We start from the raw sequence: 64,241 nt of genomic DNA, 5'->3' as shown, positions 1-64,241 counted from the left end.
CTTTTGCATTTTCATCAATTTGTCCAAAACACAACAAGTCTCGAGACCAGTCAGAGTGCTATGACTCAAATTGCTACGTTGCTTTCCCATCCTATGAGCTCAGTGTGCAGAGTGAAGATGGATTATTTCTTCATCTGGTATTTACAGTTGTGCTCAAAACTTTGCATGCCCTTGGAGAATTGGTAATATATGTACCATTTTTAAAGAAAACATGAGTGAGCAGGCAAAACACATTTATTTTATTTCTTATGAGATTCATATTCAACTGTAGGTTATAACAGAATGGCACAATCATAAAACAAATCATGGCAACAAAGTGAAATGACCCCTGTTCAAAAGTCTGCATACCCTTAGTTGTCTATGAGGGTCCTAATTCTTGCAGGTGGTATAGCTGCCCTTTTGTCTTTGCAGAAGTCCTCCAGATCATGCAAAGTATTTAGTCCTCTTGTATGAACCCCATAGTGGCTTGATGATATTAAGGTCAGGAGACTGTGATTGCTACTTCAGAACCTTCACCTCTTTCTCCTGTAACCACTGGAGTGTCAACTTGGCCTTGTGCTTAGGGTCATTGTCATGCTGGAAAGTCCCATGCGCAGCCTTCGTGCAGAAGAATGCAAATTGTCTGACAGTATTTTCTGATAACATGCTGCATTCATCTTGCCATCAATTTTCACACGATCCCCCGTGCCTTTAGAGCTTGCACACCCCCAAAACATCAATGAGCCACCACCATGCTTCACAATGGGGATGGTATTTATTTCATTATAGGCCTTGTTGACCCCTCTCCAAACATAGCGCTTATGGTTGTGACCATAAAGCTCTATTATGGGCTTGTCACTCCAAATTACAGTGTGCCACAAGCTGTGAGGTGTGTCAAGGTGTTGTCAGACATATTGTAACTGGGCTTTTTTGTGGCATTGGTGCAGTAAAGGCTTCTTTCTGGCAACTCGACCATGCAACCCTTTTCTGTTCAAGTATTATCATATTGTGCTCCTTGAAACAAGCACCCCGTCTTTTTATAGAGCAGCCTGTATTTCTCCTGAGCTTACCTGTGGGGTTTTCTTTGTATCCTTATTAATTCTTCTGGCAGTTGTGGCTGAAATCTTTCTTGATCTACCTGACCTTGGCTTGGTATCAAGAGATCCCCGAATTTTCAATTTCTAAATAAGTGATTGAACAGTACTGACTGGCATTTTCAAAGCTTTGGATATCTTTCTATAAGTACCAAACATTCATGGCTATATAAACTTTTGATCAGGGCCATTTGGGGGATTTCTGTTATCATTATGATTAAACTCTTAGTGACCAGACCGTTTTTCCATTTTCTTACCGTTTGGGACCAGGGCTGTTTTTACATTTCTGCGGTGTTTGTGTTTAGCTGTAATTTTCCTCTTACCCATTTACTGTACCTACACATACTATATACAGTTTTTCTCGACATCAAATAGTCTTTCTAAAAATACCATTATCTTCATCATATCATATAATTTACTATAAAACAAATGATAAAATATGATGAAAAAAAATGTAACTTTTTCTAACTTTGACCCCCAAAATCTGTTAGGCATCTACAACCGCAAAAAAAACACCTGTGCTAAATAGTTTCTACATTTAAAAAAACAGCCAAACAGCTATTTTATAATAAATGGCTTCATATGATCACTATCCTTTAATAAAACAATTTTTTTTTTTGCATGAACAGTAATATTTTTAAAATCAATCCCAAAATTTCACAATTTCGGGAGACTACTAACGGATATACTCAGTGGAGTATAGGGGATCCGTTACGTGTGCCTTATTCCACCAGCTCCCCAAATATGTGCCTCATTACTTCCCTTCCTACCATATATGCCTCAATCCCCCAACTCCCCATATATATGCCTCAATCCCCCAGCTTCCTTATGTGTGCCTCATTCATTCAGCTCCCTTTACATGTGCCTCATTCCCCCTGCTCCCCTACATGTGACATATTCCTCCCCTACCCCCATATGTGCCACATTAACCCTGATCCCCTTATATAGGCCTTAATCCCCCAGCTCCTTTTATATATATAAAAAATAAGAGTTAAGTGGAGCAAAAGTAGAAAAAATAGGGAGACAGTTTACTGCTTAAATGCAGTAAAGTTAGATGGGTAGAGAGGAATAGGGAAACTATTAACCTATAATTAAAAATACAAGAGATTAGAAGTGCTCTCTCCCTGTCGCATAGATAAAACAATAATCTGATAAGAAAGTTATGAGTAAAAGTGTAAAAAAATTGGAAAAAATAAAAATTAGTAAAAAAAATAAAATTAATGACTAAAAGTACAAAAAATAAAAATAAGTAAAAAATAAAAGATACATTTTAAGTTATAAAAAATATCTAAATATATAGAAGAATTCTCTGATGCAGTGTATTGCATAAAATGATCCTTACATCCATATGCCTTATGTATTCACAGCTTTTATGCACATTCTTTCATCAATATGCAGATTTGTAAAAGCACTTAATAGTGTTTAAAAGTATGTAACCTTATAACTATAAAGATACTGATCCAGTGTAGTTAAAAATACAATACTTTATTAGAAAAGATGAAAAATATAATAAAAAAAAAAAAATGAAATAAAACTGGTGCTTGAAGTCTTGCCAGTTACGAAATACAAAAGTAGTACATAATTACAATATGTATCTAGTACATGGTTAGTCTGTTGTTTCGTTGAAGAATGATAGAAAGAATCCTATGACTATGGATAAGAATTCCCGGCTTCCCGAGTGGTTTTCAAGCTGTTTGATGTTACAGAATTGCTGTGAAGATTGATGTGCTGCTGTGTAAAGGTTCTGGATAAGAATGGTAAGGTGTCAGCTTCCAAACGCGTTTCTCCGCTCCTGCGGTTTTATCAATGGAACTTTTATATGTGATGCATACCCCCAGCTCCCCCCAATATGTGCCTCATTCCCCCAGGTCCGCATATGTGCCTCATTCTTCCCCTACCCCCCCATATGTGACTCATTCCCCCAGCTCCCCCCAATATATGCCTCATTCCCCCAAGACCACATATGTGCCTCATTCTTCCCCTACCCCCCATATGTGACCCATTCCCCCAGCTCCCCCCAATATGTGCCTCATTCCCCCAGGTTCCACACATGTGCCTCATTCTCCCCCCCCCCCATATGTGCCTCATTCCCCCAGCTCCTTCTATATGTGCCTCATTCCCCCAGGTTTCACATATGTGCCTCATTCTTCCCCTACCCCCCATATGTCACTCATTCCCCCAGCTGCCCCCAATATGTGCCTCATTCCCCAGGTTCCACACGTGTGCCTCATTCCTCCCCTTCCCGCCCTATGGTAGTGTCGGCCCTGTACTTGTTACATGTTCTCAGCACATGCTAAGAATAACTGTATATAGTAATTCTCCACATAAATAACATGTATATGTGTATACATGTGTACATTCTGTGAATATGGGAGAAGAAGAAATACTGGGTCCATGTGACGTCTAATTAAATATATCAGTCCAGTGCTATTTAAGTTTTTTTTATTTGTTATGTTTATTTACAGGTCACAAGTATTACTCATAGTGCATCCGAACTATAGGGTAATTGTACAAATCTATTTTTATAAAACACAGTTTCATGCAAAGTGTAGATAATGCAAATATAATTTGCAAACTGAATAAATTATGAGTGCAAACAAAAAACAAATGGCTTTATAGGGGTGACATTAGATATCACGTTCATTCAATTATAGTGAAACCTCATGGATAAATGAACATGTTAAGATATGTAATGATTATCAGATACATTTATATGACCAGTGTCCATGCTTGGTAATAGAAGATCTTATAATGAACAGGTATTCTGGGGTGTATAATGTCCAGTACCCATTCTTAGCATTGGAAGACCAGACTAATAGGTATGTATTCCAGAGTCCATGCTTCGTATTGAAAGATAAACCGGTATTTAGGGTATATATTGTTCAATACCCATGCTTAGTATTGTAAGATCATATGGTAAACATGTATTTGGGGTGTATAGTGCCCGGTGTCCATGCTTAGTATTGGGAGATCTTATGATAAACACGTATTTAGGGTGTATATTGTCCAATGTCCATGCTTAGTATTGGAAGATCTTATGATAAACAGATATTTGGGGTGTATATTGTCCAATGTCCATGCTTAGTAGTGGAAGATCTTATGGTAAACTGTTATTTAGGGTGTATATTGTCCGGAGTCCAGGAAGATTGTATGATAAACAAGTATCTAGGGTGTATATTGTCCAATGTCCATGCTTGGTATTGGAAGATCGTATAATAAACCGGTATTTAGGGTGTATAGTGCCCGGAGTCCATGCTTAGTATTGAAAGATCTTATGATAAATAGATATTTAGGGTGTATATTGTCCAATGTCCATGCTTGGTATTGGAAGATCTTATGATAAACAGGTATTTGGGGTGTATATTGTCCAATGTCCATGCTTAGTTTTGAAGATCCTATGGTGTTGTGGTAACTGTAATTGTAACATTGACTGGATCATCTTCAGGCTGTTCAGACACTGGCATTTGGGTCAGGATTATATCTGCATCACTGACAGGGGTGGGTTCACTGACAGCTAAAATACAGATAGTGATAATAAAGGAAACATCATTTACACACTAAACAAAATACAGAAACACATAATTATACACATGTACTTATATTAATACATCATTATGTAACGTACTAAACAATGCATGGCGTTAATTGTCTCAGTTCTTTGTGCGATGGCATAAGGTTTTATTTTTTAATTCAATGTCAGTTATGTGTGCAAGGGGATGGCTGTAACATATGCCTCAAATATTCTGTTTAATCATCTACATGGCAATGATTTGGTAGAGGAAAGACACAGGTGGAGTAAAAAAAGTTATAGCATAGAAGATACAAGATGGTATGAGTGGAATAAGAACAGTTATTACATGAAGGATACACCATGATACGGATGGAATGAGAACAGTTATAGCATTAAGGTTACAGGATGGCTCACGGGGAAAAAGAATAGTTATAACATTGAGGATACAGAACAGCACGGGGGAGTAAGAATAGTTATAGCATGAAGGATACAGGATAGCACGGGTGGAATAAAAACAGTTATAACATTGAGGATACAGAACAGCACGGGGGAGTAAGAATAGTTATAGCATGAAGGATACAGGATGGCACGGGTGAAATAATAACAGTTATAGCATGAAGGATACAGGATGGCACAGGTGAAGTAAGAACAGTTATAGCATGAAGGATACAGGATAGCACGGGTGGAATAAAAACAGTTATAACATTGAGGATACAGGATAGCACGGGTGGAATAAAAACAGTTATAACATTGAGGATACAGGATAGCACGGGTGGAATAAAAACAGTTATAACATGAAGGATACAGAATGGCACAGGTGGAATAAGAATAGTTATAACATTGAGGATACAGGATGGGATGGTGCAATAAGAACAGTTATAGCATGAAGGATACAGGATAGCATGGGTGAAATAGGAACAGTTATAGCATGAAGAATACAGGATTGCATGGGTGGAATAAGAACAGTTATAGCATGAAGCATACAGAATGTCATGGGTGGAATAAGAACAGTTATAGCATGAAGGATACAGGATGGCACGGGTGAAATAGGAACAGTTATAGCATGCAGGATACAGGATGGCACCGGTGGAATAACAACAGTTATAGCATGCAGGATACCGGATTGCACGGGTGGAATAAGAACAGTTATAGCATGAAGCATACAGAATGTCATGGGTGGAGTAAGAACAGTTATAGCCTGCAGGATACAGGATGGCACCGGTGGAATAAGAATAATTATAACATTGAGGATAAAGGGATGACATGTGGAATAAGAACAGTTATAACTGTAAGGATACAGGATGACATGGGTTGAATAAGAATTGTTTTAGCATGGAGGTTACCGGATGGTACGGGTGGAATAAGAATAGTTATAGTATGGAGGATATTGGTTGACACCGGTGGAATAAGAATAGTTAAAACATTGAGGATTCAGGATGGTACGGGTGGAATAAGAACAGTTACAGCATGAAGGATACAGGATGGCACGGGTGGAATAAGAACAGTTATAGCATGAAGGTTACAGGATAGCACGGGTGAAATAAGAACAGTTATAACATTGAGGATACAGGATGGTACAGGTGGAATAAGAACAGTTATAGCATGAAGGATACAGGATAGCATGGGTGAAATAAGAACAGTTATAACATTGAGGATACAGGATAGCACGGGTGAAGTAAGAACAGTTATAGCATGAAGGTTACAGGATAGCACGGGTGAAGTAAGAACAGTTATAGCATGAAGGATACAGGATGGCACGGGTGAAGTAAGAACAGTTATAACATGAAGAATACAGGATAGCACGGGTGAAATAAGAATAGTTATAGCATGAAGGATACAGGATAGCATGGGTGAAATAATAACAGTTATAGCATGAAGGATACAGGATGGTACGGGTGGAATAAGAACAGTTATAGCATGAAGGATAAAGGATAGCACGGGTGAAGTAAGAACAGTTATAGCATGAAGGATACAGGATGGCACGGGTGAAATAATAACAGTTATAGCATGAAGGTTACAGGATAGCACGGGTGAAATAATAACAGTTATAGCATGAAGGAAAAAGGATAGCACGGGTGAAGTAAGAACAGTTATAGCATGAAGGATACAGAATGGCACGGGTGAAGTAAGAACAGTTATAGCATGAAGGATACAGAATGGCACGGGTGAAGTAAGAACAGTTATAGCATGAAAGATACAGGATGGCACGGGTGGAATAATAACAGTTATAGCATGAAGGATACAGGATGGCACGGGTGGAATTAATAACAGTTATAGCATGAAGGATACAGGATGGCACGGGTGAAATAATAACAGTTATAACATGAAGGATACAGAATGGCACGGGTGAAGTAAGAACAGTTATAGCATGAAGGATACAGGATAGCACGGGTGAAATAATAACAGTTATAGCATGAAGGATACAGAATTGCACGGGTGAAGTAAGAACAGTTATAGCATGAAGCATACAGAATGGCACGGGTGAAATAATAACAGTTATAGCATGAAGGATACAGAATTGCACGGGTGAAGTAAGAACAGTTATAGCATGAAGCATACAGAATGGCACGGGTGAAATAATAACAGTTATAGCATGAAGGATACAGAATTGCACGGGTGAAGTAAGAACAGTTATAGCATGAAGCATACAGAATGGCACGGGTGAAATAATAACAGTTATAGCATGAAGGATACAGGATGGCACGGGTGAAGTAAGAACAGATATAGCATGAAGAATACAGGATAGCACGGGTGGAATAATAACAGTTATAACATTGAGGTTGCTGGATGGAACAGGTTGAACAAGAAAAATCTGAATAATCTGAACACATATGGTATGAGCCATACGGAATGGCCTGTTTAGAATAAGAAAAATGTTGTCATCATTGATAGTTTATGATCTGGGTGGAACTTCAGTTGTGGAAGCATTTTGAATCTGGGAATATACTTGTGGAATGTCAATGGCATGACTATTACCGGATTGCTTTACTGGAATACACTTAATAATGACATATAGAAAAAAGATTGATATGGATATTATATGACTCACAACAGCATGAGGATAAAGAGTGTTTTCCATACACCTCGCTTTACAGCTTGAGAATACTAACTGATAAGTTTACCATTTGAAGAATCTCCAGGCACTTCTTCTGCAGCAGGGTTAGTAATGCCCTCCTCTGCATCGGCTCCGGTCTCCGCATCTTCGGGATTTCTAATGTTTTCTCGAGCATCAGCAGGGGCCCTGTATGTTTTATTAAGGCGTAGTTTCAGGAAGGAGTAAAGATTTGTATAAAATATTGATGGTAGTAGAACAACCTGCTGCTATAGCCCTCATAATGGATAGAGGTAGTAATATTGTGTATGCTCAGTTGACACACAGTTTCGAGTGTTAATACAATTAGCGTCCTAGGGTGTGGAAATAATGTCTTGCTGCCTAAATACAACTCTTACATAGAACATATGATGTGTGATAAGAGAACACAATGCTAACATACTTGTGTATGCTATTTATATATAGTATCAGTTATTGAACCCTCCAATCCACTTCCAGGGACAAACTTATAGCATCTTCTGGTTTCTGCTACAACCTTTAGGTAGATGATACCCAGATTTACCTTTCAGTCTTACCTACATCTGTCACTAACTGCTCGCTGTCTTTTCTAAAAGAACTAATCGTCATACCACCTGCCATATTCTCCCCATTTACTAACCTTTCCCCAATGCTTGATTACATTGCTACATCTCCAACTAACAAATCATGTGTGCTATGCACCTCTTTCATTGCTTTACCCTGTTCTCAATTAAGATATAACAATAAATAGTCTTTTATTATGACTTTCATAAGTCTTCTCCAGCCTACGTCTCTGACAAGTACTAAGTACTCCCCTACATTACATTCCTTGCATTACCTTATCCTCGGCACATCTCCTCTAAAATTTAGAAAATTGGGCAGACTAGATGGGCCGAATGTTTCTTATCTGCCGTCACATTCTATGTTTCTATGTTTCTATAAAATATCATAAAATGTAACTGGAAGAGTTTTCCAGAGTTGCCCCACATGCTGCTATTATGAATGGAGTTGATCTATTGCCCAGCCACCAATCAGGGGCAGGGCATGACATCTATTATGATAATACAGGGAAGACCTAGTGTCCCCTCTCATCCCTGCCCATGAGTTGCAGGTTTAGGCACTAATATTGATGGGGGGGGGGGGGGTTGATAATATTGATGATTCAACCTATAGGCAGCTAGTGGGGCTCTAAAATTAATATTGAAACAATAGGGTGAATATGCCAATATCTACCTCCAAAAAATATTTGTATAAGTTCACCCACTCCCCTCCCAGTTAGCTCGGGGGCTGCAAGACTCTAACCACTCACTACTCCAATTAAAGACAGTACACACCCCCTCACCCTAATAATAGTGAGGTGGGGCCAATAAAACCAATACCTGTAGAAGAAAAGAATCATACTTAGCATCAGATGTCTTCTTTCTTCTTAGCCCCCACAATAACACAACACAACTATTAAAATAAAAAGGTATGTACCGGATGAAAGCTCAGTCTGTTCTGAACCCTTTTCAAGGTGAAAATTGATTATTTTTATTCTGCCATGATTTTGTTTCTATTTTTTTTCTTTTCTGATCCAGTACTTTTTTTAAATTTTAATAGTTGCTTGGCGTTATTGTACATTTTATTTAAACCTTTTGGGGGCAGAAGAAAGGAAGACTTAGAAGAAAGAAGATATCTGATGGTAACCATTATGTTTCTTTCTTTAGAGGAAGGAATTGAGGTGGGAGTTAGCTAGGGGACTGGGGCCACATTGTCCAATATTTATTAGGGGTTGGACAATGGCATGTCCATCCCCCTTTCAGGGGGTTACCATTGGCACTATATTCTCTTTCTCTTTATTTTTTTAATGTATCTAATATATATCCTCGTAATAATCAAGACTGTTAAGGGTCAGGAACTCTAATATCTTATCCAACGCTCCGCTAAGGCTTATTACTTATACCACTGAATACATTAAATTTAATTTTTGTACTGCTTTACATTTACATCTTAACATCTTTACATGGAAATGTGAAACACTCAAAGCATCTAAAAGATAATTTCAAGGAAACAAGGTATAATATATATGAAAATATAATAACTTCACTTACGGTCTGAAGAACAGATCATGAAGCCCTGTGTAATAAAACAAATTAATATGAATATATACATAGGTATATCAATATTTATATATGAGTTAATTCTTTGTAAGTTTTGGTTGCACACAAATTATTGCAGTTAGCACCTTACCTTATAACACAATGTTGGAGTACAGATTTAATTTATTACAAATATAAAGTCTTTAAATGTGATCCTGCACACAGTGTGATGAATCTCCCAGCTTCATATTAAGCAGCAGAGCTATTCATTTACAGGTTTTTTCCCTGTGATGATACGGCCCTTGTGTCTCTGTTACAAATGGCGCAACAGTTCAGGCTTAGTGTCGTCCGTGGTTACTTGTGTTAACTTGCACAGCTGATCGCTATACTAAGTGCTATTGCTATGACTTGGGCTTTGAGTCGCTTTATCCACTGGCAATGCAAGATATATTGCCCTGATATTTCAATTTACTAAAGGATATTCTAGCTATCTAGTCCTCTGGCAATAATCTACGAGTAATTGATCTATAGAAGACAATAAATATCTATATCCTATGAGACCTCAAGGAAGAGACAACCAGATTCTTCTTGGTGCAAACAACAGCAACTGACTTTATTTTACAGTAACCAGACATTTTGAAACACTCAACACACAATTTACATCTATATTTTATGTTACAATTCCCTTCCCCCTTTCGCATTCACCCTGACAACAATGGGTTATCTAGATCATCCGAGCAGATATCTCAGCAGGACAGTCTGTATCAAAATCTCTTTTGGTCCCAGCTGGTCCCAGTGCGAATGGAACAAAACCACCCGGCTGGATTCAAGGCAAATCAAACTGCAAAATTCAGATATTGTTAACCCTATTTACCAATGTCCAGATTTTGCCACTAAATGGACCTCAATTTTGTCCAGATGTCAGCAAGACTGAAGCCGCCAGATGGCTGGAATCTGAACCTGGACACTTCAAATATGGGCACGGATTTAAGAAAATGTCAAACTATTTTCCATCTGGCAGAGGGCAAATGGTCAAAGGGATCCTATAGTAAACCAAAACAACTTTAACGTAATGAAGCAGTTTTGGTGTATGGATCATGCCCCTGTCGTCTCACTGCTCAATCATTTGCCAATTATGAGTGAAATCACTTTGTTTATACAACCCTAATCACACCTCCCTGCATGTGACTTGCACAGCCTTCCTAAACACTTCCTGTAAAGAGTTATTTAATGTTTACATTTCCTTTATAGCAAAGTCTGTTTAATTTAGATTTTTTTTTATCTTCTGCTCTGTTAATAGCCTACTAGACTCGATTAAAGAATTTTTAGATTTGAAAATAGTTTTGAGTTCACAGTTGTTCTTTAACATAATATTTTGACTTTCTAGGTTTTGTGACCCCTTTTATTTTGTTCCTGCAATGTTTAAAATGTGCTGTTTTTGACATACAGCAATGTTTTCATTTCATGGCTATTAAAATTCTGGTGGCTGTCTAAAAACACCACTAGATGGCATTTCCCCTGTAAGAAATTAATCAGACTCTGTTCTTTCAAAATATCTCATCTGATGCTTCTCATAGAGAGTTCGATTGAAGCAGTGTGATGCTTGCTGCACATGCACCACTTGTCCACAATGCTCCTATATGAGAAGCATTGTATTGGGTGAAAAGTTAGAATACATCAGCATGCTTGCTGACGAAAAAAGAGTTAGAGCGAGTGGCTGCAATGATGGGGTTGAAATATAGGAGTGGTCCCAATACTGTGAAATATACACTGCTGAATGCAAAGAGTGGTCCCAATACTGCAAAATATGCACTGCCAAGCGCAGAGAGTGATCACAATAGTGTGAAATATACACTGCCATGCGCAGAGAGTGATCACAATACTGTGAAATATACACTGACGAGCGCAGAGAGCGGTCACAATACTGAAAAATATGCACTGCCAAGCGCAGAGAGTGATCACAATACTGTGAAATATACACAGCCGAGCGCAGAGAGTGATCACAATACTGTGAAATATACACTGCTGAGCGCAGAGAGTGATCACAATACTGTGAAATATACACTGCCGAGGACAGAGACTGGTCACAATACTGTGAAATATACACTGCCGAGCGCAGAGAGCAGTCACAATACTGCAAAATATACACTACCGAGTGCAGAGAGCAGTCACAATACTGTGAAATATACACTGCCGAGTGCAGAGAGCAGTCACAATACTGTGAAATATACACTACCGAGTGCAGAGAGTGATCCCAATACTGTGAAATATACACTGCCGAACACAGAGACCGGTCACAATACTGCGAAATATACACTGCCGAGTGCAGAGAGTGATCACAATACTGTGAAATATACACTGCCGAGTGCAGAGACCGGTAACAATACTGCGAAATATACACTGCCGAGCGCAGAGACTGGTCACAATACTGTGAAATATACACTGACGAGTGCAGAGAGAGGTCACAATACTGTGAAATATACACTGCCGAGTGCAGAGAAGGCTCACAATACTGCAAAATATACACTGTCGAGTGCAGAGACCGGTCACAATACTGCAAAATATACACTGTCGAGTGCAGAGACCGGTCACAATACTGTGAAATATACACTGCCGAGTGCAGAGAGAGGTCACAATACTGTGAAATATACACTACCGAGCGCAGAGACCGGCCACAATACTGTGAAATATACACTGCCGAGTGCAGAGAAGGCTCACAATACTGCAAAATATACACTGTCGAGTGCAGAGACCGGTCACAATACTGCAAAATATACACTGTCGAGTGCAGAGACCGGTCACAATACTGTGAAATATACACTACCGAGCGCAGAGAGAGGTCACAATACTGTGAAATATACACTGCCGAGCGCAGAGAGAGGTCCCAATACTGTGAAATATACACTGCCGAGTGCAGAGAGAGTTCACAATACTGTGAAATATACACAGCTATATCTGTACCTCCTGTAATGTGGTAAAGACTTCCTGTGCACCCTAACCCCACGTTATTAGCATTGATATGATTACACAGAAGCAGAAACGGCATCTAGCCATGTGAGGTCTAACGTTGCGCAGGAAGTAGAAGTGCTGGCCACTTGGCCACACTAAAGAACTAAGCCATGGTCAACCAGAAGGGGTGGTTGGGTTGCTCCCTTACTGGTCAGTTGTGAAGTTCTTTAAAAAGTCCAGCCAGCCACCTTGGCTTTATTTAAGCTATGGACATTTTCACAGTGTCTATGAGCCATGTGTGTTTGAAAGCCTTGTTTTTTTGCCACTGCTGCTGCGGTTTTGCTCTAAATAAAGCTGTTATTTTGGCTTTTATTCTTGAGTGTCCTGAGCGCTCTGGAAACCCGGAGAGTGCGGTATCCATTATCTTTTCTACATAAAATTATATATGCAGACCTCATATGTGATAGTAGGCAATCCAAAAGTTTCAAGCACATGCCAATTAATGCAGTCTCTTTCTCCCTCAGGGAAGTCCAATGTTAAAAAAACACAAAAAAATGCAATAATACAAAAATACAAAAAAGGATAAAGCATCAGGGCAGGCACAAACGCGTCCAGAGTTACTGTAAGTTTTTTTTTTCATATTTTTGTTTCCCCCCTCCCTTCTGGCAGGGACAGGTTTTTACATATTTGTATTTATGTAATATTGCATGTTTTTGTAATTTTTAACCTTCTAAGTCTGTATTAATTGACATATGCTTAAATATTTTGGATTGCCTGTCACTTATGAGGTCTACACATATTTTTATGACATGTTGTTAACCATTTTTCTATAATAAAGTATGCACTTTCCATGATCTTCCTGGTGGATTATTCTATGATCCCGATGAGTGCGAACTATTTGGCTGGTTTTGGTGATTTCTACAAATGGGATTAATCCAACGCCAATGGACCTGGGATACATGTAACCATGTAAGTGCATATAGAGTCTTACATATTAAATTCCCAAGTAACTGAAGAAAGGTTTACCTGTAATTAAGCTGGTTTTATTACCCCGTACAGGTAAACTGCTCTTTTTGCCCTGTATTAAAACAAGCCTGCATCTAGACTCCAGCAGGCTCCTAAAAACCTGTCAAAGCTAAATGTGGATTTGCCGGTAAAATACTTTGATATTCCTGTTACTGTGTACTCCTGTTAAGTTGTTGATTAAACCAAAATGTTAATATGAGAATAGCATTGTTTGAGTGGTTTGTTGGGCAGGTGTTCTTTTCCACCTGTGGCATTTTATTGACAAAGGGTAGGATGCAGATTCAAATACAGATGGGGAAAGTGGTAGGATTCTGTTCTCAAGTTGGGTGATAAGTTGGGTGCATGCTATCATTGTGGTGGGATATAAAGAGTTTCATACACAATATAAGACATTTCTCCATGGATTTTCAGAAATTTAGGATTCATTTCCACCACATGGCTTCCACAGTGAGACAGCCACTAGAGGCTGGATTAACCCTAATGTAAACATATAAGTTTCTCTGAAACTGCTATGTTTACAGCAGGCAGGGTTAACACTAGATGGACCTGGCACCCAGACCACTTCATTGAGCTGAAGTGGTCTGGGTGCCTATAGTGGTCCTCTAAGTCAGTCCCTTTTCCCAGGCTGAAGCCAACTCCTTCGCATCAGCTTGGGCTTGTAAGTTATATGTCGAGTTAATTTCTGCATTGTACCGTTTCTACAATTCACTATTACCTGCTATCATTTGATATCTGATTTATAGAAGCAAATCGACATATAATGTAGGTTAGTGTATTACATACGTTCGGTGTATTTTCTTTCCACATTTTGACCATAATACAAGAAATACTAAATAAAGAGTCACTGAATAGAAACCCCTCCTTCTTGGAAAGGTATAGAATAAAAATCCCTCTTCCTAGAAAATATACTAAATGTAAATCTCTCCTCCTGGGAAAGGTACTAAATAGAAACCCCTCCTCATAGGAAAGGTCCTTAATGGAAACCCCTCCTCATAGGAAAGGTCCTTAATGGAAACCCCTCCTCATAGGAAAGGCCCTTAATGGAAACCCCTCCTCATAGGAAAGGTCCTTAATGGAAACCCCTCCTCATAGGAAAGGTGCTTAATGGAAACCCCTCCTCATAGGAAAGGTGCTTAATGGAAACCCCTCCTCCTGCGAAAGATAATGAATAGAACATCCTCCTCATAGGAAAGGTACTAATCGGAAACCTCTTCTTCTGGGAAAGATACTTAATGGAAACACATTCTCCTAGGAAAGTTACTAAATGGAAACATCTCCTCCTCATAGGAAAGTTACTAAATGGAAACATCTCCTCCTCATCGTAAATGTACTAAATGGAAACATCTCCTCCTCATCGTAAATGTACTAAATGGAAACATCTCCTCCTCATAGGAAATGTACTAAATGGAAACATCTCCTCCAGGGTAAGTTGCAGAAAAGAAACATTTCCTCTTGAGAAAAATACTAAATAAATCCCCCTCCTCCGAGGTAAGGTACTGAATAGAAACCCCTCCTCCAAGGTAAGGTACTGAATAGAGACCCCTCCTCTGAGGTAAGGTACTGAATAGAAACCCCTCCTCCAAGGTAAGCTACTGAATAGAGACCCCTCCTTCGAGGTAAGGTACTGAATAGAACCCCCTCCTCCGAGGTAAGCTACTGAATAGAGACCCCTCCTCTGGGGTAAGGTACTGAATAGAAACCCCTCCTCCAAGGTAAGGTACTGAATAGAGACCCCTCCTCTGAGGTAAGGTACTGAATAGAAACTCCTCCTCCAAGGTAAGGTACTGAATAGAGGCCCCTCCTCTGAGGTGAGGTACTGAATAGAAACCCCTCCTCTGAGGTAAGGTACTGAATAGAAACCCCCCTTCGGGGTAAGGTACTGAATAGAGACACCTCCTCTGAGGTAAGGTACTGAATAGAGACCCCTCCTCTGAGGTAAGGTACTGAATAGAAACCCCTCCTCCAAGGTAAGGTACTGAATAGAGACCCCTCCTCTGGGGTAAGGTACTGAATAGAAACCCCACCTCCGAGGTAAGGTACTGAATAGAAACATAGAAACATAGAATGTGACGGCAGATAAGAACCATTCGGCCCATCTAGTCTGCCCAGTTTTCTAAATACTTTCATTAGTCCCTGGCATTATTTTATAGTTAGGATAGCCTTATGCCTATCCCACGCATGCTTAAACTCCTTTACTGTGTTAACCTCTACCACTTCAGCTGGAAGGCTATTCCATGCATCCACTACTCTCTCAGTAAAGTAATACTTCCTGATATTATTTTTAAACCTTTGTCCCTCTAATTTTAGACTATGTCCTCTGGTTGTGGTAGTTTTTCTTCTTTTAAATATAGTCTCCTCCTTTACTGTGTTGATTCCCTTTATGTATTTAAAAGTTTCTATCATATCCCCCCTGTCTCGTCTTTCCACTAAGCTATACATGTTAAGATCCTTTAACCTTTCCTGGTAAGTTTTATCCTGCAATCCATGAACCAGTTTAGTAGCCCTTCTTTGAACTCTCTCTAAGGTATCAATATCCTTCTGAAGATATGGTCTCCAGTACTGTGTACAGTACTCCAAGTGAGGTCTCACCAGTGTTCTGTACAATGGCATGAGCACTTCCCTCTTTCTATTGCTAATACCTCTCCCAATACAACCAAGCATTCTGCTAGCATTTCCTGCTGCTCTATTACATTGTCTGCCTACCTTTAAGTCCTCAGAAATAATCACCCCTAAATCCCTTTCCTCAGATGTTGAGGTTAGGACTCTATCAAATATTCTGTACTCTGCCCTTGGGTTTTTACGTCCAAGATGCATTACCTTGCACTTATCCACATTAAATGTCAGTTGCCACAACTCTGACCATTTTTCTAGTTTACCTAAATCATTTGCCATTTGGCTTATCCCTCCTGGAACATCAACCCTGTTACATATCTTAGTATCATCCGCAAAAAGACACACCTTACCATCAAGACCTTCTGCAATATCACTAATAAAAATATTAAAGAGAATGGGTCCAAGTACAGATCCCTGAGGTACCCCACTGGTGACAAGCCCAAGCTTCGAATATACTCCATTGACTACAACCCTCTGTTGCCTGTCACTCAGCCACTGCCTTACCCATTCAACAATATTGGAATCCAAACTCAAAGATTGCAGTTTATTGATAAGCCTTCTATGTGCAACAGTGTCAAAAGCCTTAATGAAATCTAGGTAAGCAATGTCTACTGCACCACCCTGATCTATAATTTTAGTTATAATAGAGACCCCTCCTCTGAGGTAAGGTACTGAATAGAAACCCCTCCTCCTAGGTAAGGTACTGAATAGAGGCCCCTCCTCTGAGGTGAGGTACTGAATAGAAACCCCTCCTCTGAGGTAAGGTACTGAATAGAAACCCCTCCTCCGAGGTAAGGTACTGAATAGAGACCCCTCCTCTGAGGTAAGGTACTGAATAGAAACCCCTCCTCCGAGGTAAGGTACTGAATAGAAACCCCTCCTCTGAGGTAAGGTACTGAATAGAAACCCCTCCTCCGAGGTAAGGTACTGAATAGAGGCCCCTCCTCTGAGGTGAGGTACTGAATAGAAACCCCTCCTCTGAGGTGAGGTACTGAATAGAGGCCCCTCCTCCGAGGTAAGGTACTAAATAGAAACTCATGAATCAAATTAAACTTATCACCACACAGCAATTGAGACAAGTTGTAGAGATCAATACAACAAAATATGTGCACAATATGGAGGTGCATAGAAGATAATGTGCAAACACCTAGAAAGTGGTATCCCCTACACCACTTAAAAACATGTATGTATGTATACAAGTTGTAGAGATCAGCTTAGGAAGCAGAGACACTGAACAATAGCAGAACACGTTATAAATCTGGCCAGCTGTGTATATACAGGTAGGACATATTGTAAGCAAGGGTGGCTATTCACATTCAAATAAAGCCTGGTCAGATATATGTTATTTAATATATAGGAAAGTGTTAATAGCAATGGTACTCACATATACATGTACTTCACTATAACAATGTATCTGTATGCGAGGCTGTGTGATTTACAATACTACTTACTTGGATTATTCTCTCGATTCCGAACAATGTATTGAAATATCAGGAGACTGGCAACAGTTGCTACAATCATGCCAGTTACACCAGCTCCTATAACAGCTGGGTAGGCATTAAATGGAGGGTCCGCTAGAGGAAGGAAGAATTTCTGGTATAAAAAAAAGCATGTACAATTGAAATACCTAAGTACTAAAACACACAAAAAATGTATATTAGAGAATGATTTTTCTGTCTTCAGATAGAAAGTTACATTTAGTTAGCATAAAATATGATTTTTTCACTATACACAAAAAAGTAATCACCTGTGTTTTACCAGCACTGTAACGTAATGTAAGAGATATTTTCTGTGTTATTGCACAGCGATTTGATGAGTCTTATCATTATTTTTATGATCTTGTACAACCTACGATATTGTTTAAATTCATGTTTCAAACCAATATTTTACAAAAAAACACTATCATACACAAAGCACTAAGGAAAAATTCACATTCACTTTCGTTTCATTATCTCGTGGGATAGAGTAAATTTATCTTATAAAATTAAACTTTAGATCTCATTATTGTGTTTATCTTTATCTTTAATAGAGTTAATTGATGCTAGTTTTTTTTTATATAAGACAGTTATCCCTTTGTGAATGGTTTACCTCTACAAAACTATGCCTTGTACCTCCTCACCTCCTTCTTTGTAAATGTTGAATAATTACTTTCTTCTCGTTCTTCAAGCTGAACCAGACTTTCTTTCAACATATAGTAAATGGTAACAATCTATTTGGCATATATACATTCAAATCAGATTAAAATGAATTGCTGACTAAGCTTTTTAAGAAAGGTGACATTTCCACGTAATAAATCAAGAATGCATAGAAAAGACAAGCCATGCAGTAGAATTCAAAGAAAAATAAGGAGTCTCTCTGGTCAGACACAAGTCCCAGTATTTCATCATATTGGACTGTTTTCTAATTAGTGATTAATTAACTAATAAGGAGTCTCTCTGTTCAGACACGAGTCCTTGCATTTCATCATATTAGCCCGGTTTCTAATTAGTGATATTTTTTATTAGGTACTGGGTCAGGCAGGGTGATCTTGTGATCTGCCTGAGGGCCATGGCTCGGTCCCAAGCATACTGGGGTTGGAGCCCAAAGGAAAACATAATGAGTTTGAGAGAGAGGTGTAGATCTGTCTTGATATTTCCCATTTTTTTATGTCATGACCCATCTCTACCTATGCACAGCTGCTGCTCATTAGGATCTCAATGAAAGAACAAGCAGAAACTAGCACCGAGCACCGAACACTCAGCCAGGTATTCAGTGCAATCAACCCCCCCCACCCCATCCGGAGTTTAAGCCCACCAAACAATGCATATGGATCTTCCTACTAGTTGCAGGGATTTCTCCCCCCATATACTTTTTGCCATGATGTAAGCACCCCATACGGTACACATATCGCAGGTTGAGAACTAATGTCTAAGGAATTAGTAAGATTTTATTGTGTGATTACTTGTGTACAGAAGTACATGTAGAACATAGGTTGATCAATGGAATCCTTATTGTCAGTCTAAGTTATCCAAATTGAGAACATTCTTGTGTTCTCTAATAGCCACCAATGCAGTTATAAGCTTGGTTTGGGTTGCTATATGAAAACTTTTACTGAAGTTCATTATGATATGTGGTTTAAAAGTATCATATGTAAATATCAACTAATTAAATGCTAAAAACAGATGTTCTGGGGAATATTGAGAGTGAATGCACTAAAGAGAAACTAACTAGCTTTGTTGAACTCTATACCAAATTGAGTAGAATAAAGTTATGCAACAGACATCAAAGTGAAGGTTTTTTTCATAATTGATCACCTGCCCACTACTCGTATGACCCTATTAGCCTGTCTTATTTTTAACTGTTCTTCAACATACCTTGTTCATATTGACCATATCTACTCTTTAACCTCCTTCATTCACACCAGCTATTGAACCTACGTGTTTATATGCACCCTTAACCATTTAAACCTTTGTATTAGCCATCCGTCGGCCATTGATATATTCCCTTCAATGGCCCTCCTTGGTTTATGACCACTATTCAACCCCTATTTTCAAATCCAGCTTTTTATTCCTGCCCCAAATGATTTAAGTGATTGCTTTGTGTCAAATGCTTAGGAGTAAAGGATAGAGAAATCGCTATATTGACATCTTCTCCCCTAATTGCTAATTAAATTCAAACCCTTGAATAATAATCTGCTGTAATGTCTTTCTCTCTTACAGTGAAATGTAGCTCAGTGGGAACATTGACATTAGAAGATTGAAGGACTGTCAAAAGCCCCTCAGAAGGTTATTCTTGGTTGTGTCCATTTCCTCACATTATATTATTATGTTTGGAAAAATATTACCATGTAATATTCACAATCTATCTCTACTTACCTGGTGTTTTCACTTCTGATGGGAACCCTGTCGTCCTGTGATTAACAGCAATAATTCTAAAGGCATACACAATAGCAGGGTCTAAGCCTCCAAGTTTGTGTCCTCGAATTTCTGGTTCTATGTCACTAGCCACCGTGTCCCATGAAGAAGTCATGGCAGCCCTCCTTGGACCAGTAAAAGACCGGATACTGGCTTGCCTCTGTACCATAAAACCTGTAAGGTCACCAATTCCTTGGGTCATCCATTCCAGGTCCACTTCTGTCCTTTGCCGACTATACAGGAGCTTACTGATCGTAACGTTGGGTGGAGTAGGATATTCTGTACATAGAAATTAAGAAACAAAGGATATCAGAAATATGTTTTGGCAACACTTTCATTAATCTCTTGTTTCTTTGTCTTCTCTTGTTTAATTTGTAGCTTTTTTGTCTAATGCAAAGAATTTTAACCCAGTCAATGCTATAATGTGATCACACATGCAAAACTCTAGAATCGCTATCATACCTGCCAACATTTCCACAGTAAATCATAACTTATTAATAGGATGATTGTCTTGTCAGCTATAATTCATCTACCATTTGGGGATACATTTTTTACTAAAAAGGGATAGTAATTTTAATAACAATAATATTAAGTTATTTAACCAGTAACAGAACATTAAACTTTTGATTGTTGTCAAGCATTCCATGGGGTCACATGGTTACTTTTATTAAACATAATGGTATTGTGTGATTTTAATTTGTTTGATAAATAGACACATTATTATAGTCATTATGATTATGCAATAAATGTGCGCATCTTAAAATAAAATAACGGGTGCGCACCATAACAAAAAAACTGAACTCTTTGGATACATGGAGGTTATCAGGGCACGTGGGCTAATCTCTTGATTTTTAGTAAGTCAAATGAGAAAGTCGTGTTTTTATTAAAGACACAGAAACTGGTATGACCTCAAACTCTTTTTTTCCCAATAGCAGCAAAGAAAAAAATCTAACAGAAACATCAAATATACAGAGGAAAAGGAATACATTGACACGGGTACAGATTAGATCACTCCTTCCCAACATTCATCAGCAGAGGTGATGAATAGCAATGCACGAATTACAATATTAGCCTTTGTTACTGCTTCCTGCAGATGAGTGTCACCCAATGTAGTTGTGCTGTGATATGATTGAATTTTCTTGCAGTACATTTATGTTTTTCTTTTTCCATGTATTTACTGTCTGTATTGCTATTCTTGGAGGATGTTCTGCCTCTGTGTGTTTTTTTTTTTTTTTTATTGCTCTTTTTTTTTCTAATAGTTTATGTACCGTAAATTGTTCTCTACTGTATTGTTCATTTTGATATATTTCCATTCATTTTTCTCACTTTATTGTGATCATTGTTGTTATTTTTTGCTGTAGTTTTGTTTTTCCTGTGTTTCTGGTAGCACAAGCACTGGAGACCATAAGCTATCACACATAGTTCTCAAATCTTCGTTACTTTCATGGTCTCTTGTCATTCATGGTGGCCATTTTACCCGTCGTGGACTTGGTGACCATCTTTCTTAGGACAATTTGTTTCATCGTTGAGTCTCATCCAGTTTACACTATTTTACCATTATATTGTGAGTTTGTATCAGTCCTGTCAGATTGTTATATTAGGGTTAATACAGCAAGTGCTATGTAAGGGAGTCTTTCTGTGGTCAAAGTCTAGTTTGATGCTCAGCTATCAGATAGATAATGTATGGAAGGTATTTATATGTCAGATTTTTGTTTTCTGCAGTTTGAATCATATTTTTCTTCCTAATAACTATTTTCTGATTACATTAAAAATTCAATTCTAATTTATTTTAAACTGAAATCAAATCAAATTTAATTATATTTTAATCTAATTTTATATATTTGATCTCAAATGTATTTCAGGTCCACCTGTTTGCATTCAGACCGAATCCCAACTTCCAAACTTTTTCATCAGGAAATCAGACCCAGATACTCTACTGGTAGATGATTTTGTAGAAGACATGTCTTGAGGTCAGAATTATGCCTTTTCACCATTTCCATTGGGTAAGAGCTCAAAAAGCATTGTTAGTAATTAACAACACCCTTACCCGTTGGAACATTTTTATCAATTTGTAGATTTTGTTTTCTAATTCCTTATTTTTAAAGCACAAACACAAATGAAATAGGCAGCAACAAAGCAATTGAACATTTTAAAATCAGTTTTAAAAAGCACAACTGAGGCAAACAGGTTGTGGAAAAAAGAGGAAACAAACACAATAGGTCAAAGGGGGCTCTTCCTGCTTAGGTGATGGGTTATGATAATGTCTTCTATTTAAAAGGCTATATCTGAACCCAGGAAAAAAATGGTTCTATCCATCCTGTAGGAAATGGGACATAAGAGACATAAGCCTTATATACCGCTCTGTGGAACTAGTGTTAACTTGCATGCCTAGGGTTACAATGTGAAAAGAAAAATTAAAACAACACAAATAAGTAAAGAAATCAGGAACCCGCTTTGAAACCTACATCTTCTCAACCAAATGTGTTGAAGATCCACCACAACAAATCCAAAATAAATGATTTGTTGTAGCTTGGGCTAAATTGAAGAAACACCTTCTTTTTGAGAAAACAGAGAGGTAAGTTGGGGCCCCATCAATGCCATGTCCCATTGCTGCTGAACAGAGTTGTCATCAGCCCAAGCTGTCACTTTGTCGACATTATTAAAGGAATTTTCACTCAGTTACCAATCTGATTGCATAAGGTGTTTCTTTTCTGCTTCACCTTGGAATTGAAGCAATACTTTCCTTGCCAACCCTGTCGGGATCCTGGGAGAGTTTGCACCTGTGGCCATAGATTTAGCCTGGGTGGGTTTGATAAGGGAGGCAATCATCCAGATGGAACTCTGAAGTGCCAATCTCCTTCGTAACCCCCATGATGCTCACACTGAGGCTCCAGAATCTGACTTCAAGTTAATTTGCTTGTATCTTTCAGCAAACCTTGGATCACTGGAAATGTATAGCTGAGGCTGCACACATCCCCCTGACACCACAGCCTTTCACATTGATTATATCTTCCCTTATAGTGACCAAATAAACAAGAAAACAATGTTTTTTTTGAAATCCCATCAACATTCACTTTGCATGAAGGAGTCATCTGATCTGATGGGGCCGTACCTAATGCAAATACTTATTGATATCTTTAAGCTTGGATTCCTCAGCTACCTTGACCTTCTTCAATCACTTCCCTATTGTGTCCCAGAAACTATACGGATTTTGGGACTGCCAGTGGTGATAATTTTATGTATTTAATGCTTGTCAACTTCAGGCCTCGTTTCATATTCGAACACTTGAGTCAAACACTGCTCATTACAAAGAAAACGGACCGTGGAATGTGTGCACTGCTATTTACCATCTCCACTGATATATGTTTTGGTGGAAGAACAGTATGTAAGTTGTGTCTATGTATTCCATTGTATCTGTATAAATAGTGTTTTCTGTTAAATGTCTTCTTTGCTGCTTTTGGGAGTAGAAAGGTTTAACCATAATATTTGTCTCTGTCTGTTTAGTAAAATCACGGCGGCTCTGTCAGCAGTTCCCATGTGTTAACCCCTTAACGACGAGTGACGGACGAGGTCCGTCACTCAGGGGAATGCGTTAATGACGAGTGACGGACCTCGTCCGTCACCCGTTAAAATTAACCCCAGATCGCCGCAATCGCGGCGATCGCGGGGTTAATGGTGCTCCGGTCTGCCTCTGCATTAGAGGCAAACCGGGAGCACCGGATCGGGCTGTCAGAGTACATGTGCCCGCTCTGACAGCATGCCAGAGCGGGCACATGTGCTCTCTATACTCACCTCCGCCTCCCTGCACTTCCTGGTTCTGTGTGAAGTGCAGGGAGACGGATCTTCAGTGATCCTGCCCCCTGGTGGAAAGAAAACATTGTAAAATTAAAATCCCACCCCCCTTTACCCCCCCTTTACCCATTTTAATAAAAAATTAACCCCTTCCCTGCCAATTGATCACTGACTACAGTGATCAATTGGCAGGGATTACATTTTACTAAGATCTGATTTTTTTTTTAACCCCTGAGGGTTAATTCTTTTTTTTTTTTAACCCTCAGGGGTTCAATTTATTTTATTAATTAATTTAAATATTTTACAATTATAAATTTAGCTAGCTGGGGAGGGTGGAAGTTAGTGGGGAATTGGGGGATTTAGTATTACGCTAACTAGGGGTTAACGTTAAAAAAAGTTTAAAAATAAGCTTTAAAAAGTTAAAAAATTAAGTTAAAAAAAAAGTTTTAATAACATTTAAGTAAAAAATTTAAAAAAATAAACCCTTTACCCAGTCCAAATAAAAATTAACCCCTTCCCTGCCAGTCGATCACTGCCTACAGTGATCAAAATACAGATCACAGTATTATACTGTTCTAATTTTTTTTTTAACTTTTATTTATTTTTTAACCCTCAGGGGTTAAATTTATTTAATTAACTAATTTAAATATTGTATAATTAAATATTTTGCTAGCTGGGGTGGGTGGGAGTTATGGGAAAATGGGGAATTTACTGTTAGTGCTGCTTACTGCTAGTTAGGGGTTAACGTAAAAAAAAAGCTTAGAAAAATGTTAAATCTGTAAAAAAAAGTTTTACGAAAGTTTAGGAAACTTTAAAAAAATGAATAATCAAAACAAAAGTTTAAAAAATAGTTTTAAAAAGTAAAAAAAGTTTTAAAAAGTAAAAAAATACATTTAATAACGCTCATTACCACTACACCTGGTACAAGCTAGCGGAAAAATGATCCCACGCTAAGGTTCAAAATATGCCTTTTGAAATACCCTGGGATGTCTTCTTTAAGAAATGGTATGGCTTTATGGGGTATTTGGTTCATATAGCCTGGTAAAATACTCTAAAATGGGACATGGGCACAGCGTAAAAATGTAAAGTTTGAAAAAAAATGGAATGGCTGTGTCCCAAATGTGCCCCTCCGATGTCCACATATACCTGGCAAAGGTACATACGGGGGTATTTTTGTACTCAGCAGACATAGCTGAGCAACATATGAAGTATTATACAGTGGTAGTACACATAAGGTTTGCAAAATATACTGTGCAAACTCACTTTGTGTGTCAAAACGGCAGAAAAAACGCTTATTACCACTACACCTGGTACAAGCTAGCGGAAAAATGATCCCACGCTAAGGTTCAAAATATGCCTTTTGAAATACCCTGGGATGTCTTCTTTAAGAAATGGTATGGCTTTATGGGGTATTTGGATTATATAGCCTGGTAAAATACTCTAAAATGGGACATGGACACAGCGTAAAAATTCAAAATTTGAAAAAAAATGGAATGGCTGTGTCCCAAATGTGCCCCTCCGATGTCCACATATACCTGGCAAAGGTACATACGGGGGTATTTTTGTACTCAGCAGACATAGCTGAGCAAAATATGAAGTATTATACAGTGGTAGTACACATATGGTTTGCAAAATATACTGTGCAAACTCACTTTGTGTGTCAAAAAGGCAGAAAAAAACGCTTATAACCACTACACCTGGTACACGCTAGCGGAAAAATGATCCACGCTAAGGTTCAAAATATGCCTTTTGAAATACCCTGGGGTGTCTACTTTAAGAAATGGTAGGCCTTTGTGGGGTAGTTTGAATTTAAAACCTGCAAAGATGCTTGGAAATTGCACATAGGCCCGGCGTCAAAATTCAAAGTTCGGTCAAAACTGATATGGCTTGGTCTCCTATATGGCACTGTAGCTTCACAAAATAGTGCCATAGACATACAATGGGGGTGTCCTTTTACTCAGAAGACTTAGCTGAGCATAATTTGGGGGGTTTGAACTTAGTGGCACACATGAAATATACAAAATGCCCAGCAAAAATGCAATCCGTATGTAAAAAATGCACAAAATTATTTTTTACCACATACTTTGGCATGTAATGGTAAAAAAATGGGGGCATGTTAAGGCACAATATGCACCTTATGAGATACCCTGGAGTGTCTTCTTTTACAAATGGTAGGCCTTTGTGGGGTGTTTTGAACAGTCAAACTGTTATAATACCCCAAATGGAAGCATAGGCTCATTAAATCCGTCTCTCAAAATTCTACTGTGAATACTGAAAAGGACAGGTCTCCTGTATGGCACTGTAGCTTCACGAAATAGTGCCATAGACATACAATGGGGGTGTCCTTTTACTCAGAAGACTTAGCTGAGCATAATTTGGGGGGTTTGAACTTAGTGGCACACATGAAATATACAAAATGCCCAGCAAAAATGCAATCCGTATGTAAAATATGCACAAAATTATTTTTTACCACATACTTTGGCATGTAATGGTAAAAAAATGGGGGCATGTTAAGGCACAATATGCACCTTATGAGATACCCTGGAGTGTCTACTTTTACAAATGGTAGGCCTTTGTGGTTTTTTTTTGAACAGTCAAACTACTATAATACCCCAAATGGAAGCATAGGCTCATTAAATCCGTCTCTCAAAATTCTACTGTGAATACTGAAAAGGACAGGTCTCCTATATGGCACTGTAGCTTCACGAAATAGTGACAAAGACATACAATGGGGGTACCGTTGTACTCAGCAGAAGTAACTGAACACATTATAAAACTTTGTACAGGAATAGCACACACCAACTTTACAAAATACACATGAGAAGTTCTTTGTTATAAGTTTGTGTGCGAAAACCCCCCAAAACACCAATATTTAGCAGAGGTTGGCGGTAAAATGGCTACGTAGAAAGTGTCAAAACAACCTTAGGTAAATAGCCTGTGGTGTCTACTTTATATAAATATATACTTTTGTGTGGCAATTTTGTTTTCTTTTATGGCTATTAGGCTTACAAGACAAACATACCAAATTCTAAAATCGCTCCACATAAAAAGTTTATTTTACTCCTTGTGCTTTGTGACCTGTAACTACCAAAAAAAACTTAAAATCCCAGACACATTATATATTCTGTAATTCAGAACAACTAAATGAATTTATTTTTAATTACTTTCCTTAACCTGCACTAATTATGTACACATTATTATTGCAAAAACTGTAAAAAAAACACACAAAAATTCATTTTTTTGCATATTTCTGTATTTTTTTTATAATAAATAAGCATGTATATATATATGTGTTACATCAAATTAAAGCCCTTTCTGTCCTTTAAAAAACGGTATATAATATGTGTCGGTGCAATAAATTAGTAAAATGCAAATTGCACTTGAACGCAAATAGCAAAAAATGCAAAAAATGCCGTTGTCATTAAGTGAAAGACAAGCTTCTGAAGCTCTGTCCTTAAGGGGTTAATACTTTGGAACACCTCACAACACTCTCTTCCTAGCTGTCCCCTGGAATTAATCCAATGACTTAATGGGAAATGTTATTGAAGAAACGTCTCATAGAAAGAAACACTTAAATAACACATAAAACAACTTTTTTTTATCAATGAGCACATATAAATTCATAACCCATGGAAAAAAAACCTATACAAATTAATGTGGTGAGACAATAAAATTAGGTGGATTAATAACCGTTTCATGTTTTATTAAAAAAAATGTATAAAACTGTGACTTAATGTCGCTAAAGCTATAAAAAATCCTACATTTTATTAAAGACTGGAGGCTCATATTATGCTCGTTTAAAGCTTGCAAAAATCTCATTAAATAATCTGTCTAGAAATTTAATTATTTGGTTTGAAATAAAAATAATTTGAAACAGGATTATTGATAAATATGTGATTTGCTGAAATTGATGATCTTTAAACATTGACAGTTCGGTAAGCTTTTCCTTTATCATAACAATAGGAAAAAATATTTACAATTTCTGGAATATCTGCATGCAAGGGATCCAAATCTCATTTCCATGCAAAAATGTATGTGTTTTGCTGGTTCCTATAAACACCATTGACCGTCTGTTTCATTTTTTTTTCACAACGAGCCCCCCATCCATGAAACCTTGTGTCCAATTCTATGACTATATCAGGAAATAACCCATAAATGGCTTTCCATTCCAAGCTATTCTGTGTCGTAACTATCAAATTAAGTTGTCCTTTGCTTCAATGGTACGATGGTTTGAGGTAATGCTCGATAGTGGAGTGGCGCTGGGAAATTGCTTGAATTGATGCCAAAAGTAAACTGACGATTCTTACAGGAAGTCTGAGGGTTATAGAGGCTTTCTGTAGTACCTTCTTTGTTTCTTTGTGAATCACTTTACATTTTTGAGTCGGTAAAGTGAGTGTTTGTAAATTTGAATTTGTTAGAAACCCCCAAAATTTAATCTGTTAAGATGGTTTTAGAGAAGATTTAATCTAATTGATAATGAAACATAGATTTTGTAAGACATCCAAAGTCAAATGTGAATGAAGTGTTATAGTGTAGGTTTTTTGTCATAATTAAAAAAAAGTCTACGTATATCAACACCAGGACACCTTGACTTTGTAATAATGTTGTGACTGGTTTTAACACCTTTGTAAAGCACCAAAGTGCCATTAACAGTCCATAGGGTAGACAGGTGAACTGCCATTTTTTTCTTCTTCCAATGAAATTTAAGACATTTGTGATAATCCAAATGAAAGGGGGGTGAAAGATAAACATATTTTAAATCTACCCTTATAAAACAGTGTCCCTGTTGTAGCAAATCCCTCAGACAATGAATACCCTCCATTTTAAAATGCTTGTATTATTCCCAAGCATTCAGAAACTTTAGATTTTGAAAAATGTAAAGGAAGAGGTTCTTTCTTCTGAACCGAATAATGTACAAAATCTATTTTAAATCTCTTCACTGTATTGAGAACCCACATATCTGAAGTGATTTGAGACAAGTGATGGAAAGTATTTGTGATTCTGACACCCAATTTCCCTTGAATAAACAGGTTCCATTGGACATACCTGAAAAATGTTGTGATCTAGACCAGGGGTTCCCAACCCATTCCTCAAGTACCCCCTACCAGTCCAGGATTCAGGGAAAGTGTTTTTTTTTTCTTTTAAAAACACCTTAGACACAACTGGGTCATCCCTAAATCCTGGACTGTTAGGGGGTACTCAAAGACTGGGTATGGAACCACTGATCTAGACAATCTGGACTCTGGATCTCCATGGTCTTCTTCGTTTTGGGGGAAAAAAAGTAAATTTTATGAGATTTAAAATTGGGTTCTATTTCTCCTTTAGTAGGAACCTTTGAAATTTTGTCTTGATTGAAAAATTCAGATGGAAGAATGGTACTCGCTTCTTCAGGCCCTTCCAAAAATGTTATTCTTAAAAACCTGTTTTAAATGTATTTGAGATTTATTTAGCGAGGAAAAAATATAAACATATTTCCCAATGTTTTCAATAAATTATTCCCCAAACAATAAGACTTCTGCTGAGGGTCCATACTCTGAAATATCATCCATTACAGTTAGTTGTACGTATAATTTTAGAAGATTGTCACTTTGTCTATCTGATGCCAGAGAAAAATTAGCATTACCTAAAAGGAATATAACCGTTTGAATCTAACCTCCTAAAACTTGAACATATTCCAGTTTACCAATTTTCAATGGTAAATCAAAAAGCTTAGTTAATGATCCGAGAATGTTTAAAATGTTATCTCGGTCGCTCTTTAAATATCTGTCTATTTCCTTCCTGGGATCCTTCCTGGATTTACTTAAATATTGGACAATAGTGGGATCAAATACCGGGATCATACAAGCCTTACTGGCAATCGTTGGTTGGGATACTTCATGAGCGGCAAATTGAGTGTTTTGTGCATGCGCAGGAAACCACGTGTTTCACGATTAAGGAACATGGACTCCAATCAAATGGAAGCCAGAGAACGGAGCTTGCAGACAATTCAAACAGAATCGATAAGGTGAGTTCAGAAAACAGACTAAAAAATGGTAAATAGACAAATTAAAATGTAACTAACTTATAGGTATTACATTTTTTTTAAAAATAAATCCAATGAAAGCACAGAAAAAAACGTAAAAAATTAGGACAAAGCAACACAAGAAAATTGAGACCTGGCTATTTATATATATTAAGAGACTGTTCCTGATTGGTTGAATTATATGTTCTATATTATCTTGGTCCTGTTCTAAGTTTGTTTGAATTTACATTGCATTTTACATTTGCTGCTATTTGAAGAAGTAAATGAAGTAAAGGATAATATGAGCCTCATATCTATAATTAAATTTAAGTACTATTGCAAATGGGTAAAAAGAAACTAATTATGTAGCGGCTGGTCAGCGCTTGCAAAGTTTGATCCAGATTTCAGTATTCCAGCAGCGTTCAGTCCAGCTGAAACCCAGACCAGTGTCAGGCCTGAATGATAAAATCTGGACACGTTTGCCATGTGAATGGCCCCGTACAGCAGCAAATCGTTTTGCCACATTTGTTAAGGGGCCTTTTAGACTTTAGTGAATACAACACAGATGTTTTAGCCTCAAAAAAAGCTGTATAAAATCCAGCATATATAAATTACATCTCTATTGACAGACACTGATAAGCTCAATTACTTTAAATGTGTCACTGTCGTAGGATTTCACTGGTTAACTGTAAGTGATATTATTCTGAGGTGGAAGCATCTAGGAGCAACGGCAAACCAGCCAGAAAGTGATAATTTTATGAAAAGACAGGAGGCTTCATATTTGCTTATCTTTCTTTACTGTAACTCCCAGCAGCAAATTTTTAAAGGATGAGTGCTAATACTCGCCTTCGTGTCTTCAATAAAATCATGACTTTCCATAACGACTTAGTAAAATCTTGGGATTTTATTACAGGACACGGTGGCTCCTATCAAGTAATTTTAAAGCGTATCAATTACCACAAAGAAACATTGAATAACCGGATTAAAATAAAATTGAGACCAGTCTGCTAATTTCACAATATCTTTATAATATAATTTGAAAAGGTGATCCAATAATATTACATCAATGGCAAAATCAAAGTACAGATTTGGTAAGTCTGAAAAAGATGGATAAAACACTTAAGTGATGGAAGTCTAAGTATGTGGAGAAATTTAAAATGTTACCCCTAAAATGCCACATGAATGGGCTCCATAATCAAGTGCATGTACATATGAGACCACCTTGCATGAGCTAAGTCATAAGAGTACAACTAATTTACATGAGAGTTGGTGAATAGATAAATAAGTGTTGTCCAACCATTGTTCAATAAAATTAAGAACAACATTCACATCTCTGATGGAAACATATTTGGGTTAAGGAGATCTGGAAAGTCTAATACCATTAAAAAGCATACAGGAAAACTCTCGCCAGCTAGAATCATATCAATTCCTCTATGGCCCAACAATATAACAGATTGAAACCAGTTTATTGTTCTGTAAGCTTTCCCATGTTCAAAAACGGAAGTCAGAAAAAGATAGTAAAACACATGGAGTTGCTGAAATTGGGCTCCAAATTGTGTTCCATGCTGAAATGAGACCAGACACTCCATGCACATGTATAAGATCTTCTAGTTTCTGATTCTGAAACTCCTTTGATAAAATTAGGTAAATGGAGATCTTCCAAGTCAAAACATTCAGAAGGTTTGGTTGTTGGAGTTTGTGCATCTGACTGGATGGAAGATTTGGCATGGAAAGAAAGAGTTGTGGAATACAAATCACATATAAAATTCAGGTAACCATGGTTGTGTTTGCCAAACCCGATAGACTGTCTAATTGCAATAGAAATGTTTGCATTGTCTCATAAAACATAATATTTTTCTTTCCTTTAAGAATAAAAGTATTAACTAGTTGTTCATGGGTTAATGATTCTTCCACCAAATCAAATATTTTGTTAATGGATACAGAATTATCTAAAATTTTTATCTTGACATGCTTTCATTACAAACTCTATACCTGTCTCTGACAATTGCGTCATGATTAGTGAGGTACTGAACCATTTTAGGGCCCAACCCAGGAGAAACACAAACTTTGTTGGGAATAGAAGATCAAGGTCATTCACACTAAATTCATATAGACTAGCGATGTCTAAGTGTTTATGATTTTTGTGTTCCAAATACAGTGTAATTTAGTCCAGCAGAGCCAACTTCACAAGCTGAAGATTCTTCTGGATTGGTATGGTCAACCTTTGCTATCAAACAAAATCTTTGGTGTTCGCTTTTTTTAAAGAACCTTTATCCTCCTCATGTTCTTGAAATACTGAATCTGAGAAATCAAGTCTGAGTTGTGTATTGACTCTATCTTTTTTTCTCATCTGTACATGATTCAGAGTCCATAATACTTTCTAACGTTAAGGCGTTAGACATTTTTCTCGTCACTTCTGCTCAACATGCATGGGCTCTGTTAAGTCTTTATTACTAGGGTTAATCCTAATTTAAAAGTTGTTGTAGAGATCTGTTGTGAAAAGCGCTTAGATTTATCAATAACTTTCCAAAGCTAAGATTGCAATGGAGGAACATAATCAAAATCTGAATTGAAAGACAAAACCTGATAGGGATCAAGGGTTTTTGGAAATGAATATTATCAGAGTGATCCGAAGTAGCTTGTGATAGTGCTTGTGATAATGACTTAGAAAGCTTATGGGTCATCGTATCCACAGAGTTTAGACTTATTAGGACATAGAATGTCTGTAAATTATTGTATTCTATCCAGAGGAATCTGAAAAATAAGGTTCATATTCTCCATCACTAGGGTTAGAGGATCTGAAATCAATGTTTTAAACTTTAGAGACTGTATCCTTATAGGAAGAACCAATAGCAGATGGAACTACAGGATCTTTAAAATATGCGATGCTGAATGCAATTCAATGTATACAATGTTTCAATTTAGAGAATATCTTCAAATGACAAATGTAATCAAAAGAAGTAAAATGGAGAGATGATCAAACAAAATATCCTCACTAAAACAAAGAGAATAAATTTAAGATTACTAAAGCAGAATAAAAATGCATTTGATCTAAAAAACACAAAGCCTCAATATAGGATCCAAAGAGCAATATTCTGAGGTAAAATGTGTTTAAAAAGTGTTATATGAAAATCTAATATATGAAAGTAGTGCAGTGACTGACCGCTAAACCATCTATCTTCCACATAGAGAAAGCCACCAAGTAACCTTATGAGAGAATAAAAGGTAAGGACAAGGAACACTTTGCCCCAACCAATATGGTCTTTGCAACAAAGTAACAGGGCATCTCTGATGGAGAAATTGGCAGCCAATATAGTGTAAATAAACCAGAAATGACCTAGAAACCAAGGAAAATCACTATAAAGAGAAAATAGGTAAGGTAGCATTCAAGTAGGTGAGCACTTGGGAAATAGTGATCACAATATAGTGTCCTTTGAAATAAACTCAAAAAAACAAAAGCACATGGGGTACACTAAACATATAATTTTAAAAAGGCCAATTTCAATAAGATAAGGGGACCTTTACAATATATTGATTGGTATAAACTCTTTAGTGAAAAGAACACTGAGCATAAATGGAAGATCTTCCAACAAATATTAGAAAGGTACATTTCTCAGTATGTACCATTGGGTAATAAAGATAATAGAAACACATTTAAACCAATGCGGCATAGTGGGAAAGTGAATTAAGAAATAGAAAATAATAAAAGGGCATTCAAAGCCTTTAAATCGGACATATCAGAGGCATCCTATAAAAGATATGAGGAAGCCAATTGGGGGTTGCAAAAAGGCGATTAGATTGGCTAAACTTCAAAATGAAAAACATGATAGACAAAAAGAGAAAAAAACAACCCCAATGCATTTTTAAGTACATAAATAAAAAAATAAAAAAAAGGAAAAACGGAAAGTGTTGGTACATTAAAAACCGGGATGGGGGTGTTAGCTAATGAAGCCTAGGAAAAGGCAGAAATTTTAAATAACTATCACTCCTCCATATATATTAAGGAAGAACCTATGGCAATAGATATTGAAATTATTGCTGCAAAAAACGTGCAGAAAAATTCCAGTTGTCTAACTCAAGACAAGGTGCTGCAGCAACTAAAGAAAGTTAACATAAACAAAGCTCTAGGACCTAATTGTATTCATCCACAAGTACTTAAGGAACTAAGTGAACCTCTGTTTTTAATCTATCAAGATGCTTTTCTTTCAGGAAGTGTTCCGGAGAATTGGCGGAAGGTGGATGTGGTTCCTATTTTCAAAAAGGGTTCAAAATCCTTGCCTGGAAATTATAGACCTGTAGACTTCTGTAGTAAATATTGAAAGGTTATTAAACGGACACTGTAGTCACCAAAACTTTAGTTTAATGAAGCAGTTTTGGTGTACAGATCATGCCCCTGCAGTCTCACTACTCAATTCTCTGCCATTTAGGAGATAAATCACTTTTGTTTCTGTTTATGCAGCTCTAGTCACACAGGCAGTGACTCACACAGCCTGCATGAAAACAAAATGGTTTCATTTTTCAATCAGTTGTAATTTGCTTTAAATGTTTTTATCTCCTGCTCTGTAAATTGAACTTTAATTACATACAGGATGTTCCTATATGGTCTAATAAGTCATTAACAGAGCAGGAGATAATACATTCTAGATTTAACAGAATTTGCAATACAGGAAGTATAAAAATTAGATGACTATTTACAGGAAATGTTTAGAAAAGTTGTGTAAGTCACATGCAGGGAGGTGTGCCTAGGACTGCATAAACATAGTGATTTAACTCCTAAATGCCAGAAAATAGAACAGTGAGACTAAAGGGGCATGATCTATACCATAACTGCTTCATTAAGCTAAAGTTGTTTTGATGACTATAGTGTCCCTTTAACCCCTTAAGGACACATGACATGTGTGACGTGTCATGATTCCCTTTTATTCCAGAAGTTTGGTCCTTAAGGGGTTAAGGGATACTATTCAAGAATTCCTTAAGAAGAATGTGATTATCAGCAGAAATCTGCATGGTTTTATGAAGCACAGGTCATGTCAAACTAACTGGACTGCATTCTACGAAAAAGTAAGTAGAAGTATAGATCAGGGTATTGAAGTGGATGTGATCTATTTGGATTTTGCCAAGGCGTTTGATACAGTTCCACACAATAGATTAGTGTTCAAACTCAAGGAAATTGTTCTAGATGAAAATTCTTGTTCTTGGGTATAGCATTGGCTTAAAAACAGAGTACAAAGAGTTGTCATTGACTGTAAATTTTCAAGCAGGACAGAGGTGGCAAGTGGTGTCCCTCAGGGTTCTGTTCTGGAACTGAAAGAATACTCCAGCCTTTCAGTTTTACGCATAGGGGTTAAGCCCCAGGACACTTCCGGAGTGTCCACTTAGGTGTTTTTTCCACAGGTGGAGTTGGCACCATATTTGGACCATCACCACTTGCGGGTTTTCTCACTTTTCTGTTCTGGAACCCCTTCTATTTAACATGTTTATAAATGATCTTGAAAAAAACATTGAAAGTCATGTTTCAGTGTTTGCAGATGACTTAAACTCTGTAAAATAATACAATGTGAGCAAGATATTACTTTGCTGTAGAGGGATTTAGATAGACTGGGGGACTGGGCACTTAAATGGCAGATAAAATGTAATGTAGAAAAATGCAAAGTTATGCACTTCGATGTAAAGAAAGCACAAGCACCTTATACCCTTAATGGAATCGAATAAGGGATAACAACACACGAAAAGGACTTGGGAATTGTTATAGACAACAAACTATGCAACAATGTGCAATGCCAATCAGCAGTGGCTAAGGCCAATAAGGTACTGTCATTGATGAAAAAGAGAATTAATTCTCGGGATGAGAATATAATTTTGCCTCTTTACAAAACACTGGTAAGACCACATCTTGAATATGCTGTGCAATTTTAAGCACCTGTTCTAAAGAAGGATATTATGGCACTAGAAAGAGTGTAGAGGTGGGCTACAAAATTAATAAAAGGAATGGAACATTTTAGCTATAAAGAAAGGACAACAAATTTAAATCTCTTTAGTTTAGAAAAACATTGCCTCAGAGTGGATATGATAACATTATACAAATATATCTGGGGCCAATTGAAACCATGTGTGGAAATCTTTTCACAAACAGTAATTTACATTGGACACGATCGTCATGAGTTTAGACTGGAAGAAAGAAGCTTTAGTCTAAGGCAAAGGAAAGTTTTTTTTTAACGTAAGAACAATAAAGATATGGAATTCTCTGCCCGAAGAAGTGGTTTTATCAGAGTCCGTACAGATGTTTAAACAGCAACTAAATGCATAGTTGCAAAACCAGAATATTCAAGGATATAATTTTTCAATGAAGGGTAATAGCTTCTTGATCCAAGGATAAATCTGACTGCCATTCTGGTGTCAAGAGGGAATTTTTTTCCTAGTTTGTTGCAAAATGTTTTTTTTGCCTTCTTTTGGATCAACAGCAAAAAACAAATGTGAGGAAGGCTGAACTTAACAGGAGGGGAAAGGAAAAAGCATTCACAATGGTAAAACCATAAGAGCACCACATGAAAAAGCAAACATAAGAAATATTAGTAAAATAAATGAAAAAACAAAGATGCAAGCAAACAATAAATAAAATACAGTTAGTGCTGTTATTTAGAAGCACCATTGCAAAATATTAAAATAATGCAACACTTATCTCCTGGGAACAGCAAAGAAGCATCATATTGGAACATTCATTCAACGATTTAAGTACTGTGCTGACACCTGATTGGTGGGACTGGATGAGATCACTTCCCTGGAAGCAACATTGGTACAACAATTGTATACACTGGGGATCTTAAAAGTGCCTTTTATTTTTGGTCTGTTCATGATTATTAGAATGTTCTAAAATTGGACTAAAAGTGATATCGTTTGTTCTTTTAAATTCCGTCCCACACTTTTATTACAGAAAAAGCAAAAGAAAATTGGTAAATATATTGTGCCAATGAAAAAAGTGAATATTGCAACACGCAAAAAAAAAATATTATGGGCTAAAAAATATCCATATAATAAATCACGACAAAAAATGCAAAAAAAAATGATTCTAAATTATCTGCAATACTTTAATAAATCTCATCAATTATTACAACACAAATTATATCAGACCATCTTCATTGCACAAAAGGCATGTAATTCAAATCATATCAAGGGATTCACTGAGTTTTTTTTCTAGCACCTGTATATTATCTGAAGGCTATAAATCATGCTGCTAAAATAAAATAATTCATACGATATTTAGTAAACTGTACGTACTGTTAACTTGAAGCCAAATTAAAATGGAAGAATTTCCCACAGCATTAAAGGCCAAGCAGCGATACAATCCACTGTCGACGTTCCACTCGGTTTCTCGAACGGTTAAAGTAGAAGTACCAGATTCCTTAAGTATTCCATACTTCTGGGAATCTGAAGTTATTTCCTTGTTCTTGTTATCATACCAGATGATCTCAGATATAAGATTTGTTGGTTTCATGTGACAGCTCATCTGAGCATCATTTCCTTCAAGTACCGAAATGTTTCCAGACTTTTCCAAGACTGGAGACTCTGAAAAAAGAAAGTGATTGGAGTTCATGTATGACTTTTAAACTCCCCTCATTAGGAGAATTCCTCATTTAACAAAACATTACATTGAATAATAAGATAATTTCCCAGTTTGCTCAACGTAGACAATGTGATGGAACCAACATATAATCACATAAAACAAAATACATGGGGCATACGGTTAGATTCAAATTTATACAGAGAACTAGTTCAATTTCAAATTTAAATATTGAACTCCAGACAGCAAGACATTGATAAGTAGATGTGTCTAGGGCCCAACCCTAGTCCATAAAATTATTTTTTAATGTTTTACATTAGAATCTTAACTGGGTGTGGCACGCCTTGGACCTTCGTAAAGGGACATGCATCACATCGAGGCAAATATTAGCTTTGAATGAGACTGTTGCATCACTCTGCAGGCTTAAAAAAGAAGGCAAGTATTATTTTTTTTATGTTTACCTGCTTCTTTCTTATGCTTTCCACACCCATTCCAGGAGAGACACTGATCTAACCAATCAGTGTGCTATCCCTAGGAATGCTTTATAAAAGCTTTATAAAAGTGACGATTTTTGCATATTTATAAAGTAAAAAGGAGTAAAACACCGGTGAGCTATCATATCCCTTGTATCATAGTTATAAACTCTGCGACATCACATGTATGCTTACATGTAGAACCAATTGTATATTAGAGGTTAGCGCTCTAAGAGGGGTATTTTTATACCGGTTTAAATCTCACACTTGAAGTGTTAACTTGGTCTGTTGTCCAACAGACGTTGACAAACGAGCACTGAAGCAATATTAACAAAAACACAACCATACATTTTAAAGTATCCTTAGTCATTACATTGTTTGATATTATTTAACTAAAATGAATATTTTAGTGTCAAGAATTCAAACATGATAGGTCTAAATGTGCCGTTTAGCTCAGATTAATCAAATTACACATTCAAGCTTTTTTTGAACATTTTGATTTCATTAGATAACTCCTTAATTTGGAGCCCTTATGTGGTACCCACGTCTAAGGTTACCAAATTAGGGAGTTGCTTAGTAAATTGCTCCCTTATTTGCTACCCTTAGGATTAGGCTTGGGAGCTAAAAGGTATCTTCTTATTTTTATCAACGAATGACTGAACCACAGAGAAGAATTGCACCCATAGTGAGATCCCGGACTCGTTTGATTCGATCTTCAATATTCGGATTAACAGCCAGTTTGGAAACGCAGGTTGTCAGAATCCAAACGCACAAATCTAATTTTAAGTATGTAAAATAGAATTTACTCTTTAAGCTTTGTATCGAGTTAAGATTAAAAGCATAACATTCTCTAGCTGTACACTTCTAAGTTATCACATTGGATTTTAAACTCATAAGAAGTCTTACCGAGCCGGACCAGACACTGCTTCACGTCTGCATTCATGGGGTGCAGGCCACTGCAGGTAAACAATTTGCCATTATAAACTGGGTCGGATTTTAAGACATATATGTTGGAAGACTCCTTAGAGTCTCCAATTTCCTTATTATTCCACTCAAGTACGGCACGAGGGTGACCTCCTGGCCATTCGCAGGTTAACATGACATAATCATTCTGTTTTGTGGCTTTTGCAGAACAATTTGGTCCACCAGCTGGAAAAACTATATATAGAGAAATTGTAAACATTGTAAGCAATACTAACAGTTTATAAACGTTTTTAGCCTGAAGTGCTTCACATGTTAATGCCCCCTGGAGATATTCAGATTAACTTTACACTGTCCCCTGGAGAGATGCTGTATGTCATTCTATAAATGTTACATCGGGAATTGTTTCTCGGCTTCAAAGGCCAGAGATTCTACAGGGACGAGGCCAGGGAAGTGGACGTAATTGTAAATAATACAAGGATTGAAGAGAGCAATGGAGTGTGTCTATGCAGAAGTGAAATAAGGACTTTGGTTTAAATGGCAAATAATATCCAATTGATCCATTTAACCTGCCCTGTGAAGTAACTGATTTTCAGTTATGTCACTAACAGATCAAAATACCTTGATCAATCGTGGTAAATAAAGTACAGTTTGCCTGTATCCAAGTACTGGGATCTGCCTAATTTATTTTAACTCTTCGAGATATACATATTAATGGCTTTCACTCAATGTTTTATCATATCCCCCTCTCCCTTCTCTCTCTGAGCTATACATATTAATGGCTTTCAGTCTATGTTTTATCATATCTCTCTCTCCCTTTTCTCTCTGAGCTATACATATTAATGGCTTCCAGTCAATGTTTTATCATATCTCTCTCTCCCTTCTCCCTCTGAGCTATACATATTAATTGCTTCCAGTCAATGTTTTATCGTATCCCCCTCTCCCTTCTCCCTCTGAGCTATACATATTAATGGCTTTCAGTCAATGTTTTATTGTATCCCCCTCTCCCTTCTCCCTCTGAGCTATACATATTAATGGCTTCCAGTCAATGTTTTATCATATCTCTCTCTCCCTTCTCTCTCTGAGCTATACATATTAATGGCTTCCAGTCAATGTTTTATCATATCTCTCTCTCCCTTCTCTCTCTGAGCTATACATATTAATGGCTTCCAGTCAATGTTTTATCATATCTCTCTCTCCCTTCTCCCTCTGAGCTATACATATTAATGGCTTTCAGTCTATGTTTTATCATATCCCCCTCTCCCTTCTCTCTCTGAGCTATACATATTAATGGCTTTCAGTCTATGTTTTATTGTATCCCCCTCTCCCTTCTCCCTCTGAGCTATTCATATTAATGGCTTTCAGTTTACATGTTACATGTTTTAATCTTAAAAATACACTAGAGGGCGCAAGCAATGTAGAGATTCATGGCATGAAGTGAAATTCCAAAACAGCTAACATTAGTATTTCATAAAAATTCTATCTTTATAAAAACATTGTATTTAGGGGGTGGGGCGTGTTGGTGGTGGTGGTGGGGGGGAGTGGGGTAGGGGGGGATGACAATGTTGCTTTAATGCAAGCAGTCTTATTTTGAAGTCATGCAGCTCTTTGTGAGATACATTTTGTTCCATTGGAAAAGTGCATTCTGTCTCAACAAATGTGCTTAATATAGATTTTTTTAGTTTAGATTTTTTTAGTTCCACTCCACTAAAGTTGGTTTGCACCCCAGTTAGATTCTCCTCCCACTCCTGTTAGATTTCTCCTCCCACTCCAGTTAGATTCTCCTCCCACTCTAATTAGATTTCTACCTCACTTCAGTTAGATTCATTCCCCACTCCAGCTAGATTCATTCCCCTCTCCAGTTAGATTCATTCCCCTCTCCAGTTAGATTACTCTCCCACTCCAGCTAGATTCATTCCCCACTCCAGTTAGATTACTCTCCCACTCCAGCTAGATTCATTCCCCACTCCAGTTAGATTACTCTCCCACTCCAGTTAGATTCATTCCCCACTCCAGTTAGATTCTCCTCCCACTCTAATTAGATTTCTACCTCACTTCAGTTAGATTCATTCCCCACTCCAGTTAGATTACTCTCCCACTCCAGCTAGATTCATTCCCCTCTCCAGTTAGATTACTCTCCCACTCCAGCTAGATTCATTCCCCTCTCCAGTTAGATTACTCTCCCACTATAGCTAGATTCATTCCCCACTCCAGTTAGATTACTCTCCCACTCCAGTTAGATTCATTCCCCACTCCAGTTAGATTACTCCCCCACTCCAGCTAGATTCATTCCCCACTCCAGTTAGATTACTCTCCCACTCCAGCTAGATTCATTCCCCTCTCCAGTTAGATTACTCTCCCACTCCAGCTAGATTCATTCCCCACTCCAGTTAGATTACTCTCCCACTCCAGCTAGATTCATTCCCCACTCCAGTTAGATTACTCTCCCACTCCAGCTAGATTCATTCCCCTCTCCAGTTAGATTACTCTCCCACTCCAGCTAGATTCATTCCCCACTCCAGTTAGATTACTCCCCCACTCCAGTTAGATTCGTTCCCCACTCCAGTTAGATTACTCTCCCACTCCAGTTAAGTCCCTAAATATCAGCTCACTCCAACCTGTATAATGGATAACTGTTGCATGCATTTCTCCTTCGGTTATGTGTAGATTTGATTATATAATATTAATACACTGTCCTCATACAATTAAAAAAAACCAATTTACTTACGTATAGTGGTACTGCAGGTAACTTCAAATCTAAGCGCCGGATGGGAGATTGCGCATGTATAAGTGCTGCCATTTTGAATGTCTGATGCTCTTTGTATCTTGGTTGAATTGGAATATGACACAATCACATTATCCTCTTCACTTGATTTCAACCAGCGAACTTGTGCCAAAGGAAGGCCACCTTCCCATGAACACCAAAGAGCCACATCCTTGTAATTATTATGGGATAGAGCCGTACACGCTGGGGATCCTTCAGGTAAATCTGTACACAAAATATCATAAAACACGGCCACCAACAAGACGATGGAAACTGATATGAAATGTCTATAACTTCCAAAATAATAATGAAACATTGTGAATTACCAAATCTGATCATATAATAAAATACAGAACTGGGAAAATCTTGAAGTCTCTTCTTTAATAATTATATTGCTGTCGAGAACAGAATGAATATATGAGACAGCTAAAAGCAGATATTATTACATTTATTTTGCATCAATGTAAGCATTTCTTTTTTAAGCACTGTATCCTTTTTCCTGCCATAATTATGTTTGCTGTAGAAAATTACTATTCTTAATATAAATATCTTATAAGTGTAATCTTCAATATTATTCCAGATGTTCCTCTAAATCACCAGGTGTTTTGTTTGCATTACCCCTACCTGGTATTATTGGGGTCTTTTTTTATGGTTTTTTTTTTTAATGTTTTTCTTTTTTTGTATCGGTTATATGCCTACAGAACATGTGTAACTAGCCTTACTTTCACTTTCAGTGCCTGACATGAGAGTGGGGCATCAGGAAGGCACTGAGGCAGTAAATTCTACTAGCAAGACATTATGGCCCAGCAATTAACATCACAACAAAATACCTTTTTAAAGCCCTTGAAAATGCTACTTCTTTCGGTAAATTTGAAATGCTATAGTGTTGTGTGGGGCATTGGCCGGAAAAAAATTAACTAATAAACATCTCCGCAAAGTTACATTAGTTAGTAAATAGCAATCTAAAGCACTTAGAAAAAGACGCCCCAGTCGAAACGCGTTAGTGCAATCTGGTGGACTCCAGGGTTTTATTTTACCCTGTTTATTTATTAGTTTTTTTGTTCCTAATAAATTTAAGTTTTAAATGTCTTTCTTTTTCACTTATTTATTACAATATGTAAGCTTGGAGGAAAATGCCATGTACTTACTACTGAGCAGCTAATGTTGCGTCACCAATGAGGAATTCACCAGTATTTCCTATTTGGAGCCTGTATAGCTTGAGCTTGCTTTGTTTGGCTCAGGAGCACGTGAGTGTGAATGATTGTAAGTCTTTTTTGTATATACATATATCAATTGATACACTATGGTCTGTTCTCTGATCTGTTTTTAGGCTCTAATTACAATTATAGCTGTTGGTAATTTTGTATCTATTAATTTTGTTGTTGTTGTTTGTTTGTTCTCACCCATGGATTTATAGAATTGCTCACTATTTTGAGTGTCCGACACAGGGTGATAGTAGCATCAATGATTTGGTGTTAACAATAGCCCTCCTCTTACTTGTTATATTTCAATTTAAAGCACTGTTTCTGCTCTGTGCTGATTGAGCTAATGAGGAAGCATTATCCTGAGTGTCAAAGGCTGGTTCTGATTGGCTGCATATGTCAGGTGATCACTTTTAGCCTATCACAGTGCCCATTGCTGGTATTAATTGGTACGGCTAGAAGGAAGTGTAACATCTTTGCCTTAGCCACACCTCCAGTAGGGGCCGAGCTGTGAGTGTCAGGGCTGATGGAAAGATCAATACAAACCTTCAAAAAGAGGAGACTTTCTAAATATTAGGATGTTAAACTTTGATGGTAAAACATGTGTGAAAATCTGTAATATAAAAAAATCTAAATTTAATGAACCACATCAAGAAGATTAACCTTAAAAAAGGCAGGATTTATGTTGGTATTTAAAAAGAAAAAAAAAATCTGTTTAGCATTTCACTTTCGGGTCACTTTCTCTATGAAAACTAAATTCTAGATTTCTGTCTTACCTTTTGCTTTTCTGTGTCTCAACCAATGCGGCATCATCATGCAGTTCAAATAATCTACTCCTGTTCCTGCACAGTAAAAGGCTTTACGCCACTTTAGCAAATCACATATTCTGATTGTCTGTTGATATGACACGTTTTCTGGCATTTGATTATTTTCCCGACTTACTGTCATTGCATTTTCAAAGTGGCTCCTTTCACACAGAAAAAATGCCAGATTTGTCCGTGATAATAATAGCTAGATGTATTAAAGCTTGGCACATTAATTGCTATTAATCTGGAATATTGTTTGAAACGGATCTATGAGAGGATTAGTTTCAACGGTAGCATTTTAGAATCCTGTCCAAATACTTAAATAATTTTGAAAACTCAGACTCCCAAAGCCTTTTCTTCCTTATTATAATTGGTAATATATAATTAGTTGTTTCTAGCTCCCCTCATTTAAATAATAGGTCCTGGTTTAACTTGTCTGTGGCGAAGATTTTATTTGATGCATATATAGTGCCACCCTGTCATCTTCCACATTTGTTAGGTGTGAAGTTAAGATTTGGACATCAAACATCTCATCTTGGTTCGTGTAACAATACAGAGTTCATGACATAAGTGTATTTGTCAATAAAAAGGGATTTGTTTTGTCTGACCAGACAGACTACCAGAGAAAAGTCGTTAGGATACACATTTAAAATAAAGAGTGAAAGAAAACACAGCATTTGAACTGTGCATAATAGGAAAATAAAGACGTTAAGGGTTTTTGGGAGAAAACTTAAAAAACAAAACACAAAGTCCAAGTGCTGTATGATTGTCTCTGAAATTACGCTGCCCATAAGTGTAACTCTAACTAAACTCAGGCAGTTTGTAACACATAAGATGCAATGGGATTAGAACACACACACACACACAGAAGATCAAAATCTAGGACAAGGAATTTGCGTGGAACACTCTCCGTAGAGATATGTTGATTTAATGCATCTCTAGGAACATATACTGATTGGCTAAGCGTGACAAATTTCCATGAATGCACAGTAGCCTCCCAATACTTCCCCATGGGGAAGCATTGGATTGGCTGAGATCATCGATGAAGCAGGTACGACCACAGAGAGACTGGTGCAACCGGGGAAGTATAGTAAGTAAATCTCTTTTTTTATATTAATTTGGAGGAGGGGACCTGCATCTAAATACACTGAACAAAATTATAAACACAACACTTTTGTTTTTGCCCCCATTTTTCATGAGCTGAACTCAAAGATCTAAGACATTTTCTATGTACACAAAAGGCCTATTTCTCTCAAATATTGTTCACAAATCTGTCTAAATCTGTGTTAGTGAGCACTTCTCCTTTCCCGAGATAATCCATCCACCTCACAGGTGTGGCAAATCAAGATGCGGATTAGACAACATGATTACTGCACAGGTGTGCCTTAGGCTGGCCACAATAAAAGGCCACTCTAAAATGTGCAGTTTTACTGTATTGGGGGAGTCCTGGGGGGTCCAAAAACCAGTCAGTATCTGGTGTGACCACCATTTGCCTCACGCAATGCAACACATCTCCTTCGCATAGAGTTGATCAGGTTGTTGATTGTGGCCTGTGGAATGTTGGTCCACTCCTTTTCAATGGCTGTGTGAAGTTGATGGATATTGGCAGGACCTTGAACTTGTTGTCTTCTACGCCGATCCAGAGCATACCAAACATGCACAATGGTGACATGTCCGGTGAGTATGCTGGCCATGCAAGAACTGAGATGTTTTCAGCTTCCAGGAATTGTGTACAGATTCTTGCAACATGGGGCCGTGCATTATCATTAACATGAGGTGATGGTCGTAGACGAATGGCACAATAATGGGCCTCGGGATTTCATCACGGTATCTCTGTACATTCAAAATGCCATCAATAAAATGCACCTGTGTTCGTTGTCCATAACATATGCCTGCCCATACCATAACCCCACCGCCACCATGGGCCACTCGATCCTCAACATTGACATCAGCAAACCACTCACCAACACAACACCATACACTCTGTCTGCCATCTGCCCTGTACAGTGAAAACCGGGAATCATACGTGAAGAGAACACCTCTCCATAGTGCCAGATGCCATCGAATGTCAGCATTTGCCCACTCAAGTCGGTTACAACGACAAACTGCAGTCAGGTCAAAACCCAGATGAGGATGACGAGCATGCAGATGAGCTTCCCCGAGATGGTTTATAACAGTTTGTGCAGAAATTCTTTAGTTATATTGTTGCAGCAGCTGTCTGGGAGGCTGGTTTTTAGATGACCTTGGAGGTGAAGATGCTGGATGTGGAGGTCCTGGTTACACGTGGTCTGTGGTTGTGAGGCCGGTTGGATGTACTGCCAAATTCTCTGAAAAGCCTTTGGAAATGGCTTATGGTAGAGAAATGAACATTCAACTCATGGGCAACAGCTCTGGTTGACATTCCTGCAGTCAGCATGCCAATTGTATGCTCCCTCAAAACTTAAGACATCTGTGGCATTGTGCTGTGTGATAAAACCGCACAATTTAGACTGGCTTTTTATTGTGGCCAGCCTAAGGCACACCTTTGCAATAATCATGCTGTCTAATCAGCATCTTGATATGCCACACCTGTGAGGTGGATGGATTATCTTGGCAAAGGAGAAGTGCTCACTAACACAGATTTAGACAGATTTGTGAACAATATTTGAGAGAAATAGGTATTTTGTGTACATAGAAAAAGTCTTATAACTTTGAGTTCAGCTCATGAAAAATGGGGGCAAAAACAAAAGTGTTGTGTTTATAATTTTGTTCAGTGTAGTTACTGGTACAGCAGAGCATTAGGAGCAGATGTTTATCTTCCTAACGCTATAGCGTTCCTTTAATATTAGTTGTGTTTTCTGATGTTATAGGTTTGAAATATAATTATGATTATTTTTAATTTACAATGTTTGATACTTTCCATTTGAATCCTACATGCAATACATTATTCAGAATAAACAGAAGTTTCTTGGAACATGTGCCAGATGTTTGTTTTACAGGAATGTGCTAACTGCCCAAAAAATTCTAAAATATATTTAGAGTGAGTGAGGGTCCCGTTAAAGAAACACATTTTTTTTTTTAAATTGCCAATACATCAAAGAGCCTGTAAACCCCTTTCGGAACCCTAAGAACCAGAAGAAGACACATTTTAGCCCTCCTTCTGCCTCCAAAATGACAAGCAGATGTCCCAAAAAAAGTACCATAAAAGGGACTAAAAACAGCTTGTTCCTCTAATTTCACAAGAAGCAGCACAAGTGCCTAAGGACCTTTGCCACTCTCCCTAACTTACAAAAGAATGACCAGAACAATTGTCTGCTTTCAACCTGTTTTCAAAAGAAGATATATTTCTCAGGTTTGGCACATCACACAATATTTTAAAAATGATCCTGCCAACACCATGAATAAAAACCAATGCCGTGAAGGCACACATCAGAATGTAAACAACATCGCTGGTTCTTTGCAGGTACTTTGTAGGATCCGTTCCAAAGGCTAATGGTTTAGCAGCTCCCACTACTGAATCATGAGTATAGAGAATTAATTCTACTTAGCATAAGGCACATATAGTGCCTCCCAATCACAGGCTTAATTTTTGAGACTGCACCTGTTTGCCAAGGACAGCCTCCCTTTGTACCTCTTAGGAATTACAAAACCCCAGACATGCACAAAATTCACAATAAGCCTCCTGATTGGTCAACATTACTGTGGAATGTGCTTCTTGGGTTGACACATAGATTTTTAGTTAATCTATAAGAAAGTTCAGATATTACACATGTGCAGACTGGAGAACATAGAAAAAAGAAAGCATGCCAAAGTGACACTTGTGGCTCACTTACAAAAGACCGTGAGAGTGATTGTAAGCTGTGTCCGTGTTTTCAGGTGATCATTTTGTGCCAAGCAGGTATACAGGCCGCTCTGTCTTCGGGAGATGCGTGGAAGGACATATATCTGACCAGAGTAAACTTGAGAATTGTTATAAAACCAGACGTAGTGGCATGGTGGGTTGGAGAGCGCTGAGCAATTCAGAGTGACCTCTTCTTGCTCACTAGCAGCGAAGCCCTTCTCACTGATGGCATAGGGTTTTATTTCAATGACAGGTTCATCTGGACCAACTGAAAAATATATGGGATTGAAAGAAACATCAGAGATTTTCATTTACCACTGAATTTACTTACTCTGCTTCGAATAAAGGACTCCTGGGCTGGAAACTGGGCCTGTGCACATTTGACTTGTGGGCATGTAAGCTCTGAGTGATGTACACTGTAGAACAGCTCCTGCATCTCTGTTTTCAATCATAGGAGACTGAATACTATACAAATAAGCATTCAAACTCCACATGTCCTAAACAACCCTTTTCCTTTACCCTATATTTAGCCCCTCCCAAAACCTAAATAAACATTTTACTTAGGCTCAAAGAGGCCCTTAGTTTTCCTTTACAAAGCTGTAATACTGGCACAAAATCTCCCTCTGCCACCACCCCAGTTGGTGAATACAGGGTTAAAAACCCTTTATTTACAGACCAAGGTTCCAACTTCAAAACTAGTGATGTCCCGAAGAGTTCGCCAGGAACTGTTCGCCGGCGAACATAGCTTGTTCGTGGCGAACGCGGCGGGCGAACATATGCGATGTTCGGTCCGCCCCCTATTCGTCATGGAGGTGAGAGGGTCTGGGAGGGAGGGTCTGCTGCTGATTGGCTGGAATGTGTCTGCTGTCTGTGAAGTACAGTGATGACGATTAGGGGACGGACCGACCATCGCATATGTTCGCCCGCCGCGTTCGCCACGAACAAGCTATGTTCGCTGGCGAACAGTTCCTGGCGAACTGTTCGGTATATCACTATTCAAAACCCCCAAAAAACTATTATTTGTGCAATGTGTTTATTCAACAATAACTTTGCTCTTAATTTTTTATTTTTTCACACCTGTTATTTACGATTTAGTAAAGGACACTTTTTTATACTCTATATGTACACATAACAGAGCATAAAAAGTAATAAAATAACAAAAAATATGGGAAAATAATGAAATATTTTTTTCAGTATCATGCTTGCAATAATGTATACATAACAGGTGCAACTAAAGAAAAAATAACTCAACGGCAGCTCTCATCCGCCTCCAGTGAGGTCAACATTACCGATAACTTGTGTTCAATCAAATACTTGTCATAGAAAGCATTGGATCATACCAAGAATAGAGATACATTGAGATCAATACAATACAATGCAAATCAAGCGAGGCAGAAACGTCTCCAAAATGTCTGCTTAAAGCGGCACTGTCATGCCGAACTTACCTTTCCCCAATCGATTCCTCTTCTCTCCCTCTCTCAGGATCTGTTCTTCATTTCTTCCTGTCTGCTCTAGTTTTCTTTAACAATTAAGACAAAGTAGGGACTATTTATCTTCTGGAGGTTTCCTACGCCATGACCAGCTATGACCAGCGGAGGAGCAAAGTGTGCTTCGTTTCCGGTGGTCAGAGCAATTTTCCCATGATCCTTACCTTTCCTCCCTGTTCCCACGATGCCTCCTGTCAGCATTGCCGAACATCCTGTCACTTAGACAGAACGCCGGCAAAATTGCCGAATTGCATCCTACCTAACAGAAATGAGAAGAGTTTCTCCATTCGTGTTAGGATGCAATTCAGGACTTTGTTCGGATCACAATTTCATTAGAATGAATGAAACTCCTATCCTATTCGTGCTGTGGCTGCATCTTGCAGCCGCTTAGTAGATAACTCACTAATTCCTACGGTATGGAGTAGGAAACCTTCAGAAGAGAAAAAGTCCCTACTTTGTCTAAATTTTTAAAGAAAACTAGAGCAGACAGGAAGAAATGAAGAACAGATCCTGACAGAGGGAGAGAAGAGGAATCAATTGGGGAAAGGTAAGTTCGGCATGACAGTGCAGCTTTAACAGAGACAATGTTACAATGTTTACTAAGAGATTTATAAAGTTTTACATTTCTTGTAAAATCAGAACTTTTAAAATAAACTAGCAGCGAAATGCATTAACATCAAAAAGCACTTTAGCCATCTCCTGTGTCTTTAAACAAGATTTCTTATCTCCCAGATACACAAATTAATGAATATGTCCTCACAACAAAGTATTTCAACAACAACAACAGCTTTGACATCTACGCTTTTGTATTTTTTCATTCATGTTTTTCTTCTTCCTATTTAAAACATTGGTGTTCATGCGGCCAATATTTTTTACCACTTTAAGAGGTGGTGAGAGAATTTAAACAACTATTTTTTTTGCAAGTGAACTATATATTCCCTACTGACTCCCACAGAGAACAACGGTTCGAGAAAGGTTGGCGAAGACATGCTCACAAGTAATAGTTGTTGCACTGTAATACAGTATATATATATATATATATATATATATATATATATATATATATATATATATATATATATATACATATATATATATATATATATATATATATATATATATATATATATATATATATATATATATATAGTTTATAATATAAGCTAATGAAGGAATGACATTGAAAAAAATGCATTCAGTGACCTATTAATTTGGTTGTTTGTTCATATGTCGATTGATTATTTGCTTAAGGATGAAATGAACAAAAAACTAAATTTCCGTTCATTGTGCCATCCATCAAAAATGAATGCACATGTCTATTTGCAAGAGTGAAAATCCTATCTCTGGAGGTCCACCTGTCCATCATGTTGTAGATGATGATTGTTGAGTTATGTATTTTCTCGAGTGGGCTCCATTATATATTGCGTATAATTTATCCTGGCATTTATTGTGTATCATCTATCCTGATATATATTTCACACCTTGTCATATTGGTTACTTGCTGAACTTGATGGACACAAGTCTCTTTTCAGCTATGTAACTATGTAACATAAATTTTTTTCCCCTTTCTTTATTAAATTACTGAATGCTGAACCTGGACCTGCTAACACCAGGAGGAAGGACAGAGACCAAAGAATGGACAACAAAAATGAATTGTACCAGTTCCTTGTGAAACAGATTAAAATGAACACAACATCATGGACTTACATCTGACATCAAGGTATGAGCGCCCACTGGTCACTTCATTCACTACATTTCTTACAGTACACGAATACCATCCTATATGAATTCTGTTAGCTGCCGGCAAAATAAGCACATTCTCGGTACTCTCGGGAACTGCAGATAAGCCATCTTGAATGGTGTAACGTTGCCAGGTATACAGGATAGGTCCAGTGCCATTCTCCACAGAGCAATTTAGCATAACTGGCGCCCCTTCTACTGGTATGGAGTTATTAATTAATAAGGTGGGTTTCATGACAGGTACTGAAAGGAAAGAATATTCAATTAAAGACTGCAGTTAATGGCAGAAGAATAAAACATTGCTGTTCCGGATCTTATCTGCGTCTCAAGAAAATTAGCATCAATACTGATCATGTATACATTTACTCTAACTAAAAGAAATTAGCAACGAAGCAGTGGGTTTTATTTTCCCTAATCCTAAAGTTTTCGAAATAATTAAAAGCAGACTAAAGATCGAAAGTTAGTATCATTACATCAAATTGCATATATTTGACGTTGTGACAGGCTTATGCAATGTATGATCATATAATGTAACTAAACCCCCATTATTTTTGCCTAGATTAGGTGTTTAAAAAAAAAACCAAAAAAAACGAATAAAATCTGTCAACATTGAAGTTGCTGTTCAGTGGATAGGTAAGTGCACTGGATCTTTATTATATCTATCTATCTACAAAGAAAGGCACACAGTGGACTTCTTAATAAGGAAAATGTGTCTTTATTAATCACTCAGGTTACATCATATCGATGTTTCAGTCAATTTCAGGACTTTCATCAGGATCAAATCCTGGGCTATTTACAATTAAATGTAATGATACTAAGTTGCTTATATAAAGTATAAATAAACAGTGATTAGATGGAGGTTAAAAATAGCATATAATATTGAAAAGTAAAAAAATAAATAAAAAAAACAAGGGATTGCCAGTTAAACATTTTACATTAGCGACTTGCAGCTTATTTCTCCGAAATGCTCCCTGTTAGACCAGGAAGAGGATAAACAAGATCCTTCACCACAGTCCATGAGGCCACACTACAAGGAATGACCGGCAAGAGGGGGAGCTCTTCGCACCTGTCACCTAGACATTGTGCCCACTGACCAGTGCACCCTATAGATACCACCTGTACAAATCCATCCTGGGTGCCCAAACTACCAGATTGTGGTGGACTCACAATTAACAGACTTTTTATGTACACAATGGCAGTCTTTACTTTGCCTTACAGAAGACGAACACCACTGGACCATGTTGGAAACCTAAGAACCTCTTGTAATAGTCCTGTGGAGTTCTGCTCTTGATTTATATTTATTGTTTTAGTCCCATCATTGCTGGAGGGAATTGATTAGGGGGGATTCTCCTATAGACTGGACTGCCACTCTGATTTAGTCATTCAGTTGAACACCAACACTTTGATGCAATGTTTATATTGTACATATTTCCAGTGTTTTCTCAGTGTATGTTTACAAAGTGCTTAGTGTGGTCTCTTAAGACACTTAAGAAACTTTACTGACTAGCAGTTTGTAGCTTTTCTTTTATAATCTCAAATACTGAGCTATTTTAGGGGTTTTCTGATTTTTCTGTTAATTAGTTGTTTCTCCCTAGAATAGCATAGTTTACCTTTCCACGATATGCAATAGTGTCTCTATATGCAGATTTAAAAACATTCTAACAATACTAATACTGTAAAATGTATGTCCCTGATTTAGCATGTTTTGGAGTATATAGGATGTTTGTAATACCACTATTGTGCAATTTGTCAAAAATAAAGCTAATAGAAAACATGTGTACTGTAGTCATTGCTGCCGGCCCAGTAGTGATGGGAGTGTGCGCAGGACTTCTCTTTTTGTATTTGTATTCACTTTTTGTATCACACAGCCTTGTTACAATGCTGCCGCCCATCCTATGTGTTCCCTATTAAGGGTTAATAAGTATATAGGGGTGTATATAAAAAATTCCCCTCTGTGTCTCATTAGAGATATCTTTGCCAGAAGCTCAAGGAAGCAGGCTGAAGGGTCAGTGTTAGGACCCGCTTAGGGGGGTCTGCCTTGACGTTGGCAGGCAGGCATTCCCTCCAATGGCCATTGGAGCAACTAAATGACCTCCATTTGTCTAAATATACATAGGGATTTAGGAGAGAGTGCAGGTAACTTTTTCTTTTCTTTGTTTTTTACTATATATTGGGGCTGATGTGTACTTTAGTCATTGCTGCCAACCCAGTAGTGATGGGAGTGTGCGCAGGACTTATCTTTTTGTAATAGAAAACAAGTGCCTGAGGGAATTAACATGCATGGTTTTTAGATCTAGTAACAACTGGACTGTTAATAGTTCATTAATAGTTTCATGGACAACCAAAAGTAACTAGAATTATAGAAAATCTTTTAATATATAATCACCTAGAATAGTCAGGTCAATATACACCGTGGTAAAGACGCCATTCCTGAAGAAGCATTGGCACATGTACCGTCCTTCAGCTTCTAACTGTAGATTGTTTATGACCAGGGTGCTATATATAAGACTGACATCACCCAGAAAAGAGGTCTCTTTGTGTGCTACTTCATTCCTGGCAATTGGAATTGGTTTATCTGTCCCAAACTTTATGAAATTCCATATAAATAGGGAGCCAGAGATTGTGTCACAATCAGCACATTGGAGTTCCACGGATCGCTTCACTACACCATCCGATTTCAGTTCTACCACATTTTCATTTTGGGAAACAAATGACTGTCCTACAAAAACAAACAAACAAAAAACATACTGTAACACTAAACCCATGCTGGTAGTAGGTACACGTTATTGCCTTATCTTGGCCTGGATCATGTTTTATCTGTTAGACTGTGAGCTCACAGGAGCAACATGCTCCACACATTTTGCTCATTTTTGCCCTGGTTCATAGACATGTGCAAATAGTTTCATTCCAAATCGCATTTCAGACCAATTCTGCAATTCTAAAGCATACAAACTTAACCAATCTGAGAGGAAACTGGAATGAATTGAAATACATTTTTTTGGATCTATTTCATTTCATAATGATGGTATGTATACAGAGTATATGTGCTGCAAGTATATGCAATGTATGCGATGCATGTACATGGGATATAAATGCTGCATGTATACAGCATGTATGTGCTAGTCTTGCAGTTGTAGAGTAGATAGCTCCCTAATTTGGTAACCGTATATATGGGATTGCCGTTGTAAGGCTATCTAATTAGGTAGCTATCAAGTGAACAAAGCATTTCTGTAAATGTTAGCACGCTTAATTATGGCAATCCCACTTAAGGATAGGATACTAAATTAGTTAACTACTGTATATACTCGAGTATATACGGTATCTATTAAGCAGCTGGATGAGAAAAAATACAAAAAGCACTTTTACTTAAATTAGTTTCTTAGTAATTTGATACTTTTATTTATGGCATTCTTATGTAAGGATTCACATTTAGGGAGCTATCTACTAAACAGCTGAAAGGTCACAATTGATAAAAGTGTATCCACAAATATTAAATATTTGGAAAGCTTATTCAGCAGTATTAAATCAAAGCCTAGGTAAGGTAATACAGTCGGAGATGCATATTGTGTCACTTCTGATAAGATTTAATATAGATAAAATATCACGGTTATGCATTTGAGATGAAGAATAAACAAAACATTTATACCTTAAATGTCAGAGTTAGGGAAATGAATACATGAGACTTATGGTAGGTAATAGTTATAGAAAACAGACTAGGCAAGTCAACAATGTGCAATGTGTGAGAGCAGTTGTTCAGGCCAGTAAGGCATTATCATGGGTAAAAAGGAGTATTAACGCAAATGACATTATATATATTTGAAAATATATTTTTCTCTATTTATCAGTCAGTGTTAAGACTCCACCTTAAATATGCAGAGTTACTATGAGCACCTGTTTTAAAGAAGGGCATTAATGAACTAGAAAGTGTGCAGAGGTGCAGAGATTTAGAGAAATCCCTACATGGCCCTGTGCTCACTGTCAGGGCAAGATGCACCTATGGCTGGGAGCAGCTCTCAGGGGCACCATAGAATTAACTACATATATAAATAAAACAACAAGCAATAGTGTGTGGGTTGGCTGGACAGAGAAATACAGACTCTACCCCCCAACTCAACCTGTCACATCATACAGTCACTCTGTTACACTCAATCCCCCACCCAAACACCACACACAATCACCATGTTACACTTCACACTTACCCCCTACATATAAAGTCACCCTGTCACACTCACCCCCACACTCATTCCTCACGCACAGTCACCCAGTCACATTTACTCTGTCACAGTCACCCTGGCACAATCACACACAGTCAAACTTTGGCCAATGATTTAGTTTGCTTTTGAGATATTTCCACTTTTATAAAGGCTTATATTAAAATAATATGTCTTATTAGATGTCTTATTAGATATCTGAATCTGTAATAAATTAATAGATTTCAAATTACCATCATATGGGAACTGTATATATACTTTTTGTAAATCCTCTGCTTTTAAATACATTATTAAATAAATTAATATAAAATGTAGAATGGTTAACAAAATATGAGTGTTGGAAATAGCTGAAATGATATGCTCTGCAAATAGTCATATAGTATGTTCCTCCCTGTTTACAGGTATTCATTGGATAGCTTTATCATGGCGCATAACCACTGCCATAGGTTCCATAATATTAACAGATGTGGTGACAGTGAGCAGCTCTGTGTAGTGCAATTTGTTACAGTAAAGGATGTTTAAAAAAAAAAAAAAAACCCACATAAGTATCATCTAGAAAGTGGAGCTGAGTACAATGCCATTTAAGCTTTTATAAAACTTTTAAGGAATACAAAATCTTGTCAATGTAATCCCAACACACCCTGTTGAGGGACTTTCTCTGTATCCAAAGAACAGAAGACGAGATGGAATTCCAATAGAATGAATTTGGTAAACAATATCAACAAAGTGGTGGGCATCATCAGAAATCTGTTACCTATAAAACTAATGTATCATTCTAAAGGTATATGGCCACACCAAAGTGTTAGTAAAATATATATGCACAATTTAAGGTTTAAAAAGATAGAATACATTTATTATATTTTATATACATATATATATATATATATATATATATATATATATATATATATATATATATATATATATATATATATATATATACAAAGAGAGATGGCTGCACTCACAGGTATTCCTTAAAACTTAGCTTTTATTCGGTTCCATAAAACAGATCAACGTTTCAGTCCAACATGTGGACTTTCATCAGGATCATCCACATGTTGGACTGAAACGTTGATCTGTTTTATGGAACCGAATAAAAGCTAAGTTTTAAGGAATACCCGTGAGTGCAGCCATCTCTCTTTGTATGTATGGATTACAGCCCAGGTATTGCACCCGGTTAATGGACATTACAGCAGCCTGAGTGCAAGGTATTGTACATTTTTTCTATATATATATATATATAAACAATATTAACACTTGTTTGTAACAAAATATACAGCAAATGACTACTCGTTTTTGGGCATTTAATGTTGCAATGTTGATGTTAATTACTTTTTTTTTTTTGCCTGATCGTATCACTCTAAATTCTTCACTGAGTTTGCCTCTACCAAGTCCTTCACAAGTTCATTCTGGCATCTAGACCTCTTTCTATTCAAATCAATGCTACATTGTTTGAAACAGATCATATCAGCTATTGTGTAGCTTTGGCAGACAAAGGATGACTTTGCTTTGCTTACCATTTATCAATGCCGGGGCGATATACAAGAATGCCAAAAGTGTAGTAAGATGTGTGCTCCTTGTCAATCCATAATCCATTTCTCCATGTCGCTGAAAGATAACGCCTCTAAACTATATCTGAACAGATATTCTCATTCCTTTTTAAGCAACCACAGATACCGCTGAATTCCGACAAAGTCCTCTGTAATCATAAGACTGGTCTATAGGTGTACGTATTTCATTCCACTCAAGGGCTCTCCAGTTACATGCATTAAATAATTAATTTGTTAGTTTTTTTTAATCTTGCTTCTTGTTACACACTGTTGTGTCATCTTAATCTATAATGCAGAAGACAGTTCATTAACAAACCCTTACAGACTCCTTCCATCCAACCCGAAACGCTTCTTTCCAATTATTTTCTTTTTGCTTGCATAAAATGTATGAGCCAGTTGCTGTTAATGTAATTAAACAGTTCCTGATATTTCTCAGTTAATGAATGTGTCTGTGTTTCTTTGGAATTATAATTCAATTAATGGACGTATGTGTAGGTTAAAGCTAAAATGCAAACAATGCATTATCAGTTTTATCTTATTTTGAAAGTTTTAATAAAGTTATATTATTGTAATAGGGTGTCAGGTAATTGTAATAAAGTTATATTATTTGAATAGGGTGTCAGGTAATACTAATAAAGTTATATTATTGCAATAGGGTGTCAGGCAATACTAATAAAGTTATATTATTGGAATAGGGTGTCAGGTAATACTAATAAAGTTATATTATTTGAATAGGGTGTCAGGTAATACTAATACAGTTATATTATTAGAATAGGGTGTAGGGTACTTGTAATGAAGTTATATTATTGGAATAGGGTGTCAGGTAATTGTAATAAAGTTATATTATTGGAATAGGGTGTTGGGTAATACTAATAAAGTTATATTATTGGAATAGGGTGTCAGGCAATACTAATAAAGTTATATTATTGGAATAGGGTGTCAGGTAATACTAATACAGTTATATTATTAGAATAGGGTGTAGGGTACTTGTAATGAAGTTATATTATTGGAATAGGGTGTCAGGTAATTGTAATAAAGTTATATTATTGGAATAGGGTGTCAGGTAATTGTAATAAAGTTATATTATTGGAATAGGGTGTCAGGCAATACTAATAAAGTTATATTATTGGAATAGGGTGTCAGGCAATACTAATAAAGTTATATTATTGGAATAGGGTGTCAGGTAATTGTAATAAAGTTATATTATTGGAATAGGGTGTCAGGTAATACTAATAAAGTTATATTATTGGAATAGGGTGTCAGGCAATACTAATAAAGTTATATTATTGGAATAGGGTGTCAGGTAATTGTAATAAAGTTATATTATTGGAATAGGGTGTCAGGTAATACTAATAAAGTTATATTATTGGAATAGGGTGTCAGGTAGTACTAATAAAGTTATATTATTGGAATAGGGTGTCAGGCAATACTAATAAAGTTATATTATTGGAATAGGGTGTCAGGCAATACTAATAAAGTTATATTATTGGAATAGGGTGTCAGGTAGTACTAATAAAGTTATATTATTGGAATAGGGTGTCAGGTAATACTAATACAGTTATATTATTGGAATAGGGTGTCAGGTAATTGTAATAAAGTTATATTATTGGAATAGGGTGTCAGGCAATACTAATAAAGTTATATTATTGGAATAGGGTGTCAGGCAATACTAATAAAGTTATATTATTGGAATAGGGTGTCAGGTAATTGTAATAAAGTTATATTATTGGAATAGGGTGTCAGGTAATACTAATACAGTTATATTATTGGAATAGGGTGTCAGGTAATTGTAATAAAGTTATATTATTGGAATAGGGTGTCAGGTAATTGTTATAAAGTTATATTATTGGAATAGGGTGTCAGGTAATTGTAATAAAGTTATATTATTGGAATAGGGTGTCGGGTAATACTAATAAAGTTATATTATTGGAATAGGGTGTCAGGTAATACTAATACAGTTATATTATTGGAATAGGGTGTCGGGTAATACTAATAAAGTTATATTATTGGAATAGGGTGTCAGGTAATTGTAATAAAGTTATATTATTGGAATAGGGTGTCAGGTAATACTGATAAAGTTATATTATTGGAATAGAGTGTCAAGTAATACTAATAAAGTTATATTATTGGAATAGAGTGTCAAGTAATACTAATAAAGTTATATTATTGGAATAGAGTAGAAGACTGATTCAGTTGGAAGAATGACATAACCTTTGGTCTAAATTCAGGTACTGTCCTAAGTAGTATCTAGCTGTGAAGCTGTCCGGGCCTGTGCTCCTGCCTAATGGAAGGTGTTTGACCACTGCAGAAAATTTGTCTGGCAAAATAGGTGACTCTAATGTTTGGATATCTGCAGTGGGAATGGTCTGGTAAACTCTGGTGGAAATGAACCTTGTAATGGCAGTTCTTGTCTTAGGAAGTACAGTTTGGAGTAGAGTTTGATGTATGGAAGTTAGTCTCCAGAGGGTTTTTTTATTTTGAAAATTAACTTTGTGACAGTCGGGGACAGAGTGGGGAGTGGGGTGTAGCATTGTCTAGGAAATAGTTATTCAGAAAAACTCAGCTCAGTGTGGGGGAAATTAGGCATCCAGGCAGCTGATGGTAAGTGTAAGTCAGTATCTGTGTGTGTGGGGGAGTCAGTCTGTGTGTGTGTGGGAGGGGGGGGGGAGGGGGGTCAGTCTGTGTGTGTGGGGGTCAGTCTGTGTGTCAGTCTGTGCATGGGTGTTTTGGATTGTCAGTCTATGGGTGTGTGGGGGTAAGTCTGTGTGCAGTAGGGTTCAGTCTGTGTGTGTGGGGGTCAGTCTGTGTATGTGCAGGGGGTAAGTCTGTGTGTGTGTGTATGGATCAGTCTATGTGTGTGGGGGAAGGGGCGGTTCAGCCTGTGTGTGTGTGTGTGTGTGTATGGGTCAGTCGGTGTGTGGGGGGGTTCAGTCTGGATGTGTGCGGGTCAGACTGTGTGTGGGGTGCGTCAGTCTGTGTGCTTGTATGGGTCCGTCTGTGTGTGTTTATGGATCAGTCTGTGTGGGGGATCAGTCTGCATGTGAATGGGTCAGTCTGTGTGTGGGGGTTCAGTCTGGGTGTGTATGATATAGACTGTGTGGGTATGGGGGGTCAGTCTATGTGTGTGATGGGGTCAGTCTGTGTGTGTTTATGGGTCAGTCTGTGTGTGCTTATGGATCAGTATGTGTGTGTGTGGGTCAGTCTGTTGGTGTGTGTGGGGGTCAGTTTGTGTGTACCAGAGGGTTCAGTATGTGTTAGTGTGGGAGTCAGTCTGTGTGTGAATGGGTGAGTATGTGTGTGGGGGTTCAGTCTGGGTGTGTATGAGTCAGACTGTGTGTGTATGGGGGGGTCAGTCTATGTGTGTGAGGGGTCAGTCTGTGTGTGTTTATGGGTCAGTCTGTGTGTTTATGGATCAGTATGTGTGTGTATGGATCAGTCTGTGTGTGTTTATGGATCAGTCTGTTGGTGTGTGTGGGGGTCAGTCTGTGTGTACCAGAGGGTTCAGTATGTGTTAGTGTAGGGGTCAGTCTGTTTGTGAATGGGTCAGTATGTTTGTTTGTGGGATTCAGTGCAGTGGGAATGGTCTGGTAAACTCTGGTGGAAAGGAACCTTGTAATGGCAGTTCTTGTCTTAGGAAGTACAGTTTGGAGTAGAGTTTGATGTATGGAAGTTAGTCTCCAGAGGGTTTTTTTTATTTTGAAAATTAACTTTGTGACAGTCGGGGAAAGAGTGGGGAGTGGGGTGTAGCATTGTCTAGGAAATAGTTATTCAGAAAAACTCAGCTCAGTGTGGGGGAAATTAGGCATCCAGGCAGCTGATGGTAAGTGTAAGTCAGTCTCTGTGTGTGTGGGGGAGTCAGTCTGTGTGTGTGTGGGAGGGGGGGAGGGGGGTCAGTCTGTGTGTGTGGGGGTCAGTCTGTGTGTCAGTCTGTGCATGGGTGTTTTGGATTGTCAGTCTATGGGTGTGTGGGGGTAAGTCTGTGTGCAGTAGGGTTCAGTCTGTGTGTGTGGGGGTCAGTCTGTGTATGTGCAGGGGGTAAGTCTGTGTGTGTGTGTGTATGGATCAGTCTATGTGTGTGGGGGAAGGGGCGGTTCAGCCTGTGTGTGTGTGTGTATGGGTCAGTCGGTGTGTGGGGGGGTTCAGTCTGGATGTGTGCGGGTCAGACTGTGTGTGGGGTGCGTCAGTCTGTGTGCTTGTATGGGTCTGTCTGTGTGTTTTTATGGATCAGTCTGTGTGGGGGATCAGTCTGCATGTGAATGGGTCAGTCTGTGTGTGGGGGTTCAGTCTGGGTGTGTATGATATAGACTGTGTGGGTATGGGGGGTCAGTCTATGTGTGTGAAGGGGTCAGTCTGTGTGTGTTTATGGGTCAGTCTGTGTGTGCTTATGGATCAGTATGTGTGTGTGTGGGTCAGTCTGTTGGTGTGTGTGGGGGTCAGTTTGTGTGTACCAGAGGGTTCAGTATGTGTTAGTGTGGGAGTCAGTCTGTGTGTGAATGGGTGAGTATGTGTGTGGGGGTTCAGTCTGGGTGTGTATGAGTCAGACTGTGTGTGTATGGGGGGGTCAGTCTATGTGTGTGAGGGGGTCAGTCTGTGTGTGTTTATGGGTCAGTCTGTGTGTTTATGGATCAGTATGTGTGTGTATGGATCAGTCTGTGTGTGTTTATGGATCAGTCTGTTGGTGTGTGTGGGGGTCAGTCTGTGTGTACCAGAGGGTTCAGTATGTGTTAGTGTAGGGGTCAGTCTGTTTGTGAATGGGTCAGTATGTTTGTTTGTGGGATTCAGTCTTGGTGTGTGTGGGGTTCAGTCTGTGTGTGTGAGGGGGTCCGTTTGTGTGTGTATAGGTCAGTCTGTGTTGGTCAGTCTGTGTGTGTGTATGGGTCAGTCTGTATGTGTGTGTGTACGGGTCAGTGTGTGTGTGTGTGTGTGTATGAGTCATTCTGTGTGTGTGTGTGTGTGTGTATGTATGGGTCAGTCTGTGTAAGTGCTTGAGCTCCAAGAGATAAACCTCCCCTGTACCTGATGGTTAGGCAGCCTTCTGAAGCACCACAGATCTGATTGTGCAACCCCCTCGCTGCAAGGTAAGAACACGGAAAGGGGAATATTTTTTTTTTCAAACCATTATTAAAGTAAAAACTGTAAAGTTCTTCCCTATCCCACGTTCTACACCCCTGGAACACAGTACACCCTCACAGACAGTACACTCCCACCCATACATAGTACACATCCCAGTGCACCTCTCACACACTTCATCCGACACATCATCTCTTCACCAACATACACACTTCATCACCACATACATTCACACACACACACACATACATATTTCACCCCATTACACACTGAGTTTTATTATATATGAGAAAGTCTATGCATCCTATCACCTTCAGATTCATAAGATTGGAATATCGCTGGTCATGGTCAAATGGTAATAGATATACAGAGAGAGAGAGACAGACAGACGGACAGACAATCATTAACAAAATCTTATTAGGATGCCCCCTGTATTAGGGAAGAACAGCCCCAGGTGACTTTGTCGCCGTTGTCCCACTGCCCCTATAAAAACTTTTCTTTGGGCAGTGTGCCAACAGCCCCTTCTGTTTTTCTTTTTTGTTGTAAATAGATAGAAGGATATTCATGCTCTGAGCTGTGCCAGGTTGTTACCCACCCTCTGCAACCTGTTACCTGAACAGATTAAACTAGTCTGTGTTTTGGGCTGAAGTTGGACTATACCAGGTCTCCCAACAGTTCCATTTTAGGCAGAACAGTGACAAATTTTAGGGTCCTGCTCCACCATCCCAATCTTGTTCCCTGCTTCCCAGGATGTCTCTAGACAGGACAGCGAGACTGCATCATTAGACGTGCTTTCAATGTACGGCAGTCACTAGGACCATGCAGACAGCACTTTAGAATCACTCTGTGCATGTTCTCCTGCATTGTGGGCAGACCAGATAGGCCTTTCCGGGCAGGCTAGTGATACAATTTGCGTCAATGATGGACACCTCCTCAGCTTCCACCCATACAATGTTGGTAGATATTCTATATACATGTAATAAAATGTAGAAGTGCTTTCTCAGAATGTGGATTACTGGGAATCACATTAATTGATACAACAGGGTAAGAAGTAACATGACCCTGCTCGTTTTATCATCATTGGAATTATGTTTGTGCAGTTTATTAGGTAATACTAAAACTATACAGTTTGAATGGATCATTTACAGGAAACAATTATCTGTATCTTAAAAGTTACCAATCTTATTTGGAGATATTGAACTATCAAGCCTTTGAGTTCCTTGTTTAGATCTGCCCATATACAATCACTGGCAACAAGGTTATAAATAGGGCAATCATGTGAATTATAGATAGACTGTTTCTCCTAGCTTCAGGTCAAATATCCTTACTCCTGGCAGCTCTTTAGATCTATTGTTTGCATGTAAATCAGTGATGGGATATCTTGTTACAATTCATCTTGTGTAAAAAAATAAAATAAAAAAGTCACCTTAATCTTACAATGCAACGCAAGTATTTATTTCCACAAGTCTGTCATTTCTCATTAGGACCACACATAGTCTGCAGATAACCTGATATGTATAACAAGTGTGTTCCATCCAGTTTGTGGCATAGTAAGCAATGTACAATTGGTTGATTTATTCATCTATTTACCTGTGGATAGAATGAGTATCGATAACTGTAGAACTCAAACTGGGTTATTCACTTAAGTGAAAACTGTTAGATATTCCATGTAAATTCAAAGTGAATTTCAAATTAAAGGCTAATGTACTAAAGTGGAAGCATAGCTGGCTTATAGAATTTTTAGGGTTAATGGTCAATGGTCAAAAGCTTTGGCTCATGTGTGGAGTAACAGCTTTACTGCTATATTGTCACGGTGCCTGATTGGCACCTCAGTGTGACTGCACCAGATTCACCGTGCACGCACGTTCTGGGGTTATGGGACCCAAATCAGCCAATAGCATTGTTTACTGGGTTATTTAAACCCAAACCTGCAGTTGATCAGTGCCCTGTCGTGGTTTCCATCCTGTTGGTCATCCGATTCTGATCTTGGCTTGGCTTAACTTCCCGTATTTCTGATATCCCTGACCCTTTGGCTTTGTTCTTACCGTATTTGTTCCTTTCTGTATTCCTGACCTTGGCTCGTGACTGTTTATTCTATTACATTAATTCCAGTCATTCTAAGGCCCGGTAATACATTGTTACTGTTTAAATGTTAGGACAGAGGAGAGATTTGGAGACAGAGACGCTGTTCCATTTTATAATGAGAGACGTTGACATGTTCAGGAGGGTATGTTATTCTATTTTGATGATATTGCAAGCATATAGTTTAATCTTATAAACTCTGCTATAAAATATTGTAATTTATTGTATATGTCTTTATTTATATTTTTACTTAATAAAATATCTGAAAAAAGACAGAACTTTATTGCTTCCAAGACAATCCCTATTTTATATTGTATTCTCAATAATTTATATATTTTAAATAGAGGATCTCTTACTAACTATATAGTATTATGGCTAAGATATCTGTATGGTTAGCCCTGCTAAGTTCTATGCTTGACGTCGTCATAGTGGTAAATAGGGGAACCAGCAGCAGTTACAACCCAGTTCACAATGTAAAAGAACACATATGGTCAGAAACACTCAATTACATGTTATTGGTAACCCGTTTCAATACAAGAGGGTGTTTTTTC

At 37.7% G+C, this 64,241-nt stretch overlaps 1 protein-coding gene across 1 annotated transcript; it reads right to left on the bottom strand.

The window, feature by feature from the left end:
- Positions 1 to 4,468: 4,468 nt before the first annotated feature.
- VSIG10L2 (V-set and immunoglobulin domain containing 10 like 2) lies at positions 4,469 to 56,582 on the bottom strand. Its single transcript, XM_063435673.1, has 12 exons — positions 56,506 to 56,582; positions 53,164 to 53,496; positions 50,745 to 51,020; positions 47,543 to 47,818; positions 41,687 to 41,947; positions 38,944 to 39,195; positions 37,282 to 37,569; positions 20,175 to 20,492; positions 17,772 to 17,894; positions 9,745 to 9,769; positions 7,707 to 7,825; positions 4,469 to 4,587 (listed from the first exon to the last, which is right to left on the bottom strand). The coding sequence occupies exons 2-12, from the start codon at positions 53,225 to 53,227 to the stop codon at positions 4,469 to 4,471; spliced, it is 2,121 nt and encodes a 706-aa protein (XP_063291743.1). The 5' UTR covers positions 53,228 to 53,496; positions 56,506 to 56,582.
- Positions 56,583 to 64,241: the final 7,659 nt, after the last annotated feature.

The sequence above is a fragment of the Pelobates fuscus genome, chromosome 11, assembly GCF_036172605.1.
Source record: "Pelobates fuscus isolate aPelFus1 chromosome 11, aPelFus1.pri, whole genome shotgun sequence".
Classification (NCBI taxonomy): domain Eukaryota; kingdom Metazoa; phylum Chordata; class Amphibia; order Anura; family Pelobatidae; genus Pelobates; species Pelobates fuscus.
This window is presented reverse-complemented; position numbering and strand designations above follow the sequence as displayed.

Excerpts from the sequence above, each read along its gene's own strand:
- VSIG10L2 (XM_063435673.1), bottom strand. The coding sequence starts at position 53,227 with ATGTGCCAATGCTTCTTCAGGAATGGCGTCTTTACCACGGTGTATATT. Across the intron at positions 9,770-17,771 it reads GAATCGAGAGAATAATCCAA|GGCTTCATGATCTGTTCTTC; the intron begins GTAAGTAGTATT and ends TTTATTACACAG. Across the intron at positions 7,826-9,744 it reads CATGATCTGTTCTTCAGACC|GGCCCCTGCTGATGCTCGAG; the intron begins GTAAGTGAAGTT and ends TAAAACATACAG.